The sequence below is a fragment of the Vigna unguiculata genome, chromosome 9, assembly GCF_004118075.2.
Source record: "Vigna unguiculata cultivar IT97K-499-35 chromosome 9, ASM411807v1, whole genome shotgun sequence".
Taxonomy (NCBI): Eukaryota; Viridiplantae; Streptophyta; class Magnoliopsida; order Fabales; family Fabaceae; genus Vigna; species Vigna unguiculata.
In genome coordinates, this window is record NC_040287.1 from 4877044 (window position 1) to 4937991 (window position 60948).

The following is a 60948-nucleotide window of genomic DNA, read 5'->3' on the forward strand; positions in this document are numbered from 1 at the left end:
TGTTGGGTGTGCGAGGGTAGTGTTTGATGGGTTGGAGGGGAGGAATTGGGTGTCTTGGACTGCTATGCTTGGTGTTTATTGTCACAATGGTGAATCTGAGAGTGTGCTTGGGCTTGTTAGGGAGTGGGGGGTGGTGGATGTTTATAGTTTTGGGACGATTATTCGTGCTTGTTCGGCGCTGGCTACGGTGAGGCAGGGGAAGGAGGTGCATTGTCATTATGTGAGGAAGGGTGGGTGGAGGGATGTGGTGGTGGAGTCTGCTTTGGTTGATATGTATGCGAAATGTGGGAGTGTGGATTTTGCATATAGGTTGTTTTCGAGGATGGAGGTGAGGAATTTGATCACATGGAACTCCATGATTGGGGGGTTTGCGCAGAATGGGAGAGGGCAAGAGGGGTTGGAGTTGTTTGAGGAGATGGTGAAGGAGGGGGTGAGGCCAGATGGGATCAGTTTTGTGAATGTTCTGTTTGCGTGTAGTCATAATGGTTTGGTTGATGATGGGAGGAGGTATTTTGATTTGATGAAGAGGGAGTATGGGATTAGGCCTGGGGTGGTGCATTACACTTGCATGATTGATCTTCTTGGAAGGGCTGAGTTGATACATGAGGCTGAGACTTTGCTTGAGGCTGCTGATTGCAGGTATGATCATTCGGTTTGGGCGGTTCTGCTTGGAGCTTGCACTAAGTGTTCGGATTATATCACAGCTGAACGTGTTGCGAAAAGGATGATTCAGTTGGAGCCTGAATTCCATCTGAGTTATGTTCTGCTTAGTAATGTTTATAGAGCAGTTGGCCGGTGGAACGAGGCCCAGGAGATCAGGAGGTTGATGGAGGAACGAGGGGTTAAGAAGATGCCTGGCACCAGCTGGATTGAAAGTGAGAAGCAAAAGGGTTCTCCTAGTTTTGATTTGAGCATTGATGGAAGGAGCATGGGAGAGGCTGCGTGACGAAAGATTAGATAGTAATTGGCAGGTTGAGTTGTGTTGATATAGTTGATAGATCGATTTAGCGTAGAATGAACACCCGGTTTGTCCAGAGATTCTATGCTGGTGCTGTACATGAAAAGATTTATTTTGTCATCTGACTTGCATTGTATTGGACAGTCAAAAAACTCTCACTTGGTGGTTGACTAGAAAGAAGTCTGAAAGCAGCATCAAATGAATTTTCTTGTCTGGTTGGAGGGATCAGCATGAAAAGCCTGCAGACATCATCCGCTGCTGCAATCAAATGAATAAAGAGTAACACCTTGAGCTCATGTATGGTCTCATGACTAGGATGACCTCACTGTTGAAGGGCTAATGATAATAATTTCCCTTACTGCATGCAGTGGGTGCAATGCAAGCAAACTGAGTTTATTCCCTGCTTGCTTATGAAGGTGTGATCTTTGGACTGCATGATTGATGCAAAATCCCTACATCCAACAGTAACAGGATCTACCGATCAAAGATAATCAGTTCGCATGTAAAGAAAGGACCAATCAAATGCCTATTGGACTTGGAACTAGTGGGAACCTACCGGACCAAGTCTTTGTTTGAAGATTTAAGCTTTAATATTGTTTGAGCCTGAAATGTTTGTTCCATATTTATTTGAAGAGGAATCCATATTAATATTCCAGGCTTAACAAAGATTGTGATGTGCCGCGCACGAAACCATGCTTGTGATCTTACTGGAAGTGGTACCTGTCACAGAACAAACCAATAGCTTCACTCAATGTTATTAATATTGTACTAGGTTATGGGTTAACTTAACTAAACTTAGGTAACATGCTCTCTTCTTAGTGGTTTTGTTTGATATCTTGATCTGCTAAGATATTTCTATGATTAAATTTCAACTTGATCAGCCCTTGATTTTCAGTATCAGAAAGCAGACAGTGTAGTTAGTATTCACTTCTAGTAAAAGTGCCTTTTAACTTTTTTTTAAACAGGTGGCAGCACATGATTCGAATTATTAAATTTTTTTATGATGTATTCAACTTTTTTCTAAGAAAAATAAGCATGTCAATTGAAAGCCGTGTTTGCATTTGCAGACGAGATGGCGTACGTGAATCTTCAACTGAATCCTGAAAGGTATACTGGTTACACTGGTGCTTCTGCAAGAAGGATATGGGATGCTGTCTACTCTGAGAACTGCCCCAAATGTGAGTTTTCTCTGAAAAGCTTATTAACTAACATAATTTGACTAAACTTTAATATTTTGAAAAGGCCTTGGATTTTAGGTTGTTTGATGGTAAATTTTTTGAGTTGGAGAAAATGATTATTGACAAAAAGAGTGAACATGATGTTTGTTTCCGTCTACGAAATAGGTTGGTCATCTCATAAATAAGCAATGTTATGAAAATTGCAAAATCAGTTTTTCAAAGGCGGATAATTCTAAATCCAACTATGTTTATGTGGTTGACTTATTTTAATATATATATTTTGAAAAATTAAAGGTGATGGTATTTTATTAAAATATGTGTTAATTTATATATCAAATTATTATATTTGAAATTTTAAATTATTTTTATCCATGATGTACGGATATATATATATATATATATATATATATATATATATATATATAAATCTTTAGAAACATAATAACTATGTATGAATCCTAACTAAAATCATATTTATTAAATATTATCAAAATAAAAAATTATAAATTATTTTTATCATAAAAATATTATTATTTTATAGATTAAATATTTTATTGTTAAATATTGGTAAAATTTCATAAAGTATCGAATTTATATACGTATTCACTTTCAAGTATAGTGCATCATATTGGTTTTATTAATATTGAAAAGAGTTTATATATATATATATATATAAAATTTTTAGATTTAAAATTATCTCTTAAAGGAGATTAAAAAATAGTTTATTAACCCAACGTAACACCGTGCGTCAACCTACAAATTACAATCTATTTAAAATATAAATTACATCATCAATTACATTTTTACTCCTTCAATTAATCTAAAAAAGCCTAATCATCTAATACTAGTAAAGTTAAACCTTATATATATATATATATATATATATATATATATATGTATGTATGTATATATACCGCATATGGTACAAAACAAAATTTACCTAATTTTAAGATTATATTTTGTCTCCAATGTCACCTTTAATGTCCATTAGTTAAATTAAATTATATTAAAATTTAATAATTTGGTAAATAATATTTTAGATTGATATTTAAGTTAAAACATTGTATTGTTTAATATGTACAAATAATTGAACGTAAAAAAATTAACATTTTGATTAAAAGAAGTGTAACAATTTGTTATACTGAAAAATAAAATAAAATAATTTTAAACTTATTGAAAGCAAGAACAATAACGAAACGTTAATAAATAAAAATATAGAATGGTTTGTAAATTAGATTTTTCTTTTCAAAATGTTTGAACCCGATTAATGTTTTTTATGACTTATATTTGATTTGAAGGAACAAGAGTAGCACATAGTTGGAAGGAGAGGAGATAGTGGTTAAAAACCCCCTAGGGTTTTAGGAAGAAGAGCGAGAGGAGTGTGTGTGAGTGTCTACTACAGAGGAAAATAATGAGTTTGGTTGCAGGTTCGTACGAGAAATTCATCTGGGGTCTCACCCTAAAGCCCCAATCCCAATCCCTAACCCCTCTTTTCTCCTACCCTTCCCACCTCTCCTCCATCAAAACCGTTGCCGTCTCAGGCTCTGTCGTCGCTTCCGGCGGTGACGACGACACCATCCACCTCTACGACCTCTCCGCCGCCTCCTCCCTCGGTTCCCTCCACCAACACTCCGCCTCCGTCACCGCCCTCTCCTTCTACGCCCCTCCCAACCTCCCCTTCCCCCGCAACCTCATCTCCGCCGACGCCGCTGGCTCCCTCTCCATCTTTGACGCCGACGGCTTCGTCCATCTTACCACGCTCTCCGTTCACCGCAACGCCGCCATCAACGACCTCGCCCTGCACCCCTCCGGTGAGCGCGCCCTCACCGTTGCCCGTGACAACTGCCTCGCCGTCGTCAACCTCGTCCGCGGCCGCCGCAACTGCTGCCTGCGCCTCGACAAGGAAGCTACTCTGGTCAAGTTCAATGCCTCCGGCGACCACTTTTTCATGGCCGCGAAGGAGAAGGTTTCTGTCCACCAGACCGAGGATGCACGCATATTGTTCGAATTGGAATGTTCCAAGCCCGTTCTCTGCGCTGCTCCTGCTAGGGTTTGTGCTTCTTCAAATTCTTTTTCTGTTTTCTCGAATTATCATTGAACATCAAGTTTGCTTCATTGGTTATTTTTATTTTCTCTGTTTCTTCTTTCGGTGCTGCTAATTTCTCTTGTATGTTAATGATGCATTTTCTCTATCTTGTAAGAAGAAGAAATGTTCTCTCGGATAAGGAATTCATAACCATCGATTTTTATGATAAAGGAGAAAGGAAAATATTGGTACTGCCATTGCTGATTGATGTTAATTCTTGCCTTTTGGAGGAGTGCTGATTACATAGTAATCTGTAATCAAATGCTTTGTTGTATGTTTTAAGGATGAATTAATGGTCTACTATTTATAATATAGACAGACACAACCGGTATGCAGGAAGTTCTGGATTTTAAATGAGGTGGGATGTGTATGTAATTCCTATATAATTTTCTCTCTTACTGTCAATCAAGAGTTGGAAGATCAGTGTTCATGTAATATAAATCGTCTATTAAGAAAATATTTCTTTGAAGTTTATGATATTGTAATTGGGGCTGGTCAAAGTATGTATGGTATGATATGGCTGTTTTCTTCCACTAGTATGCAACTTTTTTCCCTGATAGCCGGTTTGACTGGTGGAGTGAACTATCTCTGTAATTTGTGTGGAGTTATCAAGTAATTAACTCTGATTTTTTTCAATATTTTAAATTATTTTATTCCTTTTGCAGAATGGACTTCTTTACACTGGTGGTGAGGACAAAAGTATAACAGCATGGGATATCAAGACTGGAAAAGTTGCATATTGCTTGGAAGAGGCGCATACTTCCCGTGTCAAAGGTATTGTTGTGCTTACGGATACTGATGGTGCTACGGGGGATGATGATCCTTACCTAGTGGCATCTGCATCATCTGATGGCAGTATACGTGTCTGGGATGTTCGGATGGTGGCTAGAGAGAAACCATTAGCTGAATATAACACACGGTCAAGATTGACATGCCTTGCTGGAACAAGTCTGAGATGTAAGTTGTAAATACTAAATCCTCACATATGCTTTTTGTTATAATAGGTTAACTTATCCTCTGATCAACTCTGGGAGCGCTAAAATGCTGTTTTTTGGTGTACCTATCTCTAACCTGGAGTCCTAGGTGTGGTCTTTTTATATCTTTCCATTGTGTGCACGCATACATACCATGGTAGTTGAATCGTGAATCGTATCGTGTATCGGAGAGCTTAAATTTTGAATCGTGAATCGTATCGTATCGTGAATCGTACGATTCATAAACATTAAAAAAATGTAACATATACTTAAATATATAAGATATATAAATATGCAAAGAGACAATTAATAACAAAACAACGTCATAGTCAATTTCACCAATGTATATATACCACATAGATTCACAATTTCAGCAACACAGCCTTCAAAAAACATTGTGGTTGCTGCCTAAGATTTCTTTAACTATGGCTATATGCTACTAAACAAGTGTTGCATTATAGCCATCCAAAAAATAAGTGTTGTTGTTGCTTGGATCCTAAAGAACCTCAAAAAAACATTCTAGTCTAAATCATTCATATTTCATCATCATCATTTCCAAGATCTACATCACTTAAGTCATCTTCATCTTCTAGTGAAAGTTCTTCTCCTTCATTAATGTCTTCAAATTCCTCCTCATCTCCTACTACGGATTTTCCTTTTTTATTGGTCTTGGCATTTAAGTTTCTTGGTCCTATATTAGCAAAAGAAAAAGAAATAAAGTTTAGTTCTAGTTTGTTGACATTCAAATTTCAACTTGTGAATAGAAATAATTACCTCTCTTCCTTTTTTTATTTGGAGCTCCCTCTTCATCATCAAAGCACTCATGTATATCCATCCATGACGAATCAATAGGCAAACAAGGATTTTCTTTTTCTGTAATCCATTCATCATCTGATTCAATATCTGACAAACATATGGGATCATAAGTTTCCCCCTTCTCTTCTCTACTCTTTTGTCTCAACTCAAGTTGGAGATTGTACTTGACATAGACAAGAGCATTTAGTCTTTGCTGTTCCAATCTATTTCTTCTCTTAGTATGAACTTGGTCAAAGGTGCTCCAATTCCTTTCACACCCTGTTGCACTACATGTGAGACTCAAAATTTTCATGGCTATCTTTTGTAGCTCTTTACCTTCTCCTCCATAACTCTCCCACCAAAGAGCTATCAAAATAAAGAAGTATTGAATTATAATTTAATGTAATTAAAAATTATAAATCATATAAAAGTGGTAATGAGAGTAATTTCATTACCAGGTTGTTTCTTGTTTCTAGTAGCTATTGCCATGTGCATTCCAAAAAGCCCCTTAGCTCCCTTGAACTTTTCAAGTTGTTGATCAATTGTAACTCTTGTGCTAACATCCAAAACCATTTTTTCAAATGTTTCATATAAACCAATCAAGACCTCCCTATCCGGATTGAAATTTTTGTCATAGTGATATCTAACACAACAAAAATAAATTGATGACATGAGAAGAACGAAAATAGAGGTACTTGGTAGGAAAAATTTAGGTGAAATATGCATTACCTAGGATTGAGATAATAGGCTGCTGCATGGAGAGGCCTATGTAGTTGCAAATTCCACCTAGTGTCAATAATCTTCCACACTTTTTTATACCTTGTTTCTATCTTTTGGAAATTTTCAGCAATTTGCTCCTTTGCTCTATCCATTGCTTCATAAATGTATGGCATTGCTGGTTTTGCATCACCATCTACAAGCCTCAACACTTTTACAAGTGGAATCACACATTTTAAGCAATAGGTGATTGATCTCCAAAATCTACCATCACTCAACACCAAATTCATAACTTGCTTACCCTCACTTTTATTAGCATGTGGACTAGTAGCCCATTCCTCTGAAGCAAACATTGATCTAAGAGCATTCTTTTGTTGCTTAATACAATTTAATGTGAGAAAAGAAGTAGCAAATCGTGTGACAGCGGGTCTTGCTAATTCTCTTCCATTAGAGTAGCTTCTATACAAATTAAGGACCCATGTATGCCTATATATGTATGTGGTGATTTTCTTTGCATTGCTAATAGTATTGTAAAAGACTGGAAGCTCTCCAATATCTTCAAGAACCAAATCAAGGCAATGTGCTGCACATGGGGACCAAAATAATTTGGTTCTTTTTTCCATTAACATTCTTCCCGCTGCCACAAGGTTAGAAGCTCCATCAGTAACTACTTGGACAACATGGTCCTCTCCAATTTCCTCCACCATGCTGTCCAACAACTCAAACATTTTCTTCCCATCTTTAATGACATCACTAGTATCAATAGATTTCAGAAAAACAGTCCCACTTGGACTGTTAACAAGAAAATTAGTCAATGATCTTCCTTTACCATCCGTCCATCCATCACACATCAATGTACATCCCCATTTTTCCCAATCAGTTTTATACTTTTCTAGACCTTGTTTAACATTATCCACAGCTTTTTTCAGATATGAAACCCTTACCTCATGATAAGAAGGAGGTTTTAATCCTTTGCCATATTCTCCAACAGCCTTCAACATTTGTATAAAAAGAGGGCTCCTTACAAGGTTAAATGGCAATGCATTGCCATAAATACAGCTGCAAATTTCTCTGATTACATCTTCTCTATTTTTATATGTTGCATTGATTGTCATTTGTTGAAGATCATTTTTTCCCTTTGTCACCTCTCTTGATAAGTCTCCTCCACAATCAAAGCTGCCATCCTCTGTCTTTTTTTCTTTACCTTTTAGCATCTTCACAAATATATCTTTCACATCATCAGGGACACTACAACATGGAATAACATCTTTTTTTGTTCCAGCAAGGTGTTGTTTCATTCTTGCTATACCACCCCAACAAGTGTGAGAACAAAACTTGCATTTAACCTGTAGCCTATTTGGTGGAACATTGTCACAGTAATTCCAAGTAATGTCGACCTCCCTTTTCGACTTACTCATGTTTGAAGTTCAGCAGCTGCACATGAAAAATCCCCTACCCAGAAATATGAAAACAACCTCCCTGCCCAGAACCCCGCACCACCACAGAACCACCCCGCAACCACCACAAAACCACTGCACACACAAACAGAAGATGAACAGAGTAGTTCGCAACACAAAAACGCAACCACCGCGTGACCACCGCGCGACCACCAGAACCACCGCGCGACCACCACAGAACCACTGTGCGACCACCACAGAACCACCACACACACAAACAGAAGACGAAAAGAGGCGTTCGCGAGACGAAACGCAGCAACCACCGCGCGAAGACGGCACGACCACCGCGCGACCACCACAGAACCACTGCGCGACCACCACAGAACCACCGCACACACGAACAGAAGACGAAAAGATGCGTTCGCGAGACGAAACGCAACCACCACCGTGCGACCACCGCGCGACCACCGTTCGACCACCGTGCGACCACCGCGCGACCACCGTGCGACCACCACAGCACCACCTCGTCACCACCACAGTGCAAGTAAAGGTCGAAAGTCGAGGTCGAGAACGAGAGTTGAGAGGTCGAGTTCGTTAATGTTAATATGTTTGGAAGAGAGAGAGTTTCAATGTGAATAAAATAAAGGGGGGAAAATTTAGGGTTTTAAATTGGGGGTAAATTGGCAGGGGGAAAAATTTAGGGTTTTAATTTGGGGGTAATTTTGTATCGCGAATCGAATTATGATTCTTACGATTCGCACCTGTATCGTACGATACGTTTACGATTCGGGAGTAAAAACGATACATCGAACGATTCGTATCGCGGAGAGGATGTATCGTATCGTATCGTACAATTCGTATCGTGAATCGTACGATACTTACTACAATGATACATACTTTAATCACATAAAAATTACTGTCAATTTGGTATAAGAGGAGGTTGATCTCGCTTTGTCATTGTATAGTGAGGAAACCATCACCCACCACAATCCATTGTTGTCGGCCACCATCCTTATGTTTGGCAAGCACTGAATCTGGTGCAGCTTGTTGAGTGACAAAACCAATCTTGTTTTTCGTGAGAACCAAACAACTACTCATATTGTCTCCGATCCTGTATTTTGTGAGAATCTAACACGGGGAATTATTATTATTTTGTTCAAGAGGAGTTGTCCAAGGAAATTTGCACTCAATTTGTCAGCTTCAAGAGATTAGCATGTTGGCCAAATTCTTGAGACGTTTTCTCGAATTCAATTTATATGTTATAAACTTGGTACATATTTTGACCAACTATTGGAAAGCCAAAAAGCGGTATTTTGTAGTATCTATTTGTTATCTAGAGTCTTAGGTGTAGCCTTTTTATATTTTGCGTTTGTATTTCTGATGTAAGAACTCATGCATATATGTATATGTATATGTGTGTGTGTGCCCGCGTGTGTACATACATATATACATGAATCAGCTAAGCGATTATCATCTCCCAATCATCTTTTCTCATATTGTCATTCTCATGTCTTTTTAAGGTAGAGGATTGTTTCACAATTAAAGCCATTTTATCGCAATAATTTATGCAGCTCATAATGTTCTTAATCTTAAAAGGAAATTAAAACTAAGTTGGAAAAAAGAATCTGGTGTTGTCAATCAAATTAGTTTATTACTGTGTAGTAGAAATATAGAATTACCGGCTTGTGTGTATATCGAATATGAATTACGAACATCTCTGAGGTTCCCTTGAGCCTAAGCTATGACCTTTACTGTTATTATTTATTTATAGTCTTAACCAGTGCTTTTGAATGCCTTCGGTCAGAGTTGCGCTTCATCTGTTTTGAGGAAGAATGATTTTGTAATTACGTAGGTAGAGCTGGCAAAAGACGAGGCTTTTGAGCGTATCATTTCACCTTACATAAAATAGAGGAATAATTGGAACAGAAGGGAATGCTCTTTCAAGGAGGATGCAAACCCTTGAATTCTTCGAGAAATTTTATATATAAAATAGCTTGTATAATATGGCATTATTAATAAAAATGAAGCATTGGTTTAATTTGGGAGTTTCTGTTCATTTCACTGCATCCCAAATCCGATGATCAGACTTTAGTTGATGTAATAATTTTAACTTGTGGTTGGTTGTAGTTTAGGGTTTAGTTTTATGCTTATTGGTTCTTTACTTGGATGTTATACATTTGTTTTAATTTCTGTTTCTGCAGTCCGAAGACAAAAGCCCCAGGATGGGAGTAAATCAAAGATAGTGAAACGACAAAGAGTGGAGGGTGGAAAGAAGGTAAAGGTAGATGATGAAACGATAGAAGGTTAATCAATAGCTGAAGATGACATACTTGAGAAAAGGTGATGCTATCTCAGTTGCAGAATTTTGATCCCTGTTACTTAACGAAGACATATCAACAATTTTTTGAAGTATTCTGAAATTTGAAACAGGAAAATCATGTATGTATAATTTTTATTCAATATAAAATTTATTATGGACAGGTCCATAAGATCTTTCATTCAAGTCTAACAAAGAACTTTAAGCGTGTGTTTGTATCGACGTATTTACTGTTGATGAGCGATTGAGAGCGAGTATCACCTCGGTTTGTTTCAATGAATTTGAAGTGATTTAAAGGGAGCAGATATCTGATTTGAGTTTATATCTTCATCCTCATAGAAGATTTGGGATGATTTACGGTTCATACATGGTGAAGTTACCAATGTGTCCCTTTTATTTAAACCAGTTTGCGCATGAGTTTGCTTCTGATGGATTGGTTAAACATTGGTGAGTGAGGCCTTTAAAACTGAACATTAGGTTTGATGTAGTAAGCTTAGAGTTGTGATGTGAGTGTCTTAATAAGTATAATACTTAATAATAATAATACTAATAATACAATAATCAAATATAAAGCATTTTAACATAATAATATTGAATAATAATACAACATTTATTTATTTTATTATAATATAATATTTAAATTAAAATTATTTTTAACCATTGACATTATATTTTAAATTAAATTCAACTAAAAAAATATATTTTATAATAATTCAAACTATAATGACAAAATTGTAATTTTATATTTTAATCTATTAAAACATTCTTTTTATATTTATCATGTTTATCAAATTATTTACAAATTTTTATCAATTTTAATTTCAAATTTTTTCATCTATTTCTTAAAACAAATAACACCATCATCTTCGTCTATGTTCCGTCCTCTTAAATTTATCTACTCACTTACCTTTAAATTCATTCTCAAATTCAAATACATCCTAGATTTCTTGAATCTGAATTATTTTAAATTATCTTTTAAAAAATTATTCTCATTTCCAATTGTACGATGGGATAAATAAATCTTTGCAACATTAATGCATTTAAATTTTTTATCCAAATCATCTAAGTTTATTAATCAGTTATGGTAAGTTTAATAACATACCATACCTCGTTATCATCAACTGTTAGGTTATCATTATAATACGAATATAGTTAAGATAATTATTACGAAATATAACAAATTTATTATTTATTATATAATAACTTATAATTAAATGATATTATAATCTTTCAGTTCTTCTCGTGTAATATTAATTATTTATCTTTCAAATAGTTATCGTAGAGATAAACTATTTTTTAACATACGACAAATTGCGATTAATAAAAGGTTATTATATAATTTTACTAAATTGTAAAAATAAATACAAGTTGATAATAAAATGTTTACTCAAACTACATAATAATTTTTTTATTAATATTTATATATTATTTAATATTTATATTTATTGAATACTTCTTTTCACATGAAAATGATTAAGACTCTTAATTTAAGTGTTCAATAGTATAAAATTTTTATCTACTACGTAATATAAAAAATTTATTTTTTTATTATATTATTATTAGTTTTTGTTTCATTTTAACAACTCTTTTATTTTGCTAAAATAATTTTCGTTATCTATCAACTATTAGGGGAGGTAAAACGGTATGAGCTCAACATGCTAGTCTTTCAGCTCGTATTTAAAGAGACAGTTGGGTTAAAGATTTTAGCTTATCAGTTAGTTCTGACCTGTTATGTCCAGCCCGTCAATTTGACGAACTAAAATACGGGCCAACTTGTCCTAGCTTGTTGGCCTTTTTTCCAATTAAAAATTTAAAAAAAAATAATTTTTTATATAATTTTTTTAAAACATGTATAAATATATAATAATATTGTGATTTAAATTATTAACACTTACAAATTAAGTTATAATTATTAGTTATAATAGAATAATATAACATGTAAATTCAATAATTATTTTTATTTATCTAATTAAAAACATTAACTAATCAATTAATTGTTTACAAAATATTTTACATGATTAAATATGCTTTAAATATAAAGTTGTACGTAAATATAAACAAATTTTAAAAATAAAAAAATTTGAGAACAAATTAAAAAATTAAAAACAAAATAAAAAGTAACGGACCAGTCTGGCCTGACACATTAGCATGTCTCATACAGGACACATTACCATTATTGGCCCATTTATGTTTGAAGGGCCACGAACGGGCCGGGCCAAAACGGGTCGGACTGATCCGTTTTGCCATCCCTATCATTTATTAACTGTTAGTATTTGAAAAATTTTCTCATATCTCTAAGATATTTTTCATCTTATCATACCCTTACTTATACAATTGTTTTCTTATGTGTGATTTCATTCAATGATACATTTGATATTTTTTAATATTTTTATTTTTTGTTTACTTTTATCATGTAGAATACCATTTTGATTTTTTTTATATAATTACTTTTATTTTAATACTTATTATCATACGTGTAATTTTATCATTACAATTGTATAAATAAATTTTATTAACTATAATATAATAATTTAATGTAATTGTCATGAATTTTTTTATATATTATCCAACATATATTAAAATGAGAAAGATGAAAGATCTATGTTAAAATTATATTATTACCAGTTTATGTTATTTTGATAAAATAATGTATTATAAATTTTATTAGTGTATAAAAAAATTCATTAAATTTTGATAATTTGAATATTTGTTTTCTTTTTATATTTTTGTAAAATATTTTTAAATTTTATCAATTAGATTTCATTAACGTTTTAAAATTTAATAAATATTTTATTTCTCATGAAATTTAATAAATCTAATTACTATATAAAATTATATAAACTAATAAAAAAATAATTAAATTATTTTTTACAATAAAAAAAGAAATAAACTGCAAATAGAATTAATTAAAATAAAACCCACTTAATTAATATCTAATGCTTGTAAAAAGGAGGGGATACAACCCAAGAGAGGATCACCTGATGACGAAAAAAAGAGAACAATCACACAACACTCTGTACCAAACACAAAGGCATCAAAAAGTCATCAATGCAAACACAGGGTATTGCTGCTATTGCAAATTTCACGTTTTCATGTGTCTTATATTGCATTTCTACTCCATTTTGGAGTGGCTCCATCAACTTTTTCATTTCTTCTTATTTTTTTAATATGTTCCACTTCCAATGGTCTTATAGATTTTTTATCATATTTTATTTCTGACATTTTTCTACCTCTGCTGTGGCCTTTAGTTTCTTTAGGTATTTATTAACACTAAAAAAATATTTTTTATTAGCTATCTCTTTTTATCGGTTTAGTAAATGGTTAGAAATATTTTTACTTTTTGTCAATTTTTCTTAACCATCACACTCTTTCCCTAAATTTTCTGAGATGTTAAGCGTTTATGTTCGGTTTTAAGATGCATCAATCGCAACCACAACTCATTTACCTTCAATGGAATGGGAGAACGATCCCGATTTCAACAGCGATGATGTCGATGCCGTTTCCCTTTTTCCCAACGACGATAATGACGACTTCGTTGGATCCCTCCCCTTCTCGATCCTCCATATTCTGCCATTCGACTTCGTCTTCCCTGACTTCGTTGCCACTAACGCATCTGCGCCTGGCCACTCAATCATTTATCATATTGTTTTTCAGCTGGTCGTCATTTTCAGTGCAGAAGAAGTTCGCGGTCGCAACTGGTTAGTACCTTCGTCAAGATTTCAGGTCATCAAGTTTTGGTTTTCAGTTCATATTCCTAGTAAACCACATTGGAATTTTAATGGATCATTGTTAATGTGATGCTTGTGGTACTGAATGCTACTAGTCGGTCGAAATTTGAATTGTGTTGTGTGTGTTTGGGGTTTTGTTGAGGGTGCTGGAAGTCGAAATTAATCAGAGATAAATACAATTTTATAGTATAGAAATGAGATGAAAACTATTTTACCAGATTTGGTGGGGTTTAATTAGACTTAAAGTGTCATTTTTAACATCGTACTAGAATCGGATTGAAAAAAAAAAAACCAAAAAAGTCTATCCTAATAAATTTTTTTGACATTCTGTTTAACCCATTAGTTCAGACTATTATTGGATCTCTCATTTCTAGACTCACGTACGAAATATATATACCTCGGTGTGAAGAGGTGTGTTGAAAGTCTTAGATCAACTAGAGATAAAACAATTTCATAATATATAAATAAATAAAAATTTATCTTACAAATTAATTTTGTTGGATTGAGTTAGACTTTCGAGATATTTGAATTTCTACTTGTGTAATGAAACGGTGGTTTGATGATGATAATTTTGTTGTCTTTGTGTTGAGTGGTGATTTTTGTTATGGTGGAGAACTGGTTTTATGATTTGCCTCATGTATGTAGACTTGAAGGAATATATGGAAATACTTAGTGAGTGACTCTGGGATTACATTCAATGAACAAAAAGAAATGAAAGCATTGCAAATTGCTGGAAAAGGCTAGGGATGCTACTCTTAGTTGGAAATTTGATCAGGTAATTAAATGTTATCAGGTAATTTTGAAAATAGTGGTCTGTTATTTACTCTTTTATTTTATTTGTTTTGTAGGTACGTGTCAACCTTCCAAATAGTGACATGGTAGGGATATACAGGTGGCAGATACACAAATGATATGAGTATTGAACATGAAATGTATCGATACAAAGATTCGTCTCATCTTAAAACCTATATCTGATTTTGTATTAAAATTATATGTTTTATTGTTAAATTTTAAGATGTTTGAAATTGTTGTTGTGTGTTTAGACACTTAATTTTTTAATTTTTATGATTTTATAAACCATTTTATTTGTTGTTATTAATATTTTAAAATTCAATTTATATCTTATTTAAAATTATATTTATTTATTGTGATTATTATTTAAAAATAATTTAAAATAAAAGGATGACAAACAAAATTTCATTTCAGATTATTGCACAATCAAACTTTGACTCATTTATTACTGAATTTGGTTGACTTATGAGGTTAGTCATCGAGTTTTCGACTGAACAGTTTGTTTTGATTTTTTTTTAATTCTAAAAAAATAACAGTTGGATGAAATTTAATAGATAATAGGTTTTATTACTTCACAATATGGTAATATACCTTTTGTCTTATGTTTTCATATAGATAGGTATTTCGAAAATATTTCATCATCGATAATATGATATTAAGATTACTTTTACCACTTTAGAGTTTGATAAATTCTTATTAGTTAATTCAAATTATTAAAATGTAATCAATATATTTGAATTAGTTAAATGACCATGCAAAGTTGAATATGCTGAATAATAAAAACTTGAATTGCTTACAACATTATTCTTTGGTTTACCTAATCAGATATATATCGGTAATAAATACAGCTGGGTTTTAACTGTAAACGTGATACTGAAATTATAATTAGTTATAAAAAGTATAACTATTTATTTAATAAGTGAAGCTACAAATTGCTATAAATTTTATTACTGTAAATGAAATGCATTTTTTTAAAAGAATTTGTTACACATAATTTGTATTACCAAACAATATAGTAATATAACTTTTTGTGTTATATTTACATAGATACCTATTAAATGAATATTTCAATATCAATAAGATTGGTAAGATATTACTTGTTAAGTGAAGGTACAACTTGTTAAATAATCTCATAACTATAAATACAATTATTTTTAAAAACAATTTGTTATACACAATGGTGAAGGTGTAATTAACTAACCATACGTAAAAAGAAATGTAAATAAACAAAAATTTGCAAATACCTAAATAAAGTAAAACCAAAAATCTTTCTTACAATAACACATTAGAGTATTGTAAAAAACAAAAATAATTTATCTACAATTCTTAATTAAAGGAGTCAAGTATTTGTATATACAATTTTTTAGTATTTGTATATACAACTTTCTCATAATAATATGATATTTTTTATGCTTGATTGTTTTGCCAACCTTGTTGATAATTGTTCAGATTGCACCTCGTGATCTTCATTCTTAAAATCCGAGGACAATCTTTTGATAGATTCTTACACAAATTTTCTCATTAGGATCATGATCCACTTTTTGATTGATTATGGATATTGATAATACAACTATTAGTGTCTACACCTAAATCACAAGTGGTTTTCTCACTTAATTCAACAATTCGTTCAAAATTGATAAAAAAAATATTATCTATATAAACAATAACGATTACGTATTTAAGTACACCTCAAATAACTTACACCTATTTTTTTTTTTTAATTGACCTTTAATTAGTGCTATGATACCAGAATTTGTATAAGCTTTCACTACTAAATAACATTTATTTTGTGGTTGCACTCTAACCTTAAATGCATCCTAACAACACATCTAAGTTATTAGAAAAACATCTTTATCATCCTCTTGATGCAATTTAAGTATTTCAAACTAAGTTAAAATTCTTCTAATATTAACAATTTTGTGACGATATTTGCAACTTGATCTTGACTTGCTGCATTAAGTAGAAGGTTATCTTGAAGACATACTCAAACCTACTTCCATTGTAGCTCTAAGATCCCTTTCAACTTGCAATTGTTCTTATAATTTTGAGACATTTTGCTAAAGTGTCAAACGTTGCTCATGGAAAACATATTCCTTTCTTTATAAGTTTGCTTGTAAACTTACATTGCCACTATAACCTCTGTTAATTTTGTTTTGTGAATCACCTTTTGCAATTGATAGTCTCTAAATAGCAAGCTCCTCTTCTTCAAAAGAATCAACTGATTCCATTGATAATGTCTTCCATAAATAACTCCTTTCCCAAAATGTTGACCACTTAAAACTTAAACTATCACTACTCGCTTTACTAGTTTGCTTCCCAAAACTTGATTCAACCACATGAATGGGTAAATGGTTGTCTGGGTCCATAGAAAATAAAATTTCACCCACAGATCGATAAAATTCAATGGAAAGCAACAATCATGAATTGGGTTTTCACTGCCCTTTATTTGCTTGTTTTAATCCCCAATCAATGGGTATTTGGCATGACATTTAGATTAGCATTTTCTTTCTTAGCATGGTATTTACCATATAATTGAACAATATGGGCATCCTCCTTATCACCAAATTCAGTCTTGCCTTGTTTGTTTTCTTGAACTCTCAAATCTACTTCCTCAACATCAAATTTTTAAGCACTTTTTTCGAATGATCTTCATATCCAATTTACGCATTTGGTTTTTCTTCATGTTAACTTGTGCATTCTATCCAAACTTATCCTTCAAATATAATACTCGCTCTTTTATGAGTATTGAGTAACCTTTTTTCATAAGTTGCCTTGTCTTAGAGTGTTGCTTTTAAGATATGGTGCATTGTACACATATCATTATCCAACATCGACCATCCTTTTGCAATTACCAAATTGTACCTTAACCTTTCACTGCAACATTTGAAGTATCTCCAAACAACACGTATTTGAATTCAACCTTTGATAGGTCTTTGAATAAATGCTCGTATCAATATATATGATTTCTGTTCCGGTCAAAAATTGAATATTTTTTACCGAAGACAAAATTTTAAGAATCTTTCTGACTTAACGTGAAATAAAGAATACACTAAGGTCAGAAAATACAATTCCCCCTGACCCTGAGGGTTAATATCTTATTTATAGACAAAACAATTACAAATATCCTAACTAACTGACCAATATATCTCATATAAAAATATCTTAATAAAATATCAACTAGGCCCGTAGACTTTCATGAATCGGGTTGGGCCTTGGACGACCAGGACGGTAGACAACTCCCTAGTCTTGAGCATCAGTATTTGAGGCGTAAAGGCTGAAAAAAGAAGTCTTGGTTTTGCAAGAATCATTGATCAAGACTGCTCTTCATCGCCCTAAGTCGAGCTTTAATCATCGCTTTAGACGGCTCTTCACCGCCTCTGATCCTAGCTCGACGTTTGTCATTTTAACGGCTCTTCACCGCCCCCGAGCCGAGCTCGACATTTGTCGTTTTAACGGCTCTTCACCGCCCCGAGCCGAGCTCGAGGTTTGTCATTTTAATGACTCTTCACTGCCCCCGAGCCGAGCTCGAGGTTTGTTGCTCTAACGGCTCTTCACCGCCCTCGAGCCGAGCTCGAGGTTTGTCGTTTTAACGGCTCTTCACCGCCCCGAGCCGAACTTGAGGTTTGTCGCTTTAACGACTCTTCACCGCCCCCGAGCCGAGCTCAAGGTTTGTCGCTTTAACCGCTCTTCACCGACCCCGAGCAGAGCTTGAGGTTTGTCGCTTTAATGGCTCTTCACCGCCCCCGAGTCGAGCTCGAGGTTTGTCGTTTTAACGGCTCTTCACCGTCTCCGAGCCGAGCTGGAGGTTTATCGCTTTAACGACTCTTCACCGCCCCGAGCCGAGCTCGAAGTTAATCGAATTAAATATGATGAATGAACTTTGAATACAGCTACAAAATGAAGGTTAATCTGCATAATATAACTCGAATTATATACAGCAATGATAATATTCATCGAAATAAATTTATTTATAAATCAACGTATATAAATTAAAAAAAAAACCATCTTGCAAATAATAATTATTTAATTTCAACACAAATGTTTGTGGGCTAGATCCTTCACACCGTACATTCTCTAAAGCTCAGTGTTTTATTTGAAATTTACAATCAGTTAGTTGCTTAAAACATAGTTGAAGTATATCCTTATTTAATGTGAGTAACGAAAAATTTAATCAATAATTACCATAACCATACCGAATATAACAATCTTTCAACATACATAATGAAAACATATTTACTAATCAACATTCATATATAAAATAATTTTTAACCTAAAAGTAACACGTTTATAAAAGAGACATTTTTAAAAGTAACAGTTGAGATAATAATATTAAAATAATTTATAACAATATTCTTAAACAAATAATTTTTAAAATAAGAACCAAAATATTTAAGGTGGGTGAAAAATCGTATTAATGTAAAGCATTTATGTTTGTTAAAATTATATTAAATATCTTAACACTAGTGCAAGGAAGGAAAATGACAGCGGTTATTTTCAGCTTTTGGCTTCGGGTCCGCAACCATTGCATATACGACCGAGGTAAAAAGCTAGTATTTTATGCCTCGATTACAACCCGAGACATATTTAATCTTTACTGTCTCGGTTCTTGCACAACCGAGACCTAATGAGTATCAGAAATTAAAAAAAAAATTTAATATACTTTTTGCCTCGGGTCTATTTTAACCGCGACAGAAAGTTAACTTTACTGCCTCGGTTCTGGTCTAACCGAGGCATATGGCCATTTAACCACAGTCAAATATGCATCCAAAGATCAATACAAAACACAATTGACAAATATTCATGAATATTGAGATATGTATATTAAAATAGACATGCACTAATAAACTATTAAAAAGTGATTAATCTTCTTAAACTGTCCAACCGGACAATTCAAGATTGAATACATTTAAATTATTAGTATTGTCTCCTTTTAAAAAAATACATATTCTTTAACAAAAATACTTGGAGACAAGTAAATAATTTTCGTATTCAATCTCAAACGAGAAACTATGGCTAACTCCATGCAACGACAATTTGAGATCAAACAAAATAAATTGATTTACTTTAAAATATAAATAAATAAACATACTAAATAAACAATATACTAAACAATTATAAGCTCATAATAAAATTAAGAACCTGGAGCGTGAGATGTGAGTAGCAACGTAGGAGAATCAATTGTACCCACAGTCGGACAACACGAATAGTATGTGAACACTGTCAAAAGTTTAAAATAAATTCTCATGAAATTGATACATACTAACTCCTAGGATCCAAATTATCTCCTAGTACAAACAATCCAAAATTTCTTCCATATTTTTAATAATCTCAAATTCAAGATTGAAAATATAAGAACATTCGAACAATCCAAAAAATTAAATCCAGGCGAATCCAAAAACAATCCAAATCGTAAAAATAAACATACCAAGGAGCAGGGGATTGAATGGAGGCAATGGCAGCGGCAACGGAAGAACCTCCTCGAGGTGCGTGTAGTGGCGGTGCAGGCAGACTGAACAGAATCGCAGTGGACGTTGGTGATGGTTGCTCGAAGAACACGCAGCGGCTCCGGTGGCAGTGCACGGCTCCTCCACGGTGCAGCTACGGTGGTGGTTGGTCGAAGAAGAAGAAGAAGCCGCGGCGATGCGGTGCAGGCGACGAAACGATGGCCTAGAGTGTCGGAGGTGTGTAGGATGGTGGGAGCTGTGCATTAGAGGTGTGCGGGATGGTGGCGCAGAGCTGCGCTGGTCGTCGAAGAAGGGCGGTGCGGTGCGGTGCAGGCGACGAAATGCTGGCCTGGAGCGTCGGAGGTGTGCAGGATAGTGGGAACTGTGTGTCGGAGGTGTGCTGGACGGTGGGAGCTGTGCGGGACGGCGGTGCTGGTCGTCGGAGAAGATGAAGGCTGGCCGAAGATGGTGAAGGCTCGCAGAAGAAATCGGAGACGATGAAGGTCGCGAAGAAATTGGGGTTTTTTAAGCCTACGAAGGGATACTGCCTCGGTTATTCGAAACCGAGGCATATGGTACCCTTACTGCCTCGGGTGGGCGCCTGACCGAGGCCTATTGTCTCGCTACTGCCTCGGTTATTAGAGAACCGAGGCATATTGCTTCAGTAAAAAAAAAGAATTTCAAATTATGGGTCAACGCAGTGGTCAAAATTTTTACCTGTCTCTACTGCCTCGGTTAAAAGAGAACCGAGGCATATTGCTTCCGTAAAAAAAAAATAAATTAAAATATGGGTCAACGCGTGAGTAAAATTTTTTTTAGCCATATGCCTCGGTTAGTATGACAACCGAGGCATAAAAGATGAATTTAATTACGAAACTGCCACCGCGTGCTTATATGCAGCGGGTCCGCAGGAACCGAGGCATATACTGCGATGTAAATGCTCCTAAATGCACTAGTGTAAATTCCGTAATATGTTACCACGTTGAGGCTTTTACCTGATTCTATTTGCGTTTTCTTCTCCACTTCCCTTAATTTTCGCAACCATGATCACAAACCCTACGATGTTTTAGGGATTTGTTGGATTGCACAAATTCTTGATTCAACTTTCCATCCATCCGAACACAAAATCTACTGGTTCAAAAACCCCTTTGCCTTCGATGATGGTCACGATGCCATCCCGATGTTGTGCGATGTTGGTCGTGTGGAGCCCCAACTGTCGACGCCACCACCAGACGAAGTTCATCGGAATTTGAGATGGATGAAGTGGGTGTCACAGTAGGTGTTACAGTGAGTACTGTTGTTGCTATTTGTTGAAGAAAGATGGGAGACGACGATGATGTTCGGGAGTGTTCTATTAGTGAGATCTTTGTGTGAATTCTGTTGGGACTTTTTTTTTTAGAGCAAAAACGAAAGCCCTTTCCTCTCGTGTAGTGGTTGGAGTAGAGAAGAACGGTTCAATGTTCAGAATACTATTTCGCGGTGCAATGGCGAGAGGATCTGCAGCGAAGACCCAACTGTTGATGTTTATGACCACGGTGAATGTGGGCTTCAGCGTCCAAAAAACGAGCCCCGGGTAGACTTTGCAAAGGTTGCTATGTAAGAGGATTCATGTTGACGGTGACAGGTCTCGAAAGCAATTGGATAAGCTTCAAGGATGGCCAACATGAATTGGAAGGTGTTGGGAAAATTTTATAGTCTACATGCTTGTGATTGATTTGTGTTTTGGAGTCGCAATTTGGGGTTTGCTGGCACATTTTGTGGCGGATGAAATTTCATCAGTGATAGTGGTTGTTGAACAACGGCGTGGGAGAGGTGATACAAATCTGCTTTCATGGTCGATAAGGTTGTAGCAAATCCCTAGTGATGGGTTCTGGTCGAGCGTGATTGGCGTGATTTCCCTCCTCTGGATCAGGGTTTTCTCGCCATCGTGTGGTCACTTTGTTTGTCGTTAAGGTCTGGGAATCTGTTTTACCGAGGCACCACGGTGGGCGCCAATTATTCCGGTTAAAAATTAAATATTTTTTTACCGAAGACAAAATTTTAAGAATATTTCTGACTTAACGTGAAATAAAGAATACACTGAGGTCAGAAAATATAGTTCCCCTAACCCTGAGGGTTAATATCTTATTTATAGACAAAACAGTTACAAATATCCTACCTGACTGACCAATATATTTCATATAAAAATATCTTAATAAAATATCAACTAGGTCCATAGACTTTCATGAATCGGGTTGGGCCTTGGACGACCAGGATGGTACAATTTCTTACACTTGTGTCAAGATACCATACCGGATTAAAATTGGTTCTTGAATTTCCAAGATGGGTGTGATTAGTTTAAGGTGTGACTAGTTTAAGGTGTGATGAGTGCCTGAATTGTCAATAAAATTAAGATCAATAATTAAGCTTTGTGTCATCATCAACAAGGTATCTTTGGTTTCAACATCTTTTGTTAGTAAATTGGTTGTCTTTTTCCTCCTATTCTCAAATCAACACTCTTTACCATAATGTTCGACCTTATCATAACTATAACATTTATCCGAGTTACATTTGTAGCACTTGACATTTGAATGACTCGACAATCCACCTCCTTTCCATCGACCTTTTCCATTTTCATGCCAATTTTGTTGACTTTGTTGTTCTATCTCTTTATTGTATTCTTCTTGACCGTGACCTTTTAACACCTTCATTTGGAGTGCTTGCTCTATTGACTCCCTTTTCTACTATGAGCATTAATCATGTGCTTCAAGAGAATCAACAACCTTTTCTACCGTACACATTGATAAGTTCGTTGATCCTTCAATTGCACATTCTCGAAGTTGCCAGCCAACGACCTTAAGATTTTCTCTACAATTCATCTAGAGGGCAATGTCTCTATTACAGCCAGGTTTGTTCACCATGGTTTCAACCTGAGTGATGTACTCAAAAACTCTTTTTGTCTCATTCATTCTCATACTTTCCAACTTACCCCTAAGTGTTTGAAGTCGAACTTGTTTTACTCAGCAATCTCCCTTTGTATGCATTTTTTCAAAATATCTCACTTTCTTTTGAAGTTTTAGCAATTTCCAAGTGCTTAAAGTCAAACTCATCAACAACTCGGTATAAGGCTACCTTATCCTTCATATGTGTTGCCTTCAACGAATTATTTTAGATTACTCTAAGACCCACGATGCTTTCTAGTTCTACAAAACCATCTTTAACCACCTCCCAATTATCTTGAAAACCAAAAAGAACCTTCATCTAGAGACTTAAATTATTATACTTGATTGCCTTTCTCAGTCGGGACAAAGGCACATTGTTCGTAATGTTGGTCATCACTAAATATCATTTAACATTTATACACTTTGAAGCTTAGATACCAATTAGTAGACAAGTCTTTCTAGTTCTATGAAACCATCTTCAACCACCTCCCAATTATTTTGGAAACAAAAAAAAGCTTTCATATGAAATTCCAATTGTTATACTTGATTGCATTTCTCAAACAGGACAAATGCATATTATTTATAAGGTTGGTCATCACTAAATATCTTTAAAGACTTACACAATAAAACTTTCAAGCTTAGATACCAATTTGTATACATGTCTTTTATGTGAATATTTTGATTCACTTTTTCATTCATATAATCAAATAATAAAATTATGAACTTATATATAATAATATAACTTTTTAATTCTAAAGTCTCCTTACTACAAATCAACACAATATATAACTTAACTTTTATATATATATATATATATATATATATATATATATATATATATATATATATATATATATAATTTATAATCTATAACAATATATAAAGAGATACTCTTGTTTGTGTCCACATTTTATTATTCCAATTTTACCCTTAATTATTATTTTAAAAATTAATTATTTTATAAATGGTGTGTCTTTAACCGTTATTCTAAAAACCTCTTTTTTTCTTTAAGGGTTATTTTGTTTACATATTTTATTTTTCTAATTTTACATTTAACAACTATTTTAAAAATTAATTATATATTCTTTATATCTTAACTCAAATTTTTATGAAATTAAAAAATGCGAATAGACAGACGTGATAGCACATGTGTTTTCGCTATTAATATATAAAGAAGATTTACTCTTTTATATCCATATTTCATAATTTCAATTTTATTCTTTATTATATAATTATTTGTTAAATTTTTAAAATTTTATAGTTATTTTTACATATTTTCTATAAAATGTCCGTGTTTTTTTCTCTTATCTGTACGTTTCTTAACCGTTATTTTATCATGTTTTCTGTTATTCATGTCATTTTATTTCTAATAAATATAAATTTATTTTATATAATCACATGCATAATATTTTAAAAAACCATATATACAATCACAACGTTTACGCTAATAATAATAATAATAATAATAATAATAATAATAATAATAATAATAATAATAATAATAATAATATAACTTTTTAATTGTAAGTCTTAAAAGTCTGCTAATTATTACAATCAACACAATAATAACTGTTATATATATCGAACTTTTCCCTATAAAATTGGTAAGAGATTAACTCTCATATAGCAACATTAACTCCAGTAGATAAATGACTATCAAAGTATGCCAGAACTATTAAAATTATTAAAAATAATTTAATTTTTATATAATTTTATAAAAATGAATAGAATTTAAAAAACTACTAATATAGATAAATTGTATGGAAGTATGACTTAAAAGAAAGATGCACACTCATGAATATTTACATATTGGTGTTGATTATCTTTACACATAAACTTATAATTAATTTATTATTTCAATAGAAAAGGCTTGCTTTATTTTAATAATAGGAAGAAATGAAAGCTTGACTTCTAATAAAAAAGCGATAAATAAGCAAATTGAGGAGTTCACTCACTGCTAACAAACTCCATAAAGAACTATTCTTAAGCAAAGAATCCAAATAAACGGGGTATTATTTAGTCACTCAAACCTAACAATCTTCTCAGTATGTATTCTCATGGCGGAAAAACCCGTCCAAGTCGATGAAGCTGCTTCGGCCTCGTCTCTCACCTCCGTTTCCGTTTCGGTACCTGCCTCGTCTTCCATTTCCTCTTCTACCTCTGTTTCTGTATCGGTTCCAGTGTTATCTTCCACATCTGCTTCTGTTTCGTTACCTGCGTCGTCTTCCACATCTGCCTCTGTTTCAGTAGCTGCGTCAGCTTCGGCTTATGCTTCCGCTCTAGCACTGGCGTCAGCATCCACAACAGCAACCACAGTAGTATCAGCATCGGCGTTGTCGTCGCTGTCGGAATTAGCATCAGCAGCATGGGCAACGGATTCAGCACCCAAAACATCCACATCATGGGCACCACGTCCAGTACCAAAGTCATCTTCGGTGCCATGGAAGCTCACGGATGAGTTACCGATAAAACTGGAAGGAGTGAGCAATATTGTTGCATGGAAAAAACAAGTTGTGCGTGTATTGATCACAGAAAACATGCTAGGGGTGGTGACAAGCGCTGTGACCCCTGTAAAATATGCGAGCGAAAAGGATCGTTCTCGCGATATGGTAAGGGCGGAGTATCGGCAATGGGTTATGAAAGATGAAAGGTTGCGCATTTGGCTGTTGTCATCTTTGTCGGAAAATATGTGTTCTTTTGTGACGGGAAAAGAACACGCATGGGAAGTTTGGAGTAGAGTGTTAGAACTGTGTCGTAACGAGTTGATAAGCAATATGAAGACAGCCCTGAGGGATGAGATAAAGAGCACGAAGAAAGGAAATCAAAGTGTGAGAGATTACGTTAGCAGGATCACTTCTCTGATCGGCACGTTGGTTGCTTTGGGAGATGATGTGTCTGAACAAGATCACGTTGACGCCATTTTGGAAGGGTTGCCGGAGGAGTATGAATCTCTGCGAGCGATCATTCGCGCACGTCGTGAACGTGCCACTGTTTCTCATCTTGAATCGTTAATGACGATTCAAGAAACGTTGGTTAACAATTTGGAGAGTGAAGTCCCCCTCGAAACTCTACTTCCCCTTGGATCTCTTCATGTTGTTAGTCCAGGACATTCTAACAACAATGTTGATGGAGCTGGGAGAGGCCGCGGCGGTGCTCAACGAGGTGGTGGTGTTGGTGGCAGAGGTGGCCGTTTCGGTGGTCGTCGCCGTTAAGGGGACGAAGACAGTGGTGGCCATGGAGGTAGTAACTAGGTCTTGCTTTTTCTTTGTTTTTTACTTTGACTCTTTGTTACTGAATTTGGTTGACTCAATAACTCATTCATGGAGTTTGCTACTGGAACCGTCTGTTTTGAATGACATATTATGCTTACTGTTTAAGAGTTACATGTCAATAATATGGCCTATTCTTATGCTACAAACATGGTGATTTTTAGTATCCAAAATACCATAAATCTTAAAAAAATATAAATAAAAATCACATAATAGTCTACAATATTAATGCATAATTAACTAAAAAATATATCAATACACAAAACTTTTTTATTTTTATTAAGGAACTAAGTAATCCTGGTTTTTCATTTTTTTAATAAGTACGAGAAAGATGAATTCTTGCCAAGTTTAAATAAATATTTTCATACATATTTTGGAAAGTTGGAAAGTTTGGTATGATGTTGTATCACGGAAGCAATCCGCACTGTTTTTGTAAAGATCTTGGAAAACAGTGTATATGATGGCCTTACAAATAAAAATTCATTTTAAAATAACACTAATTCGTATTCAAACCTCTATCTTCTAAAGAGCATAATGAGGATAAATAAAAAAAAAAATACAAACATAAAAAGAAAAGATGCAGAAACTAGAGGAAACATTATTTTTGAAAATTAAAGAAAATTCTACTGCATAAAAAAATTGTTATTAGTAAAATAATGAATAGTCATTTGAAAAATTTTAATTTACACAAACTTTTACAAATTAAAACCTACTTTCGATTGATTACAAATTAGAATAACATGAAATTGAGGTTACAACTTTTAAATAGAAACACACAAAGATATATAAATAAGCAGCTTAAAGTAAAATGCAAACATGATATCCCATCCAAAATTAGAGCAACATGAAGATGCACTTAAATTCAATCATAACCATATAACCATGGTTTGAAATTCATCTCAAACAAAGTTACTAAATAATATAACCACAAAAAGCATATTTGTGTTGGAAGTACAACATATAAAAGCTCAATATACATACTTTTTTTCTTAAAACCATTTGTGAATATATATTGTCTTACACTAATTTGAAGGTCCTACCACTTGATTCAGTTAAATAACAATGACCATAAGTAATTATGTATTAGCACATGATCTTGAAAGTAACATGTTGACGGTAGACACATTTCATATGTGATAAAAAGACCTCAAGAGGATACAATAATATTGGACTTTTCTTGACACGAGTCGCCTTGAATGTAAGATCAATTGTAGAGTAGGAATAAGAAGACTTGTACTTGGGTCTCATACACTGGAGTATTTGACTAGTATTTGGACCTAATAGTGTAGGGTTATCTTGGAGGATTGTACATAAATATTAGGGTTGCTAGAGTTTTAATTGGACCCATTTAAGTCCAAATTAAAAACCTTAGGTCGGTTAATTTAAAAGATGAATTTGTCTAAATTATATTATTTGAAGGATGCAAATATATAAAACTATTGTAACTTAAATAATTAATACTTGCAAGTTATAATATTCAAATATAATAATTATTTTAGTTTATCCAATTGTCATAATTAATGAACTAAAAAATTAGAAAATATTTATATAATTAAATATATTTGTTATATATATATATATATATAACTTAAAAATTAAAAAAAAAAATTGGGAAATCACAAATACAAGCCCATTTTACTACAAAAATATAAATATACAAAATCAAATTTTAAGTAGGCATTAAGTAATTAATATTTCTCTCGTCAATATAATTTTAGTTTAGTTAGTTAGATTTGGTTAAATGTCTGAATAAAATATAATAATAAATTATTACTGAAGTGAATTACGATATTTGGACCCTACTCCATCAATATTATCGTATTTTTGTCTAATATTTTTGACAAAAAAAGTAAGTTAGTTATACGATATAACTTTTATTTTTTATTTATTTTTGTGGAAATTCGAAATTAAAATTGTGATTTGTATTATTACTAACCTCGTTGTCATCTAGAATAGAAACTACATTCCAATATTGAACCCTCTTGTGTACACTTACATGGCGCCAAAGAAACAAGCGAAAGGCAGTAGAAAGAAAAGCACTGCAGCTTCGTCTACGAAGTCCCCCTCCTCATCTTCATGCAACCCTACGCCTTCGTCATGCCACCCTACGTCATCGCCGTCTTCCCAGTCCACGTCGTCACACAATTCGTACTCCGTATCGCCACCGTTGTTATCCTCGACATCACCACCGATAACGTCGTTGCCGTCGGCATCGGTGCCGTCGCCCAGTTCACCATCGGCGTCAACACTCACTCCGACATCCGTGTCCACCTCGACTTCCGCATCCACGTCCGTGACGACGTCATCGTCCGCGTCGGCGGCGTCGTCCACATCCGTTTCGGCCGCAACGTCCGCGATCACATCTCTATCGATATCCGACTCCCTAACTCTGACTGACGAGATACCCATTAAGCTGGACGGCAAGAATTATCTTGGATGGAGTGAGGAAGTTGAAGGTGTCTTGAAAGCGCACAATCTGCTAGGGTTCTTGGTGAAGGCCGCCGTTCCTGTGCCATACGCAAGCGATCGCGATCGCACGCAGAACATCGAAACCGAAGAGTACCGGCGATGGTTAGTTCAAGATCAGATGTTGCGCGCGTGGTTGTTATCGTCTATGTGCAAAGAAGTTGCTTCTTCGATGACCGGATGCAAATACTCGTGGCAGGTTTGGGATACGGTGAAAGAACACTTCCAGTCTCATTTGACGGCGAGGGTTTGGCAACTTAGGTCAGAGCTGGGGAACTCAAGGAAAGGAAATGAGTCTGTGTCTGAGTACGTTGGCAAGATCCAAAGCATTGTTAATTCTTTGGCTGAAACAGGTTATCCTGTGTCTGAAGAAGATCACCTTGAAGCGGTCTTGGGAGGATTGCCAGAGGACTATAACTCGGTCGTCAAAATGGCGCGAATGTTGGATGGTCTTACCCCTGTCGCAGTTAGTAATATTGAAACGTGGTGTTTAGTCCTGGAAGAGAGATATAGAAGTGAATATCGGCATGTTGATGGTGGAGGAGGCCCTTCAACTCAAGATGACGAGCCATCTTGCTCTCCTGAGTGTTCTACGGCTGGAAGAGGTCGTGGTGGAACTCGTAGACGACATGGTCGCGGAGGCCGCCGTCGAGGCAGGAACTAGGTTTTTTTTCTTTCTCTTTCTTCATTTTCTTTTCCCCAAAATTTAAGTCTTAAAAGTGTTTTAGTCCCGATGAATGAAGATTTAGCTTCTGATTTATGCTGCATGGCATTTACGTTTTGTGGTCTCACTGTAGGTATTGTATAACAATTTTCTTCAATTTTCTTTGCTCAAAACTCCATGATCGAGTTATTTGTTCAGGCGCTTTAGGTGTGTGTAATTTATTTGTGCTTGTTCGCCATAGATTGGGGGTTTTGGATCATTTTCGTTTGAATTTGAAAGTAACCCCGTTGTGAAAAGGTTAATTATTTCTTCATTTTTTCTTAGGGTTTTTGGGTGAACCAATTGATTGATTGCAAATAAATGATCATAGTGTAGATTTTATGGTTTTAATATAGATAAATTGTGATTTTCCATGTCTTCATAGATGGATTGCAAAGAAATTTGTCATTCCTTTATTTTTAGGTTTTCTAACATTTCAAATTTTTTTTGAGTTGTGGTTTTAAGAATTTTGATCGTTTGTGATTGTGTGGTGTTTGGGGAATTTCCATATTGCTGTGTATGCATATTTAATTGTACTACCGTTGTGGTTAAGTTGTGTTGTAATAATTGAATGTGGTGTTCGTTGTTCTGTTATTTGAATACATGCATTGTGTTAATTGTTTATCTTAGTTAACTATTTTGGACATCGAAGCATTATATTTGAAACCATTTTCATTACAATGATTTGCATCTCCATAGTTTACGAGAATTTTTGCATTAAAGTTGTTGTAGGTCCATGCAGATGGACATTGTATATATTTTGAAATTGAAGCATATAAATGGTATACCATTGTGACTAAACATTCAGTAGCATTTGTATACAGGAACATCTGTTAGCGACACATCTGTTGCTGCATTCTCTGGTTTTGGTTTTTCGGTTGTTGGAAGCTCAGGAGATGGAATGCACTTGCCTATGATGACTTTTTGCAACTCAATATCATTTAAGTTGTTACTCATAATTGACTTTTTGCACGAATTTTTTTTTTTATATTTGGAAAGTGTAGTGGGAAACATCATTCCATCTCTGACATGGTGGACCCCAATTGTGCATAGACATAACATGTATCTCGGTTCTTTTAAACCAAATATAAGTGCATTTCTGGAAAAACTTTTCAAACACATTTTTGAATTTAACTTGCAACCCAATACCATTTAAGTTGTTACTCATAATTCACTTTTTGCACAATTTTTTTTTTTTTTACATTTGAAAAGTGCTGGGGGAAACATAATTCCCTCTCTAACATGGTGGACTCTTGCTATGTACAAACATAACACACCACATCCCAGTTCTTCTAAACCAAGTATAAGTGCATTACTGGAAAAACTTTTCTGACACATTTTTTTAATTTTACTTGCAACACAAAAATCATTTAAGTTGTTACCCAATGTTGACTTTTTGCACACAAAAAAAAAATTACATTTGGAAAGTACATGGAGAAACAAAATTCCCTCTCTAACATTGTGGACTCCAACCGTACACACACATAACACACCCCATTGTAGTTCTCTTGAACCAAGTATAAGTGTATTTCTAGAAAAACTTCCCTAGGCACATTTTTGAATTTAACTTGCAACCCAAGACCAATTAAGTTGTAACCCATACATGAATTTTTGCACGAAAAAACAATTGAGACATTTCAAAAGTGCAGGTGCAAATAAAATTCCCTCCCTCACATGGTGAACCCCATCTCTGCAAACATATAACACACCTCATTTTAGTTCTTCTAAAGCAAACATAAGAGCATTTAGGGAAAAACTTCCCTCCCTCATTTGGAAATAATCTTGCAACCCAACAACAACAATTACATTTTTCAAAAGTGTAGGGGGAAACAAAATTCCCTCCCTGATAGATACCACAACTTAAACATACATCTTAACAAGTTATTTACTAAGAACATGTGAATCTCACATACAAACACATCATGTTCATGCCTACAAAGGTCATAACTTAGGCAAATAATACAACTTTTAAACTTCCTTTTAACATATAAAGAGTTCTAACAATTAAACATTTCAAAAGAGTTTCCAACTGATTAAACAACTTCCTCCTACCATAACTCACAAATAGAGTTTGAATAGCACGACTTTTGTAGCGTCTGCATGGTTGATGCTTCATTCGCACATATATATTGCTTTCCTCCAATTGCTCACCGTCTTCATTTCTTTTTCGACCTTCTTCATCTTAATGAACAAAATAGGCACCAAAATGATAAGAATTACGGTTTGTATACATACAAAGGCCTAATGTTTAGTCACAATAGTATACCATTTATATGTTTCAATTTCAAAATATATACATTGCCCATCTACAAGGACTTGCAACAACTTTAACATAAAGATTCCCATAAACTATGGAGATAGAAATCATTGTAATGAATCTGGTATAATGCTTCAATGTCCAAAATAGTTAATTCAGGTAAACAATTAACATAATGCATGTATTCAAATAACATAACTACCCACACCACATCCAATTATTACCGCCTGACTTAACCACAACGGTAGTGCAATTAAATATGCACACACAACCATATGAAACTTCCCCAAACACCACACAATCACAAACGATCAAAATGTTTAAAACCACAACTCAAAAGTTCGAAATGCTAAAAAACCTAAAAATCAAGGAATGACCCATTTCTTTGCAATCCATCAATGAAGACGCAAAAAATTCACAATTTATCTATCTTAAAACCATAGAATTCACACAATGACCATTTATTTGCGGTCAATCAATGGGTAAAAACCTTAAGGAAAAATGGAGAAACAATTAACCTTTTTCACCAATGGGATTCCTTTCAAATTCAAACAAAAAAACGTCCAAAACCCTCAATCTGTGGTGACCAAGCACAAACGTGGAAGTCAAGATGAAAGGAGAAGATCAATACTGATTTTTCGTAGGTGGAAATGAAGAAAGAAAGTGGAAGGGTTACAAAATGGCATTCCTGATTTTCTTTCTAGACGACGCTCACCGAAAGTGAAAGGGAGGACGAAGTTTCGCAATTACTGCGAGGTTTCGGGAAGAAGAGAGTGGAGTGCGAAAATTCCACCTTCAACAATGCCTAACACGAGCTTTCGTGGATGGAAACAAATGGGGTTGGGGTTCTTCAATGGAAGCTTTCGGGGTTTGGGAATTTTTTAGGATGAAGAGGAAATGGGTTCTATTTGAAAGAATGGGATAATGGTAAGAGAGTGAAAGTGTTTGACACCACGCGCGACTGATTTTTCACTTTTGTCTGCAGCTTTTAAGTTAAAAAAAAAATCAAATTAAATTTCAATAACAAATGACACGTAATGTGGTAAGAGAAATAGTAAAAATTAGTAGTCATTTGATCATTAATCTTAAAAATTGGTGGGTCCTGTGTCATCTCTACTTATAAGAACTTCACTCAAATTTTCTCCAATGCTATAATTGAAATGCCTCCTTCCAGAATCATTATACTTGATATATTGAGAATTGCAGTTAGTCTTGTAACTATTAAACAACTGTCAAGGTAATAATTGTAATTATATTTTATTCATGAGTTTTGTTAATTCACATATGCGTACTATTATTGTTAAAATCAAGAAATACTTTGTTTGAACTGTTTAAAAAATAGAGGATGTTAAAATAACATTTTTGAATCATTTATTCCTCCCATAAAACAAAATGTAGACACTTAGAAACTCCTCCTCAACTTTAATGTGTTTCTATTACGGAAACAAAAATCTAAAAAATCGCTGCTCTCATCTTGACCTCCCTTCAAAAGAGGTAATAGGACCAAAGCGATAGGGAGTACACAATATGGTGCATAACATAAACAGTTAAATCTACTACGCAGTACATCGAACAGGTGAACGAAAACCCACAAATACTCAAAGAACAGCAGCTAAATGTTATGGCAACATCCATCACTTTACATAATACTAAGACACTTCCCACAAGGTCAATGGTTATGTGAATCAGATCCATGAAAATACATGTTCCAATTCAGTACGTTAATGATCGATGTTTCAACCATATAGTGCACGCCATGGCTCTTTGCTTTCACCTGATTTCTTCTTTGGATTCCATACCACTCTCTCTTCTGAAAACTGCAGACCTGTAGCGCTAGCCAAAATCTCACCTATAGCACGAATTATCTAGCAGAAACCATCATAAGTCTATTGAACTCATAACCAAAAAAAAGGAACACTGCTACACAATTAAGGTTATTGTATGGTGAGAATAGAACAATATAGAATAATTAAGGCAACAGTCCCCCTGTTTACAGGACGGTTGCCACATGATATGCAATCCATTGAGACCAACCAGTCTCAAAATTAGTAGACAATTTTCTACACAGATAAAAATTAGCATGCTTTAAAAGTGATGAGGAAAATGAATACCTCATGATGTTTGGTGGATTTATTGTCCAAATACTGACTAGTTTGTCCAATCAGAAGAAAGGTCGGCAACTGCATTACACGAACAAAGTGAAGAAAAGATGCAAAATTTTCATGTTGAATCCATAACGAAGATGGTAGCTCCTGGGTTTTGTTGAGTAATGTCCGCATTATGTCTGTATTTTGACCAATCCGTATACCAAATATTAGAGGTTTGCTTTCATCTGATCCTAGGTATTTAATTTGCCCTTTAACCTTGGAAGACTCCACCAGAAATGGTACCAAAAGTGTTGGCAGGGATGATTTATCAGCAGTAATTTTATTGAGGACCTCATTTAGAGCACAAACTAGAACTGGTGGCTCATAATGCTCCATAACCACAATTGAGACCTGATACGAAAAGCCTAACAGAATCAGATGTATTTCTAGAGTACACGAATAACAAATCATCTCAGAAGATAAATTTGTATGGTTTAAGTTTACCACTAATGTAATCTAATTGCTCAGAGTATTAACTCCAAATTTACAGAATCAAGCAGCAGTTTGTAAAATTTTCAGAAAGCCAATCTCAGCTGAGAAATTTATCCAATATGAAAAAAAAAAAATAATACTAGAATTCACAGTTGTTTAAGTTGAAACATCACACATAATTATAGAAACACCTTGAACAAAGATCTGAAAAATCACATCCTCTAGCAAGGGAAGACGAAATTAACCACAAAGATTGTAGACTGGACAATAAATCAGCTATGAATGATAAATTCTGTTTTCAGAAAGGAAAAAACAAAGATGTTGTTCGAGAGAATCCGCTCAATATGCTGTTTCTAAGCATTGGAATCCATTCATTAATTTCATTTAACATCGGAGTAATAACAGCCTAGTCCACCCACCACAGAACTCATTTGCAACCTTCAACAGCCATCCACCTCTATTCATACCAAAATTTCAGATCCAACATTTGAAAACAAAAACCTACCCTATTTGTAAGAGGCTCAAGGATTGCCAGAATGACTTAAGACCTTTTTCAGTTGGCTCACCAGGACTCTGCACTCAAACAAAAGTTGTATTCATTCTCTTCAATGCCATTCCACTCAACAAGAAAGCCAAATTTAACATATATCTCGCAACCACTCACTATCATTTCACAATTCAACCAAAAGGGTATCTAATTTCTGTGATTTACAAATCAATTACCATCACATAACAATATCTGAGAAAACACGAGAAAAAAGCGTAAAAGGGTGGTTGGGGAGGGTGACCGTATAAGCGCCGTGTTCATCAACGAAGTGCGAAACGCTGCCAGAGGCTTTGTGGTGCTTGATTCCATAAGGCTCCAGAGAATGGTCGAATGTGTCCTCTCTACGACACAAAACTTCATGAATGAATAATGATTATGAACTTGAGTTGAGTGAAGAAAAAGTGATGAGAAGAAGAAATTACCGGCGGGTGAAGGAGGATGAGGGGTTCGGGTGGAGAGCTTGTAACATAGCGGCGGCGAAACCCTCACCGTCTTTGAACAAGAAAACCACTATCGGAGCAACCTTCATTTTCACTCTCTCTTCTATGCAGATCACCGATTTGCCGTCAATTTAGTCTTCTATGTAAATATTTTGTTAACAACATAACTTTCTCATATATTTTAAATTAACTTTCAATTAAAAATTTTGTTTTAAAAACTTCTATCTTCTTTTAATTATTTAGTATTTTTTTTTTTTGTATCAATGGGATGTGACTTTTATTTAAATCATCCATTAACTTTTCTTTTTCAATCTGCTTTTAAGTCGTTACTTGCTTTTTTTTCTTACAAATGTGATTCAATTGAAAATATTAAAATTGATCCCTAATTAAAACTTAATTAATTCTTAAAAATCCAAGAGAGTTAATTTATATTAAATCATTTTATTATTAAGTTACGATCTTTAAAAAATAATTATAAACCTTAAATATTCCTAGACAAAAAATTGATAAAATCTCACATATTCAAACACCAAATGGATCATTCTATCAAAAATAAAACTGGAGATTGTGTTATTTGTTATACAAAATAAAATAAAAATTGTGCTATTTAGATTATTTTTGTAATGAAAAGTGATTAAATAGATTTCATTTCGCTTACACAAAAAATCTAAGGACCTACAAGCTTTTAACTCCAAAACAATCAAAAACACAAATTACAACAATCTAAAAGCTAGTTGAGAAGAATCAAAGTTTTTAACTACAAAACTAAGGAAAAAATATGAAAAATTTAAGGAATTACATATAAAAATAACTTACACTATTTTAAAATCTAATCAGGTGAATGTGCTTCTTATCAATAAATGATCAACAATTGACTCTCCAAAAACCCAGGCACCTACAAGTTTTTAACTTCAAAACAACCGAAGCATAAATTACAAACAATATAAAGTTTAGTTGAGAAGAATCAAAGTTCTTAACTACAAAGCAAAGGAATAATATGAAAATTGAAGTGATTACTAAGTAAAAATGAACTTAATATGCTTCAAAACTCAATCGAATAGATATGCTCCCAATCTCACTACTGTCCATAAGATATGATCCAATAATGAAGAAGAGAATTGGAGTCAAATTTTTAGAAAGAATGCGAAGCTAGAGAAAAAGAAAAAAAAAATCTTACATATTGAATAAAAATGAGTCGATCCCAAAGGGTTTTACAATGTTGGCATATATTTGTATATTTCGTCAACTAAACAAATCAAACTATTCATAATTTAAGTTGAACCTATTATTTAACAAGCTCACTCATTTAATGAAGTTCAAGGTATTGATTATCGGATGAAACTTGAAATAAGTTTGAGTTGGTTCGGTTTAATGTCAACCCTACTTATAACCTCCTACAACTATGTTTCCACAAACAAAATAACCTAACAAAGCATCAATGATCCTGAACACTCCGGTATAAATAAAAATCGGACAATGATATTTTGATTACTAAATTTTGACAACTTTCTCTTACAATATAATGTGTCATCTTCTAAGTGTTTTTGGAATATTGAGAATGAGAAAATGAAAAATGGAGAACCATTTAGAAGATACTACCTAAGGTTGTAAGAGAAAGTTGTCAAAATTTAGTAGTCAAAAAATCATTTTCCATAAAAACCATTTCAAATTAAACCTAAAAGTGAACAATCCTAAAGAAGAAAGTTTTGGGAGTGATTTTGATCGAGAACAAAATAAAACAAAAAACAGATCTGTGGAATGAATCAAAACAGCAAAGGCTAGATAATTTTGTAAAATTGCACATTCCGACAAGTTAATAAAAAATGCCGCTAATACGTAAGAACCCACCCTTGCCTTTACAATTACAACACATAAATGGCAAAATGTGCATAACTATCTTCTCTTTTCCTTTATGATACCATAAATACCACTTAAAAAAATACCCAAAGAAGCCATAAAACAAAGCCTAACAAGTGAAAAGGTGGAGCATATCTATGATGAGTAAAATTTTGTAATTTATAATCTTCAACTCCAAGGTAAAAGTGGAGCTTACATGACATCTAGATTGTCTTAACTTATCGTGTTATGTCAAAGGTTATGTTGATTCATGTGCAATTCACACCCCTTAATGACAGAAGGGTCAAAGAGTTCAAGATCATTCTCCATATCCCCTGCTTCCAACTCTAGTACATTTAATATTGAGTATATATCCTCCCATCTTTGATGAGATTTATCTGCAACACGAAACTCGTGTACTTGTCCATTTAATTCAAGCCAGCTACAACCTGGTGTTTTCTTTAGTCCTCTATCTCTAAGAATACTCCTCATTCTAGCAACTTTGTCCCACTTTCCTGCTGCAGCATATATATTGGAGAGCAATACATAGTTTCCAGCATTTTTAGGTTCCATATTTATAAGCTTCTGAGCAGCAACTTCTGCTAAACGGGTCTCTGAGTGCATCTTACAGGCACTCAACAAGGGGCCATAAACCCTGCCATCTGACTCCAATGGAATAGTTTTTATCATTTCATTGGCTTCATGGATTTGGCCAGCACGTCCGAGTAGATCAACCATACATGTATGGTGTTCCTGATAAGGTTGACAACCATAAATTTCCACCATTTCCTTGAAAATTTCTTTGCCTTTGCTAACAAGGCCTGAATTAACACATGCTGTGAGCAGCCCAAGAAATGTTACTTGATCCGGTACAATGTTCGATAGTTTCATTTGGTTGTACAATTGAAAACATCTAAACCACTCTCCATGTTTAGAATACGCACTGATCATTGAGTTCCACGCAATTATATCTCTATGGAGACTTTTCTCTTCATCAAAAAGCTTTCTGGCCATTTTAATGCAGCCACATTTTGCATAGCTACTAAGAAAGGATGTCCTCAGTGATTTGAGTGAATCAAGGCTGATTTTCAAAGAGTAACCGTGTAAGTAACTTACATAATGCAATGCCCCTATCTTTGCAAAGGCCGGTAAGATGTTAATGACTATAATGAAGTCAATTCTAGTACCACTCAACTTCATTTTCAAGAATAGAGACAGAGCCTCGAGAGGTTGATCGTGTATTGTATATCCTTTGATCATTGCACTCCATGAAACCACAGTCTTGTTTATTATGAAGTCAAAAATCTTCTGTGCCAAATTTAAGTCATCGCATGCAGAGTACATGTCGATTAGAGAATTGTGAATGGATACCTGATAATCTGAACCATTTCTTATCACATGAGCGTGCATTTGCTTTCCCCATTCACTATTCTTTAACTGTGTGATAGAAGAAATGGCAGGAATTGCCGTGAACAAGTCAGGTCTAAAGCCTGATCTAACCATACGATATACAAGTTCTAAGGATTCCTTGGGGAATCCATTCCCTGCGTATGCTGCAATCATTATGTTCCAGACTACAAGGTCCTTCTCAGGCATTTTCTCAAACAGCATTCTTGCATCTTCTGGGCTACCCAACTTTGCATACATTGACAACAGTGCAGTATTCACAGCTAGTTCTTCACACAGGTTGCTCACAACAACTAAAGAGTGTAGGGCTTGTCCTGCCTTCAGAGAGTTCAACTCAAAAGTGGACCTTAACAGGCCAATTACAGTACTTGAATTAGGTTGGATATTCTCCTTTCTCATCCTATATAAGAGTTTAAAGCTTTCCTCCATTTTCCCATTTTCAGATGCCTGTGAAATTAAGTTATTCCAATAATTCAATTCCATTACATATTTTCCTTCAGCAGGTTCATCAACATTTAAAAAATCATTCATGTCATACAACTCTACCAAAGTTCTTCCCACCGAGTCAAATGCATCCAAACCCAGCCTCATTATCTGTCCATGAACCATCTTCCCTTGTTCATGAGACAAACAAAAGCAAGATCTCAAAACAAAAGAACAACTTTCTTCATCTGGGTACATGGACTTCCCAACCATCGCTTTGTACAAAAAGAGGGTCTTTTCATAATCACCAAACTGATACAAGTTTCTTAAGATTGCTCTGTGGAGAACAGAATCTGGGTTTTGAGTGTAGTAAAAAAGCTTCTGCATTAAGTCCAGGAGTCCAAATTTAGCGTAGCAATCAACGAGTTTGGAGGAAAGAGATTGGTTTTGGTGGAGGCCATGGAGGAAGAACCTGGCATGGAGTTGTTGAAGGTGCTGGGGCTTGGTGCAGAGATCTAACATAGAAGATGAAGTGCTGAAAAACCATGTTTGGAAGATTCTTGGAACGTTGAAGAGATGTAACAAATGGTGGTGTGTGGAGTATTTGGCTGAACCTAAAAACATCATAAGTTCAGCACAAAGTTCAGAGTAGCCAGATGAAAGGACTGAGATTAACTCATCAGAATACGCATAGAAATCACACAATTAGTATTATTATACCATTTATTATTTAAATAATAAATTATTTTCATTACTTACTAAAATTTTTATTTATTTATTATTAAGATCATGATTTTGTTTGCAGACAACAGTTTAAATAATAGAAACAACGTGTAAATCCATAGTTAAACATGATGCGAAGGTAGTATAAAACAAACAATGATAGATAAATAATAAAACAATTATAGTTGAATGAGTGGCTCATATTGAATTTAGATTTTCGGTTAGATTTTTTTTTCTGTTTCTCTTTATAATATATTAATTATTAATGTTTTAAAATATATTAAAAAAATATTTAAAATGTTAACATAATATATTTTTAATAAAAAAAATAGTATAAAATAATTAATAAAAAATCTTGACTTGCTCATAGTTCCTCCACAACAGAAGGTTATCTCAAAGAGAACAAAGTAATTTGCCAAATTGGGATTGAAATGGGATAATATTTTTTTTCCTTAATACTTGTTCAATTCATTGTAATTGATCTTAATCTTGTTTTTTTTTCTATTTAAGGTTTTTCTGTTTAAAGGTTCTATAAGGGTGTGTACAAGAGCAAAAAGAAACAAGTTTATTCTTAACTTTTTTGTTGAATAAGTTGATCGTGAATCATTGTGGAAAAAATGTGTTTTTTTGTCTTTAATTAATTTGTCATTTTTAGTAAATAAATAAAAGTTATGATACAAGGAAGGGAATTAGAAATACAATTACCGTTTTTCACCTTTTTCATTCCTTAATTAAGAAAAACTCGTGTACATATTACTTATACAAATATGACAAAACTTAAATTATAAGACAAAACAAATAAATTGATTATAAAAAATAAAATATATGTGTCCACTTTTTGGTGAGATGAAAACAAGTGTCAGTGTCTCATGAATCATACATCAACTGAGTTGGCAGATTACAGACCCCTCAATATCCTTAAATCATACTCACACACACATAAAAAATAAAGATAAAAAAATTATAAACACAAAATAAAAATAATGTGTGGTCCATTTTTCACATCCCATTTCCCATTCATTCCCAAATAGATTCCAAATTTTGAATCTAGCAACACAATCTCAACCTTTCAAAAACCAGTAACATAGGGGTAATTTATCTATAAATAATAAATATTATCATGGAAAATTTTTGCCATATTGATATTACTATATATAAATTTAAGAGATATAGAAAATTTAATATATTTAGTTTTAATTACAAAAATTGAGTATACATAGCTACCGACTCTTATTTATATGAGGGTTCGTGACCTCCCCCAGTTACTTCTTCAAAGATCATAAAGTCCTTTCCTTCTTTATTAAGTCTAAATAAATTCTTATTAATATCACAAAACTTAGCATCACTAAACTTAATTGCAACTTTTTCTTTCGCAAATCATACATTTTTAATAAAAAATTATAACTCAATTCATCATATTTGATAAACTAATATTTATACCATACATGGAAAATTTAGTCATTGAATACACAATTTAGTTTTTGAAAAGTTATTTTAGTTCCTAAATATGTTTAAAAATCATGTGGTTATATTTAGTTTTAAAGTTGTATAGAACTAAATTTATTATAATAAATACTTTTAAAGACCAATTTAACTTTAAATCAAGAACTTTTATATTATTAATTATGGTAATATCAAGAATAAACTTAAATTTTACATGATTAAAAACTAAATTAGGTTTTCATTTAATAATGTAAAATTAGTCATTTATGTTTTTTTATTTGTTCAAGCTAACTTCGATTATATTTTGAATTCCCTTCAATTTTTATGATTTAAATTATATCTAACTATGTAAGTTTGATTTTTAATTATTAAATTTAATATTTTAAAATTAAATAAACATTGCATTTTAATCAATTTTTACTTAAATTTTTTAAAATTGTCCTTTTTATTTAAATTATTCACAAATTGTACCAACGAGATTGTGTTTGAATCTTATTAGTTTTACCCAAAATTAAAAACCTCGTATTTTCTCTCTTGAAAGTCTATTTTATTTAAATATTTGCTTCTAAAATTTCAAAATTATTTAATATGAAATTCTTAATCAACCGACAATTATTTGAATATAAAAGAATATTAATAAAAATAGATGATAAAGCTAAGTCCACTTAATTTTAAAAACACGGTTAATTAACTTTTTTTAAAAATAAACTCAATCATAATTCAAAACTTAAAAATTTAACAATTAAGAGTTTAACTTTTATACATTATTGATATAAATTTTAAAATGATTATTATAATAATAACCAGCAAGAATTAAGTCTAATATATAATTTGCATATGTTCTTATCTGAGTGAAAATAATAGAATCTGAGTCACAGAATCCAAGTGTCAGCAGGGAGTGAAGGATATATCCCTTCTCAGACCCCATCATTTTCCTATTACCAAATTTCTAACACAAAGTTCTCCTTTTTCATTTTTTCTTTTTGTAATTTAAGAGAAAGAAAAACAAGATCTCTCTCCCACTTCACCTTCTTCAACCTACTACCTACTTCTTTTGTGCAACTTGTCTCTAGAACAGCTCCTGAATCTCACACTAAAAAGTAAGAGAGAGAGTGAGAGTGAGGGGACAACATCCCACCATTTGAGGCTGCCCCTATTTTAGTCTCTACCCTCAATCATGCCATCAGGTGCTAAGAAGAGGAAAGCTGCCAAGAAAAAGAAGGAAAAGGGAACGGAAATTAACACCAACCCTTCAACTACCAACCTTCAAGGTACTGTTTTTCACCCTACACTGCTCAACTTTATGCATGCAAAGCATACCCTTTTCAATTTTTTTATCTTTTTGGTTAATTTTGGGCAGATGGGTACCTTTAAATTGTCTTTTTTTTCTTAAAGATTAGATTTTGCTGTATAACTGAAGGATTTTATGATTGAAAGTGTTTGGGGGTAATTGGGGTGGTTTGATTGATAATGGTTGTGAAACTGATTGATTCAATGACCAATGTTAGGGAATGATGAGGTGAAGTCACAGGATGAGAAGGGAAGTGATGGTGGTGAGGGTGGTTCACCTTCACATGGAGACCATGATCTTGCTTTCAATGAAGAGGAGGAGGAGGAGAGAGACCCTTCAGCTGCTCAACCATCTGATGCTGCTACTTCCAAGGATTTGGAAGCCAAGATCGGTGAAACTGAGGGAGGAAAGGAAGGTGTTGTTGTTGTAGAGTGGGATGAGAAATCTGAGGAGAATTCTGAGAGCAAAGATGTGAGTGCAGGGCTCGTTGAGTCTGCCAAGGAATCCCATCATGGGAATGGAAAATCTGATAGTTCAAGTGATGAAACCGGAACTGTGACAAGCTCAAAGGACGAGTCCCATGATTCGATAAATGAGACAGTTGCATTCGGTGAGTTGGTTAAATCGACGGATTCTTTGCATGCAAAAGTGTCGCCAGTTACTCAAAACGTACTGGCTGAGACTTCTGATTCGGTTGCAGAACCTTCTAATGAACCAGTTAAATCAGTGGCATCCGTACCTGATGTTCAAACCATTCATAATGATAATGCTTCATTAGAGAAATCAACTGGATCTCAAGTCGAAGCAACCGACCTTGCTGTGAAGAAAAATGAGGATGAAGAGCATCCAATCACTGATCAGAATGTCAGAACACTAAGTTTGGAGGAACCTAAGCCAAGGGAATTTGACAATGAAGTATCAGCATCTGTGTCTCATAGTCCTATCCCTGAATCTACTCTTGGTGCAGAACATGTTAAAGATTCTGATGCTCCAGAGAGCTCTGAAAATCAGGTTCTTACATCTTTCTCATTGCTTGTATTATATAGTCTGTATCAGTTTAATTAGACACTTTTCGTAGTGATAATCCTTTTTTTGGACTATTACATTAAATCTTTTTGTTTGCTGAATCAATCAATATGCAGGCTCTTGTATCATCATCAGTCCCGCCTGTGATGCAAAAGACTTCCTGGTTGAGTTGCTGTGGACTATTTGATGTTCTGTCTGGCTCCAACAGATAAGTTGAGGTTGGGAACTATTCTGTCTTCGAAAATTATATTTTTGAAGCTTGCATAAGATTTTCTTCTTATATATATGTGTGTGTGTGCGCGCGCTTCCTTGTACTTGTTTGCAACTGTTTAAGTTGCTTACCCTATGGCATTGTTCTTAACTGGTCCAATTTTCTTCCATTTTCTATTTTTATGTTTTCAATGATTAGTTTGCTGGTTTTGTTGTATTCTCCAATTATTGCTAAGTTAACTTTTTCCTTCTTTTTTGGCATCTTTTTTTTTATTATTATTTTCATTCATGACTTGTATTATTTTTTTTTTGGTTATGTGTTTCATCCATTAATGGGATATGCAACAAGGTTAGGAAATGACATAGTTGTGCCCACTGAAAATCAATATAACAAATGTAGAGTGAATCATAATGTATTCAGGAAGCAAGTATGGATGATTTAAAATTTCATTTAATTTGTGGCTGTTGGTTTGGAAATAGAGAGTACATTGAGACCCACAAATTTGTTCACACAGTCATAAGTTAATTCTGTCAATAACATCGACGTTTTGGGGCTAAAGAAGATGAAATAACTGTTTAAATACTTGACCTGAAATTATGAGTTGTTATATGTAAGCTCTAGAATAGATTTTGTAATTTACTATCTCAAAGAAACACCTACTGTGTGTGAAGTGTGATAAAATTATTGGCTTAAATTGAAGTTATTTCAAGGCTATAGCTATCTGCTCAAGACTCAAAACAGTGTTGTAATTTCAAGTTTGGGTGGGTAAAGATTGAATTTTATGCGTCTTGATCAATGATATTTTGATATTCTCCAAGAACTTTTTGACCTTAGAATAGTGTTACTAAAATTGAACCAGCCAATTTGACTAGTGTAACTGGAAACTGGATCCATGGGTTTATGAGTATATGAAAAATTATATTCATAAATGTCTATCACTAAAAATAGGCTTAATAGGTTTTTTGATTCCAATATTTGAGGGGTTTATTCAATGTGATTCCTTTTTTTATGTCATCCTCTTTTTATTTAAAAGGAGTGTATGTGGTTCCTTCTATTAAATTGGTGTTGACACTGTTTGGAATGTGACTACGTATAGGCTTCTCCAACTTTTCACTCTCCAATTTTTACACACCGCAACTCTACGGCTACCTCCGCTACAACCACTGTTCTAACTACCCCACCTCCAGGAACACACATCTGTTTATGGAGGCGATTGTAGAGGTGCAGTGAGTAGGAAAAGAGAGTGAAGGATCGGAGAAGTCCATAGTCAATGAGACTACATTGACTCCTTTTAAATAAAAAGGAGATTCAATCGAGGACTCACATTAAATAAACCCCTCAAATATTGGGACCTAAAAACCTATTAAGCCTTAAAAATAATCTAGATGATAAACATATCTCATACAAAACATATAATAATAAATTTTAAGTAATAATATCCAAAACATAAAACACGACCAAAAGGGTTCATACTAAGCACCAAGTTGAATAGCAAAAGGAAGACAGTTGTGAGCAATACAAAATGTAGAAGATCAAAATACCGAGTGTAAGCGCCGAGACAACTAGTGTAGAGGGTGGCAAGGGTGTGAGGACGACGACTGCAAATGATTGCAAGCGCACTGAAAGGGTGGTGAGTGCCTATGGCTACAAATGAATGTTTGGTGGTGACATCAAATGACATAGTGTTATCAATATATTTTACCAAATTAGGATTCAACTTAATTATATAGGATCCTAGTTACATCGGAAAATGAATTGTGGAATTTGAGCCTAATAAGTACAAAACTACATTAGGCTTGTCAGATTGATTAGTTTGAATCTAGAATCCTTGTTGTCATTTGGATTACCATAAGAATGTAGCACAAGGGTTATGATTCTTCCTGAAAAAAAATAAAGTGTCTTAATATTCTGAAGCCCGAACCTTGGTAATGATTTCAACTGAGGTGAGGGAGTATTCTTATTTGTGGGCACACACATAAAATTCATGAAATTGTATTATGGAATTTATCCAACAAATTTGTATTCATTTATTGTTTTAACCTTCTGTTGCTTATTTTCAATTCATCTTGGTAGAGTGCAGATCCTGTAGGTTTCAAGAATGAAGACTGCCTCTTCACTTAGAAGAATTGTTTGCATGTTCTGTTTAAGAGAGTTGTCTCTATATTCTCTACAATTCCCTCTATATTATCAGTATACATTTTGAAATCATCATCATGTACAGTTTTTGTTGACAACATTGGCCACTTGCTTCTGTTGCAGAAATACAAGCACGGGGATCTCATCAGATGGATCAGACTTGTGAAAACTTAGGACTTCATTGATAAATTTTTGTGATATTTTAATGTAGATGTGTTTAGATTTTCCGAACAATAATGGGCACAGACCCAACTACATAATTCATGAGGTTTATCATCCAAAGATTGTTGTCGTAAGTAGTTGTGTTAGCAACAGTTCCAGCTTAATATACCCAAGTACTTGAAACTTTTCAAACTACATTTTTGTAACTCTGCAATTATATTATTGTTCTTAGACTTATCTCCCTCTTTTCTACCATGTAACCTTGAAACTTCTATGATAGTTATTTCATCTTCATATTCTTTCAAAGTCACATCCTCACAATCAATTGGTACCCTTTGGTTGTTTCTTGGTATAATCTTAATTATGGTGTAGGTAGTTTGGCTTAATTGAAATTTGTAGATTTTTGGTCTGTCTTGGCTACTTTAGGTAGGTGGGGAGATAAGGGAAGAAAAGTAAGAACATAACATAAGATGCAATAAATGGAATGAAAAGAACGATGAATGTATATTAAAAAAGTTAGTACTCAACTCATACTTTTGAATTCCTGACAGTATAACATGAGAAGGTGTCACTTTCTGCATAACTAGTAGGTTTAAAAGGAGATTCAATTTGTAAAGGCGACATATTTGTGTTCTATAGTTTGCTGGTGCTTTTAAAACAGCATCAAAGTTTTGTTTGAACAATCCTTTCAATGAATTTAGTTTTCTATCGTTATCACTGTATGTGATCGACATATCGTACTTCCAGGAACATTCGAGAAAAATAGAAATCAAACAAACAAGAAAATGGTATAGAAGATGATGAGTTAATAATTTTGTACACAACTTATTCTTATTACGCAATACAAATCCATTCATGTAATTAATAAATCGCACAGTTTGTAACTGTGTTGAAAAGAAAAAAAGAATAAATCAGAGGGGAGAAAAATAATAAACAAACTATGACAATCACAACTTCACATCAACACTCCAATTTATCTCCTGATTGAAGCAGCACCATGGATAGCTGCTATGTAGAAAAGCTGTGTAGCAGAAAGTATAATCATAAAAGCCTCCATTGTTTTCTGCAAAAGCTCCACATTCCAAGGCTTTTAGTGAAGGAAATTATTCTCTAATCACATTTCATTCAAATTCATTTATATATAAAAATATCAGCCTAAGACTATAAAATAGTTAACACCATTACAATAATTGACTAAGAGATTAATCAGTATAATATAAAAAATTATAAAATTAGTGTTACTTTTCGCAGATGATAAATTTAAAATATGACAGTAAATAATGGAATTTTCTTAATCTTACCAGGCGAGAATTTCTGACGTTAAGCTGAATTTCTTTGCAAGCGAAACTGCATAATTATGTCAGTGATATTAGTAACTATGATACAACAGAAGCTATTTTATGAATGCAAAGCAAAATTACTTTGATGGTGGCTATATAATGACTAAAACATTAAACAAATGTATTAACTGGAAAATCAGAATGGGGGAAGACATTATTACCCCATGGCAAGAACAGTGAGAGCCCATGCAATGGAAGCCACTGAAGCTGCAGATGGTAAGGTCTCAGAAGTCCATGAACGGACATGATTGAGTCCTGTGATTAATGATCCAACACCAGCAACTCCAGCAATCAAAGCAAATGTTACAAAGAATCCAGTGGCAGCATTTCCCATTGGGAAGTATATGGGTGAAAAATGAGCTGGTAGATCAAATCGTGGACCTGCATGCATGCATATTATTACAGGACTGAAGAACCATTCACAAAATGATTTTTTAATTCACCCATCACTGCAGAATTTACCTATGACAAAGCCATGATCAATGGCTCTGTTCATGGCCCATCCACCAATGCCTAGAACTATGACATACATGCAGAAGTTGAGACCCAGAAGAAGGGTGGCAATGGGCTTCATTTGGTCGTTAGCCATGTTGAGAAGGAACAAGGAACAAACAGAAAGGGTAAAAGGTTGTCAAAGGCTGAAATAGAGAAGAAGAATGTGTTATGTGGAAGTGAGGGAGGTGTTATATATGGAACAAGTGGATGAAAGGTTTGGTTCTTTACTTGCTAAGGCTGCTACTTCAAAAGGGCCATGCAGATAATGCCTCATGCTTCAAATTCAAGGCAAAACACCAAATATGATTCTTACTTGCTTCATTTTTTTAGTTTATTTTTAGTATTGCTACCTTGTTGAAGGGCCTAGTTGTTCCTTTTCCAAGGCAAGTCATATTCTTTGCCTTTTCAGGACTCTTCTCACTACCAAATTATTGCAATCATTGATTGGTACCTATCCTTTTCAAATCAAAACACTTATTTACATATTTTCCTTCATTACGTACCATGTTACATTCATGTAAATACATTATAAAAAAATGTATGAGATTAATTTGAGTATAGGATTTACTCCTTGTCTTCATCTTCCTTAAATAATAAAATAAATATTTTTTTTTTATTTTAATTCGCAAATCTTATAGGTCACTGCTTCTTTGATATTTTTAAATCGTTCCATTCACAAACATATCATCGCCATATCGAGTTATTTACCAATAGTTTTAGAAGAATAAACCATTAGTTTACTATCGTGGACTACGAACACACCACACTGTTTATAAGGCACAGTAAATGCGCTCTCAAAAAACAATTGACTTTAACTACAACTGAATATTAACTCAAAATTGGGTAAAATAATTTGTAACAGTAAACATTTCGCGACATAAAAACGTATAACATTGCAGCATGTTTTGACAATGAAAATAGCAAAAAGCAATCAAAATCAAAGTGTGTCAACCGAAGCTCACTACAAAACGTAAAATCGGCTCCCAGACATTGGGATCTATTCATCTTCCTGGCTGCGTAATCTGGCGGTTTTGTTTGTCACAACTACGTCAAGCTGAGCAGCTCTCTCAACAATGTCCTTCCTCTTCCTTGTGGACACATTGTGAGCCATCTCAGCACAGTATGTCCTGAGTTACCATAGAAAGCAAAAAAAATCAGCAAATGTGTACATAATAAACCAAAAGAAAAGTATGCATTCAACGAAATTCGTAAAATTAAACTAGTCACCTGTTATGCATCATGAGAAGTTCAAGGTCTTTCACATTGTGGACAACAAATTTCTTGAAACCATTTGGAAGATAATGGCGAGTTTTCTTGTCTGAACCATAACCAATGTTTGGCATCAAAGTGCATCCTTTGAACTTCCTCCTGACACGAGAGTCAATACCCTTGGTCTGCGCCAGCTTGGCTGTTAAAACACAAATGGTAGAACATTGTTACTCTATTAGAACATTACGACCTATTTCCAAACCGTTTTAGACATCTTTATTCGAGAATATTATCTAACCTACATTCACATATCAAAAGTATAATCCTACATTCACACATCAAAAGTATAATCCTACATTCACACATCAAAAGTATAATCCTACATTCACACATCAAAAGTATAATCCTACATTCACACATCAAAAGTATAATCCTACATTCACACATCAAAAGTATAATCCTACATTCACACATCAAAAGTATAATCCTACATTCACACATCAAAAGTATAATCCTACATTCACACATCAAAACATCAAAAGTATAATCCTACCTTCACACATCAAAAGTATAATCCTACCTTCACACATCAAAAGTATAATCCTACCTTCACACATCAAAAGTATAATCCTACCTTCACACATCAAAAGTATAATCCTACCTTCACACATCAAAAGTATAATCCTACCTTCACACATCAAAAGTATAATCCTACCTTCACACATTTAAACTAGTTCATATTAAAATTGATGGATAAATATGATCATACCTCATGAAAATTAAAAATAAACTTCTTAAACATCAATAATAAACAATGCAAAACAAAACCATAACTTTATCAACATATACCAGTACCAGACTGCAAAACACACCCTATATACGTAAACTAAAATATTGGTGCAAATTAAGAATAGGCAATAACCATCATCATCATTTCAACCCAACTGGCAACAATGAACTTCGTCCAAGTTCAATCTTAAGTTCAACCTAAAAAAGGCTTAACAAAACAAAGAACGTAAAATGACTATAGTTACTGACTAACCTTGACGGAAATCATGCGAGGACGCTTAAACTTCTTCACGCGCTTCTTCACAACCCTCCTCGAGAGCAAGGGTACCGCCATTTTCACTAACTTCAATTAGTTTATCTAGCGGAGAAACTTACTTCTCAATATTTATATATAAAAGTTAAGATGACATAGGGTTTTTACATAACCGGACCCAAATCCGACCCGGTTCTTTACATTTTGTCTCGGTTATAACTCTTGTTTAGTGTTGGACTGGCCTGCGAGAGGCATCTTCTTCCCCCTCTAATTTTTTACTGAACCATCAAAAATTTAATATGTATTTATAAGGTAATTATGAAACCTTTTTATATTTTGAAGTACAGGGGAAATTGATGGAAATGAAGGAAAAAATTATCTTTATGAAATTATTTTGAATATAAACGAAAATATTTCAAGTCTAGTAACTTAAATTATATATATACATAAAATCATTTAATTAAAAATAGAATAACATAAATTGTAAATTAATTATTATAAAGTTATAGTAATATAAAAATTTACGTTATTAATAGATTTAAATAGATTGAATGTTTAAAATTATTATTTCAATTAATTACTTTATTTTTCGTATTATACACACAAATATATATTATAAAGGGTTCAAATTAGTATTTTAATTTTGTAATTTTTTATTGGAAAAAACTTATTATTCTTCACCTTGTTTTATTATACACGGCTCTAAGGTGTATTTTTAGTGACAATTCCAAAATTTTATTATTTAAATCTTAACTTCAACTTATAAACTCTTACAACAGGGTTAGTAGTGAAAGAATAATTAGCTTCAATGTTGTAATATCTTACTAGAATTCTAATGCATTTACCAAACACTACTAAAATTATGAGAGATTATAATAATAAGATTTTAAAATTATAAAATAAAAAATAATTTTAAAAAAATTATAAATGACAAAAATTAAATTTTTTCTACAAATATAAAAATATAACTCTCTCATCTTATCTGTATAGATTAAAAATATATTTAATCATAACTTTATCATGTTGAATGCACATGATAAAATATTTACACATAATTATTTATAATAAATAAATTTATTTAAATATAGATAGTTATAATTAAAATTATAGAAAGTAATTATTTTTGAAGATATATTTATTTTTTTATAAGATTACTTTTAATTATTTTATATCCTTACAAACCTTAAATTGATATGAAAAATTATGATTTAGATAATCATATTTAATTTTGGACAAAATTAATTTTGGCTTCCTATTTATCATAAACTCGAAAATCCTATAATACGTACAAAAATATATATGTACAGATAAATTCTATAATACGTACAAAAACTATATATATATATATATATATATATATATATATATATATATATGATGTATATAACCCTTTAGCACACTCAAAGACATATATGATGTACATAATTCTACAGTACTTACAAAATCATAGACACAACCTTATAATACAGTGTATATTATACAACCTTATAATACAATGTATATTATGTACAAAGTTTCATAATATGTACAAAAACATATATTATGTACATAATCTTAAATATTTTAAAATTAATTATTATTTTATCCTTTTCAATATAATATCATTATTTTTTTTTTCCTACTTTTGTTGAAATTGGCACACTGGAACTGTAGAATTTTATAATTGTGCTAACATATATCTTTTGGTAAATTTTCTCCAATTCTGACTAGACAATTATAAGTTGTCATCAATGCTGCTGTGCTGTCTTCATTCAGTACGGAATTTATAACAGCTGTATAAACTTCTTCTTGAGAGTAGGTTGTAGTCAAGAATCTTTGGATTGTGGTAATCAAATCTTGACGGCACACTTCCAAAATTTGATCCAAAAGTGTTGGTCTTCAATCACCCAAGTACGTAACTCTTCTGATAGAGAAGAAAAGATCCATGGTCTTAACTTTTCCTCCTTCATCAGATCTTCTTCTTGGATACTTTCTTTTTCGTCTGGATGGCAAAAACAACAATTATCTGTTTCTTGCAAGAAACAAGTTGCAGTTTGATGGGCAATTCATCTGTCAATGACAGAAAAGGAGGTGTCAGGTGTTCATGACCACAAGGTCGGAGTTCTAGGCTTGGTCTCGGTTGCCCGCATGCTAAGGAAAGTATAAAAGGAGACGATGCAGGATGCCGCGGAATAATTCTTACTAGTTGGCAATGCTGGCATAGGATAGAAGAGACCGATGCAAAGCAGAGACAGGGTGGAAGAGGAGGACAATGGCATCGTGGAGGAAGAGCACGATGACGGTGCCGATTCAGAATCGGCAGTGATAGACAAGACGGGCACAGTGGTAGAAGACATAGCCATTTGAAAGAAAAAGTTGAGTATAGAAAGAATGAGTATGAGAAGAGTTGTGTAAAAGATGACGCACACAAGGATAACTAATTCAACGGTTAACAAATATTTTCTAACTGTTTAACGCATATTCAATAGCAAGACAGTTGTCATAAGTATTAGTCAATCATTCGCGAGTTTAATTTTTGAGTTAAAATTTGTGAAATTCAGTCGTTTAGTAATTAAGCCTATTTTTATGTTTAGATCTATATCATTCGCGAGTTTAATTACGATATATATATATGCTTAATCTTTAAATTTAAATGAAAAATTAAAATTTATTTTTATTTTAGAGTTTAAATATAAATGGATCCAATTGTGTTAATTTTTGTATGTATTAAAAGTTTTTCCGGATTGTGATTTTAGTTAGAATGTATCAAATGATTTAAACAGACGTCAGTTTGAAATATTGTTTGATACATAAAAAATTTAATTGAATTAGGAAGATTATATTTATAAGAATCGAATTGTATTAAAGTTTAAAACTTAAATAATTATATATTTATAGATTAAATTATTTTATTATAATTAATAATTAAAACTAAGTTTTAATAATTTAAATTACAATAATATTAGATATTTAGGTCCTTAATGTAAGTCGGGCTCGGCCTTTGGACCAAGTCGACTCGGCTCCACCTTATGTGAGGGTCACTCTATTAACCTTCGCTCCAGACCAACTAGGGTCGTCCTCGACCCGGGCCGACTAGGCTGGTCCTCGACTCAAGTCGATTAAGCTAGTCTTCTGATCGAGCCTACCTAGCTCAACCTTGGCCTATGCCGACCCGACTTGACTTTCGCCCCAGCTGACTCCGCTCACCCTTCGCCTTGGGCCTACTCGATCTGACCTTCGTTCCAGGTTTACTCGACTCGACCTTCGTGAGTGGAGTGAAAAGAAGTTAAATTTCAATTTTCTTATACTTTTGAAAGTATTTGAAATTCTTCTATTTTATTCATTTGAAATACCTTCCAAAATTTCTTAAATTTGAATATTTTTTAATTACTTTATCCAAACAAGTTATTTTAGTATAAAAAATTTTAAAATTTTAAAATAAATGAATTATCCTTCTAAATTACCTCGACCAAACAGAACATTCATGTTTTTACCCTTTAATTGATAGTTTATTTAAATTTATCCATTTTCAAAATTAAAATAATTATTTTACTATTTTATCTTTTAAAAGAATTTTTAATTAAATTTAATTGTTTTAAAGGTTTATTAATTACTTACAATAAAAAAAAGGCACCTCCGTGTAGTTTATGATTTTAACTAATATAACAAAAAATTAAAACTTTTAAATATTACTTTAATTTTTAATTTTAAAAAATTATGAATTCATCTCAAATGCTTTTGATCCGTCAGTTTAAAGAGTTAAATCGAACAAATAAAAATATGAATTGAAAAAAAAAAAAAACTCCAATTTAATCAATTAAATTATGATAAGTTAATGGGTTGGGCCGCAGATCGTAGCGTACGGTAGTCCAGTTTGTCATTCAAGATGTACATAGCATTTAGAAATTGTTAAAGATAATCTTGATTTTCTTTGATATGGTAATAAAACCTAAGTTCCGTTAAATCTTATTGAATTTTTTAATTAAATATCAACTTTTTAAAAAACATACAAAGTTAATAGGCAGGAAAAGTTGCAGTGCTTCTATGAGTTATGATGTTATCCATAATTTTTAGTTTTAATAATTTACAAATTTTATTTTAATTAAGTGAATTTCAAACTATTGTTATTGTTATTAGGATTAAATATTTTTAGTTTTCAAATTCGATATGCAATTAAATTTTCTTTCTGTTCTACACTTTCATGTATGTTCATCATCAATCTTTAAGAATGAAATAAATATATCCTTTTAACTTTTAACTTAATAAATTTAATGTTAACTTTTTCTTTTATGTATTAAATGATGTTGTATTTGAGTTGTTTATATAATTTATGAAGTTTTAGTTCTTATGTTAATACTTTAAATTATAAGGACTATATTTATTTTTATAAGTTTTTATAAAAATGTATTAAATTGTCAACCAGGATTGAATTATAATTTTGCATCAAGTCTAAAAATTAAAAATATAGAATACATTATTACTGATAATATTGGAATTCAGTTTATGTAGAAGATTGATGGATAAGAAAAGAGATATAAGCAAAAGTTACGGCAGTAAATATTTTTGACAAAGTGAACCAAACTGCCGTAAGGTATGATGGAATGCAACTCAAATATCATTTGGTTTGCAAAAAAACATTTTCATTAATTTTGTGTGAACTTGTTTATTGGTTTGTTGGTATGGTCCACAGTACCTTGTTAGTCAATTACATGCCATAACAAGTCTTTTTTATATGGAAAATAATATTTTAATCCACTTTTAATTCATCACTTTCATCATTCTTAGATCATTTATTTTAATTTTTTGTAGTGAGGTAATGTGATGATCTAAAAATGATGAAAGTGGTAAGTTAAAAATGGATCAAAAAAAGTAGATCAAAGTATCATTATCTTTTCTATATTTCCGTCACTCCTTTATTTTCTTACATAAATGCACTCAATTGGTATTTGTGTAATAGAGGTACAACCAATTTTAGGATTAAGTTAAAGAAAAGCAAGATTTCTAGTTATCGGAGGTTCTCTGATAGTGACCGGGCAAGTTATATTGATGATAAAAAGAACTTCAGGTATTGCTTTAATCTTGGATTTGGAGTCGGAGTTTAGAGAAACAAGATATGTTATATTTATAAGGTTTAATTAATCGTATAGTACCCAGTTTGGGGCTAGTGTGTCAAATAGGTACCTGGTTTTAAAAAAGTGTCAATTGCATCCCAACTTTTGAAAATTGCTTCAATTAGGTCCCTTTCAGACAGAGTTGACTAACGCCGTTAGTCAACGTGTCACGTGTCAATCTGTGATTTTTTTTATTTTTTTTTATTTTTTTTAATTTTAAAATTTTTTAAAAAAAATAAAAAATGCCACGTGTCAAGTCCCTGTGTATGACACCTGGCATTGTCAGTGCCACGTGGCATTGCAATGCCACGTGTCAGTATCACTATCAGATGTCATAATGTTGATTTCGATTTAGTCCCCATTTATGTTTTTTCGTTTCAATTTAGTACCTACTTATGTGTATTTGATTCAATTTTGACCTAATATTTTTTAATAATTAAAATATTTTTATAAAATTAAAAGTAATTAAGTATAAAAGTTTTACAAAAATTAAGTATTTGATATTTATATTAAAATTTAATGGTAAAAGTCATTTTTAATAAAAAAAATTAGTATAACATTCATACCAATAGAAATTTTGATTTAAAATTAGTAAGAGACAATATTGTTCTATTTTAAAAAAAATTAACAAAACATGAGTACTTAATAAAAAAGTAATTAATAAAGTAATATGTTAAAAAGTCGTTTTTAATAAAAAATATTAGTATAACATTTATACAAATAATAAATTTGGTCTGAAATTAAGAGAAACATTATAAATATTAGTACTTAATTTTGTAAAAATATTTATACTTAATTATTTTTAATCTTATAAAAAATGGATTACAAAAATATTTTAATTATTAAAAAAAATTGGGACAAAATTGAATCATATACACATACTTAGGTACTAAATTGAAACAAAAAGACATATATGGGGACTAAATCGAAATCAACATAATGACATCTAATAGTGACACTGACACGTGGCATTGCAATGCCACGTGGCACTGACAATGCCAGGTGTCATACACAGGGACTTGACACGTGGCATTTTTATTTTTTTTTAAATTTAAAAAAAAATTAAAAATTAAAATAAAATTAAAATAAAATTAAAAAAAATCAAAAAAACCACAGATTGACATGTGGCATGTTGACTAACGGCGTTAGTCAACTCTGTCTGAAAGGGACCTAATTGAAGCAATTTTCAAAAGTTGGGATGCAATTGACACTTTTTTAAAACTGGGTACCTATTTGACACACTAGTCCCAAACTGGATACTATACGATTAATTAAACCTATTTATAAATATTTATACTTTGTTGAGAAAAAACACTATTCGCGAAGACAAATTGGTTTGTCATTCTATTATATGTCTAGATATACAATAAAAAGTAACTTTCTATAAATTTTTATTTTTATTTTTAGTAAATTTGAAGAAATAATAATTATAAGGTAATTAGTTTTATTTGGAAGTCAAAAAAAATTATTATTACGCTAAAAAAAAATGTCATTTTGATTACTAGAAGTTTTTACATACTATTTTTCTTATTTTACTGTGTGCATCTTACACACATAGTTTACTATGATGTATGATGTGATATTCCATTTCAAATATAAAACTTACAAAAATTATAGTTTGACAAAAAAAAATGACAAACTTTGCCGCATTGAGGCTTTTATTTATTTGGTTAAATTACTGTTTTAGTTCTCTGATTTGTTATCAATTTTCAAAATGATTATTCAATTATTCAATTATTTAATGTCTCAATTTAGTCCTCAAGTTTTCAAAAGTGACTCAATTTAGTCCTCAAAGTTAACAGCGCTAAAATCAGTAATAGAACAATGACATGGTTGTTTTACTCTGTCTCACTTGGAATTAAGTGGCCCGTAACACTACATTTATGTGGAAGGTGAATTCATTTGAATCTAATTAGGGTTATTGATAGTGGAATTGGGATCAGGTGGAAAACGACTTCTCGAGGCACTGCGTTGGTGTGAGGAATTGGGAGCAGCACCCATTTCGTTCGTGTGGCTGTCGTCTGTAATCGAAATCGTTGAGCATTCCAGGTGAGTTCTGCTTCGAATTTTATAGGTTTGCGTTTTAGGGTTTTGTGGATTTTGTTCTTAATTACTGAAATTGGGGGGTTTTGGGTATAGGGTTTTGATTTGGACGCTTGATTGTCGTTTTTCAGTTGGAAATTTGTTTAATTTGTTCGATGTTTTTGTGTTGTCCCACCATTTTCACATTAGTGTGTAGTTTGTGGTCCCCCTTTAACGGGGTTAGTGTATCCTGTCGGTTTGTCGGTGGTATTTGTTGTAATAAAACTATATTGTTGTGGGTATGTGGACATTTCACATGTTTACAAGCAGTACTCACTTTTTGTGATGGAAGATGACAAGTTTCAAGTCGTTATTCACCATGGAGGACATTTCGTGAATGAAGGGGGAATTAAGTATGTTGATGGCTAAAGAAGCGAATTGTCGTGTGACCAAGACAGATGGTCTTACTTCGAGTTTCTTTCTATATTGAGAGATATGGGTTATATTAATGTGAAGGACCTATGCTATTAAGTAGGAGGTTGTCCAGTGTTGGAGGAAAAGTTGCGACATTTCGTTGATGATGTTGGTGCACTGCATATGGTCCAAATCGCGAAGCAACGTGGTGAAGTCCATATGTATGTCTTTAACTAAGTTTGTGTAGTAGAGGAGGTACATATGTTGGAATATTATCCGATTGAGGATAATGGTGAAGAAAATATTGGTGTGGAGAATGACACTGAGGCTGAAGCTGTAGAGGATTTATGAAATGAGGCTGAGGTGGAAAGTTAGGCAAATGTGTTAAGAAATGAGGTTGAGGTGCAATGTAATGGTGCAGAACAAGTCCAGCTTGAAAGTGGTGAGGTTGAGGTGTAGTGTGAGGCAGAAGAGTTAGAACAGGTGTAGTGTAATGGTGCAGAACAAGTCCAGCTCGAAAGTGGTGAGGTTAAGGTGTAGTGTGAGGCAAAAGAATTAGTAAATGAGGCTCATGTGCAGTGTGAGGTGGAACTTTTAGAAGAGGTGCAGTTTAATGGTGCAAAACAGGTCCAGCCTGAAAGTGTTGAGGTTGAGGTTCAGAATCTGGGTGAATCACAGGTACAACCTGAGAATGGTGTCTCGCAAGTCCAGCTTGAAACACAGAATGTGGAAGAGGTTCATATTGAAGATGGTTCCTCCACTAATTCCATACATGAAGAAAGTGATGGTTTATTTGATGTAGATATAGATTGTGACCCAGGGATGGGTGGGTCAGGTTGGACTTCCTCTGGAAAGAGGAAGAAAATTAATGAGGCTGAGAATAATGTACAAATCAACAAACATGTCAGGGGACTTTCTGATGATGAATGAGAAAATGATGAATTGGTCAGTTTGGTAGACAGTGATTGTGATAGTGATGAAGAAGACACATGTGGAAAGTTTCCCACATTTTCTATGCCTAAAAGTATGGCTGACTATGAATGGGAAGTTGGGACATATTTTGTAAGTAAAGAAGAATTTATAAAAGCCATTAGAACATACGGGTTGGAAAACGGGAGAAACTTGAAAATTGGTATGAATGACAAAAAAAGAGTAAGGGTGACATGTTTGGGTTCAAAAGGAAAATGTGGCTGGATTGCTTATTGTGCATATGTACCTATTGTGCAAACTTGGCTGTTAAGAAAGATAGTTGATAAACATACCTGCTGTAGGGAGTCTAACAATAGGCTAATGAATGCAAAGTGGTTAAGTGGAAGAATAGAAAACACAATGAGAGAAAATCCTAATGTTAAGGTCATGCACATTTGTGAAAAGGGCTTAAGAAAGTGGAACGTTTCTATATTGCTCAATCATATATCTTGTAAACGGCCAACATGTGTGGGAAATCACTCCCTTCCCTGATGTGTTGCATCCACTAAAGCGTATATTGCCTGTAAGACCTAAGAAGAAAAGAAGGCTATAAGCATATGAGATGAAGAAAGATGACACCCAGGTTAGAAGAGGGGGGATAAGGAAGAAATGCACAATATGTAAGCAACTTGGACACAATAGAACCACTTGCCCACAAGCTCCACCATCTCCACTACCATCAGCTACTTCTGTCCAAGCCCAAAATCATCCACATGAGCAATCTGTGCCTCCAACCCAGGCACCAACTTCTGATGAAGGGCAAAATCTGTCAAGTCAACAATTTGTGCCTCCAACCCAATCGTCAACTGTTGATCAATCTGTTCCTCCAACCCAACCATCCAACTCTGATGTAGGTGCAAATATGCCACCAGTCGTGATTTGTACACAAGCTTCAACTTCAACTGAACCAAGGACTACCCAAGAGTCAACTCCACTAGTTCCAGCACATCCCATTGCAACACCAACTCCACCACTACGTCCCCCATCACGTGGCAAACCCAATATAAGGCCAAAACTTCAACATAGGCGGGGTCGTGTTTGGAAACCATGAAAATCTGATGTTAATTTAAATTTGAATATGATGTTAACCATGAAAACCATTTGTATTTATATTTTGTTAGTAGATAAGACAAATTTGAATCTGATGTATTTGGTTTATATAGAACTTATTGTGGTTGTATTTTGGAGAAACACTCTTGATGTAGTATTTTGGAGCAAAACTGATTGTAGTATTTTGGAGAAACTCTGATGTTCTAATTTGTAGTATTTTGGAAGCATATAAATGAACAGGTTTATATATAAACTATGATGTTCTGATATATCACAAGTTTCCTTGTTTAGTTACAATCCTTTTCTGTGTGATTTATGTGCATTGTGTAATAGCCAAAAAAACATATAAATGAACAAGTTTATATATAAAAAGCAAATACACAGAGTTCACTAATTTTGGAACTTTATATATGATATGAAAACCAAATACAACTTTGGTGCATCATATCAGATCACACCATACCACAACAAAACATAATACAAACAACCCCTTCACAACAATTTAGGGACTTTTGATCACTACTGTAACTAAGAATACATTCACTAGAACAAGAACACAAACAATTCCTATTAATCTGTCATGTAACTGACTATTATAAATAGTCAGAGGTTATAGGAAAAAGGTAGTTTTTTTTTTCTTCTGAAAGGACCTGGTAGGAGAATGAGGATCTCTCAAAACTTCCTTAGTTGTAATATGGAATTTTGGCTTCTACTCTATTGGCAGAAGTAGTGTTGTTCAATAAAAATAATCAAGAATTGATCTTGATTGTTCTGTATTACTAATTGTTCCTATCAGGATTCAAGTGAGAATGTTAGAGAAATCAGTTAGTGAGCAAAGAGTGACATTGGCATATCTAAAGACGAATGTTGCATTTATCAAGGAATTTCTCGAGATAGAGTAATCACAAAAATCATTCTATGGATGGGGATATTTCAGTATTGATCAGTCCACAGAAGAAGTAGTCAGCTGGTTTGAAGGGGAGTCTTTAAGACAATCTTGGACTGACAAAGGGAAGTTACCTACTTTTGAAGGGCAATATCCTTTAGGATAGCTTGCAAGGGTAGAAATATTTTTGAAGTTCAACAAATCA

At 33.3% G+C, this 60948-nt stretch overlaps 7 protein-coding genes, 1 long non-coding RNA gene and 1 pseudogene across 9 annotated transcripts in view; 4 read left to right on the forward strand and 5 right to left on the reverse strand.

Annotated features, from left to right (window-relative positions):
- LOC114163104 (pentatricopeptide repeat-containing protein At1g03540) overlaps positions 1–1028 on the forward strand; it is a 1964-nt gene extending 936 nt beyond the window's left edge. The window contains exon 1 of the mRNA XM_028047191.1: positions 1–1028. This exon is cut by the window's left edge and continues 936 nt beyond it. Coding sequence (XP_027902992.1) covers positions 1–946 — 946 coding nt within the window. The 3' untranslated portion in view covers positions 947–1028.
- Positions 1029–3508: 2480 nt separating this feature from the next.
- On the forward strand, positions 3509–10725 carry LOC114163105 (p21-activated protein kinase-interacting protein 1-like). The gene is made up of 3 exons (XM_028047192.1): positions 3509–4186; positions 4888–5179; positions 10307–10725. Exons 1-3 carry the CDS (start codon positions 3548–3550, stop codon positions 10411–10413), a joined length of 1038 nt encoding a protein of 345 aa, XP_027902993.1. The 5' UTR covers positions 3509–3547; the 3' UTR covers positions 10414–10725.
- LOC114163106 lies at positions 5186–6623 on the reverse strand. Its single transcript, XM_028047193.1, has 2 exons — positions 6447–6623; positions 5186–6357 (listed from the first exon to the last, which is right to left on the reverse strand). The coding sequence occupies exons 1-2, from the start codon at positions 6562–6564 to the stop codon at positions 5939–5941; spliced, it is 537 nt and encodes a 178-aa protein (XP_027902994.1). The 5' UTR covers positions 6565–6623; the 3' UTR covers positions 5186–5938.
- Positions 10726–13738: 3013 nt separating the features above from the next.
- On the forward strand, positions 13739–15152 carry LOC114164836. The gene is made up of 3 exons (XR_003599603.1): positions 13739–14120; positions 14796–14925; positions 14999–15152. It is a non-coding gene; the product is annotated as an uncharacterized LOC114164836 (long non-coding RNA).
- An 18252-nt stretch (positions 15153–33404) lies between these two features.
- LOC114196212 lies at positions 33405–35723 on the reverse strand. The gene is made up of 4 exons (XM_028086777.1): positions 35551–35723; positions 35370–35469; positions 34114–34500; positions 33405–33867 (listed from the first exon to the last, which is right to left on the reverse strand). Exons 1-4 carry the CDS (start codon positions 35655–35657, stop codon positions 33739–33741), a joined length of 723 nt encoding a protein of 240 aa, XP_027942578.1. The 5' UTR covers positions 35658–35723; the 3' UTR covers positions 33405–33738.
- Positions 35724–37401: 1678 nt separating this feature from the next.
- Positions 37402–39918, reverse strand: LOC114162975 (pentatricopeptide repeat-containing protein At1g11290, chloroplastic-like). The gene has a single exon (XM_028047003.1). It carries the CDS (start codon positions 39859–39861, stop codon positions 37657–37659), a length of 2205 nt encoding a protein of 734 aa, XP_027902804.1. The 5' UTR covers positions 39862–39918; the 3' UTR covers positions 37402–37656.
- A 2417-nt stretch (positions 39919–42335) lies between these two features.
- Positions 42336–46518, forward strand: LOC114163277 (dentin sialophosphoprotein-like). 2 transcript variants are annotated; one of them, XR_003599395.1, is made up of 5 exons: positions 42336–42671; positions 42909–43702; positions 43834–43935; positions 46002–46079; positions 46188–46463. XR_003599395.1 is itself a non-coding variant. In XM_028047492.1 (4 exons), exons 1-3 carry the CDS (start codon positions 42578–42580, stop codon positions 43927–43929), a joined length of 984 nt encoding a protein of 327 aa, XP_027903293.1. In that variant the 5' UTR covers positions 42337–42577; the 3' UTR covers positions 43930–43935; positions 46188–46518. The 2 variants fall into 2 exon arrangements, 1 of the variants encoding a protein (XP_027903293.1); XM_028047492.1 differs by lacking the exon at positions 46002–46079 and having other exon boundaries at positions 42337–42671; positions 46188–46518.
- A 513-nt stretch (positions 46519–47031) lies between these two features.
- On the reverse strand, positions 47032–48234 carry LOC114164328 (membrane protein PM19L-like). Its single transcript, XM_028048963.1, has 4 exons — positions 48029–48234; positions 47728–47947; positions 47528–47573; positions 47032–47289 (listed from the first exon to the last, which is right to left on the reverse strand). The coding sequence occupies exons 1-4, from the start codon at positions 48153–48155 to the stop codon at positions 47200–47202; spliced, it is 483 nt and encodes a 160-aa protein (XP_027904764.1). The 5' UTR covers positions 48156–48234; the 3' UTR covers positions 47032–47199.
- A 501-nt stretch (positions 48235–48735) lies between these two features.
- Positions 48736–50398, reverse strand: LOC114164594 (annotated as a pseudogene).
- Between the last annotated feature and the right edge of the window lie 10550 nt (positions 50399–60948).

Excerpts from the sequence above, each read along its gene's own strand:
- LOC114163105 (XM_028047192.1), top strand. The coding sequence starts at position 3,548 with ATGAGTTTGGTTGCAGGTTCGTACGAGAAATTCATCTGGGGTCTCACC. Across the intron at positions 4,187-4,887 it reads TCTGCGCTGCTCCTGCTAGG|AATGGACTTCTTTACACTGG; the intron begins GTTTGTGCTTCT and ends TTCCTTTTGCAG. Across the intron at positions 5,180-10,306 it reads TGCTGGAACAAGTCTGAGAT|TCCGAAGACAAAAGCCCCAG; the intron begins GTAAGTTGTAAA and ends CTGTTTCTGCAG.
- LOC114163106 (XM_028047193.1), bottom strand. The coding sequence starts at position 6,564 with ATGGTTTTGGATGTTAGCACAAGAGTTACAATTGATCAACAACTTGAA. Across the intron at positions 6,358-6,446 it reads TAGAAACAAGAAACAACCTG|CTCTTTGGTGGGAGAGTTAT; the intron begins GTAATGAAATTA and ends TTATTTTGATAG.
- LOC114196212 (XM_028086777.1), bottom strand. The coding sequence starts at position 35,657 with ATGAAGGTTGCTCCGATAGTGGTTTTCTTGTTCAAAGACGGTGAGGGT. Across the intron at positions 34,501-35,369 it reads ATGAACACGGCGCTTATACG|GTCTCAATTGTGGTTATGGA; the intron begins GTCACCCTCCCC and ends TTTTCGTATCAG. Across the intron at positions 33,868-34,113 it reads AATCCACCAAACATCATGAG|ATAATTCGTGCTATAGGTGA; the intron begins GTATTCATTTTC and ends GGTTTCTGCTAG.
- LOC114162975 (XM_028047003.1), bottom strand. The coding sequence starts at position 39,861 with ATGATGTTTTTAGGTTCAGCCAAATACTCCACACACCACCATTTGTTA.
- LOC114163277 (XM_028047492.1), top strand. The coding sequence starts at position 42,578 with ATGCCATCAGGTGCTAAGAAGAGGAAAGCTGCCAAGAAAAAGAAGGAA. Across the intron at positions 42,672-42,908 it reads TTCAACTACCAACCTTCAAG|GGAATGATGAGGTGAAGTCA; the intron begins GTACTGTTTTTC and ends GACCAATGTTAG. Across the intron at positions 43,703-43,833 it reads CAGAGAGCTCTGAAAATCAG|GCTCTTGTATCATCATCAGT; the intron begins GTTCTTACATCT and ends ATCAATATGCAG.
- LOC114164328 (XM_028048963.1), bottom strand. The coding sequence starts at position 48,155 with ATGGCTAACGACCAAATGAAGCCCATTGCCACCCTTCTTCTGGGTCTC. Across the intron at positions 47,574-47,727 it reads CTCACTGTTCTTGCCATGGG|TTTCGCTTGCAAAGAAATTC; the intron begins GTAATAATGTCT and ends ATAATTATGCAG. Across the intron at positions 47,290-47,527 it reads ACGTCAGAAATTCTCGCCTG|AAAACAATGGAGGCTTTTAT; the intron begins GTAAGATTAAGA and ends GAGCTTTTGCAG.